Here is a 72,089-nt window from a genome sequence, read left to right on the forward strand (position 1 = left end):
GTGTTCTCAAGTGATGAAAAAGAAACTTGTAATTTAAAAGCAATTTTAGAATCTCAATTTAAAGTTGAGGACTTAGGTCAAGTAAGACAGTGTCTTGGAATGTCAGTTTGCTATGATAAAGAGAAAAGTGTTCTTACTTTAAGTCAGAGTGAATATATTCAGCAATTGTTATTAAAATTCAATTTAAGTGATTGTCACACTGTAGATACTCCAATGGAGAGTGGATTAAAATTAACTAAATGTGAGAAAAGTAATAAAAACTTGCCTTATCAGCAATTAATAGGCTGCTTAATGTATTTAGCTATACTTACTCGCCCTGATATAGCATACTCAGTGGTATATCTTAGCCAGTTCAACAATTGTTATGATAAAGAGCATTGGAATCATTGTAAACGTATACTTAGGTATCTTAAGAAAACCAAAGATTATTGTCTAACATATAGAGGCACAGGCAATATAGAAATTGTGGGATATGTTGATGCTGACTGGGGCAGTGATGCAACAGACAGAAAATCATATACGGGGTATTGCTTCACTTTGTCAGAGGGTGTAATTTCTTGGGGTAGTAAAAAACAAAAAAATGTAAGTCTTTCTTCTACGGAAGCTGAATATGTTGGAATATCGGAGAGTTTTAAAGAGGCAATTTACTTGAGAAATTTATATCAAGAGATCACAGGGGATGTGTATTGTATTGATATTTTTAATGATAACCAAAGTGCCCATAAACTCTTGCACAACCCGGTTTTCCATAATAGAACAAAACATATTGATATTAAATATCATTTTTGCCGGGAATGTGATAATAATAATATAGTTAAGGTTAAGTATATGTCAACAATAAATATGCTAGCTGATTTGTTAACAAAGGCATTAAACTCTATTAAACATCATAATTTTATGAAATTGATGGGTATGCAACCCCGGTGTATAGTTATGCAGTAGTATGTAGTTGGCGCTGTATGTAATGTACTTTATTTTGATATAGTGGGGGTATTGGTTGTTATCAAAATAAATAACATAGTAGCGACATCTATAATGATTTGTACCAGTGTTTCATTACTGTATCTATATACTGTACTGTATCTGTGGTTTAAAAAATAAAATTAGTCTGTTCTAAATCGTTACAATGGTCGTTTCTTTTAACATATGGATAGGTCTTTAAAAATGATATTGAGGTTTCTAATATCATTTTTTTCTAAACTGAATAGTTATTGCGCGAGAGACACTTCCAAAGTGGTAAAACGTGTCCCCCCCCCCCCCCCTATAACTTCTAAAATAACAGAATGAAAAATCTAAAAAAAATATATGATATACATTACCATGCAAACTTCCACCGAAAATTGGTTTGAATTGGATCTAGTAAGTAGTTTTTTTAATACGTCATAAATGGTACGGAACCCTTCATGGGCGAGTCCGACTCGCACTTGGCCGCTTTTTTTCTTAGTTTGCGCGAGAGACACTTCCAAAGTGGTAAAATGTGTCCCCCCCCTGTAACTTCTAAAATAACAGAATGATAAAACTAAAAAAAATATATGATATACATTACCATGCAAACTTCCACCGAAAATTGGTTTGAACGAGATCTAGTCAATAGTTTTTTTTTAATACGTCATAAATGGTACGGAATCCTTCATGGGCGAGTCCGACTCGCACTTGGCCGCTTTTTTAATTACATTCTAATCTCTGAAATCTGAAGATAAATTATTATAGGTAGGTGTAAATCATTATGAGTTAACTGAATAGACTGGGTTTTTATTTCGGTTACCGGTAACACAAGTTAACTCGAGTTAAGTTGTGTTACCGGTAACCGAAATAAAAAAGTGGCTCAGCTAAGTATCAGGTCGACTTTCCCTTTCAATTAGTTTGTAAGCATTATTGTGTACTTTTATAATGTACCTATGTTTAAACTTTTTGAATAAACGTCTTTATTATTATTATTATATGGTTACCGAATCAAAAATTAACCTTATCAGAAGGTTACCGATATGGTTGGAGTTTTTATAACCACTTCTAAAATAACCCTATGAAAAACCCCGGTTAAGGTAACCGGTTCCGGTCCCTGGTGAAAATAGGTTGTGAAGGGCCAGAGGAATCTACCTATATGTCATAAAAAATCGGTCCAGTATCCTAAGCTACAGGGTGTACTGAATCATCAGTACTTAAACCCATAATCCTACTTTCTTGTTAAGTTGTAATCAAGTAAAATATTGATATTGCACAGTGTGGGATTTTTCTTCAATTTTGCAAAACTCTGTTTAAGAGGCTGTCAATACCTAAAGCGCGCACACTGTCTATTTGTATCGGAGTAAATGAGATAGCACTGACACATGTTACTGGGCCTGGGCAAGGGAATAATAAGAAAAATATTTAAATAAAAAAAAGTGGATTATTAGTGTAATATTTTACTTAACCACGGTTTAGATATAAATGTTTTGAAATTGTGATTTTAATTGCAGACCCATAAGTCAATACAATAAAGACATAAAACCGTTTAATTGTGATTTTAAGACCAATCTTTGCAATTATTTTCTATCGAGCCGATTTCGTTCAATCATGTATCTATTAAGATGGTCGGTCAGTGTATGAATTACTTAATCTTAATATGTGCTCTATGCCTTACTTGATGCAACATGACAACACTAAAGTTGTCTATAACTGTCAGACGCTTAATCCATCCTCTTTCTGAAATCCTACCTCGTCACGTTAACATGTAATTGGAATAAGCTCCGCTCCTACTGAAGTAATGTACCTATAGCCTATGTCTCTCATTATTTTGCAATACAAGAATACAGATTTACATGTTTGCTGTTTTCTTCGTCATCCCCTCAAGACTATGGGGTTCCACGCGCACTCTGCGTACACCCTTCAATAGGTTACGGGTCCCAGGTCACGCTACAAGCTGAAGAAATCAAACAAGTAAGAACATATATTTATTGAAATTACTTAAGGAGGGAGCATGGCCAATCAACCTGTCGTAGCGTCTGCATTGCCCGCTGGAGTCATGTCAGCCGGTTCGGGCCACGTGGCGATTGAAAAGCTACACGGGGCAAGGAACTTTTACTCTTGGAAGTTTGCTATGAAGATGTCATTAATGCACGATGGCTTGTGGGACACAATCCATACTACAGGTACGGAGGAGAGCGATACACGTGGTCAACGCGCTCTCGCCAGAATTTGTTTGTCAGTACAAAGTAACCTATACCAATATGTAAGATCTGCAAAAACTGCTCAGGAAGCATGGAAGAGTTTAGCCGACGTCTTCGAGAATGCTGGCCTTGTGAGGAGAGTTTTATTACTTCGGCAGTTGCACAGGTTAGAATTTAATCAATATAGCTCCATGTCAGAATACATAGAAAATGTGATGACAATAGTGCAGCAGTTAGCAGATATTGGAAAAGTAATAGAAGACACTGAAGTTGCAGAGATGCTTCTCAGCGGCCTGCCAGCGGAATATGACTCGCTTGTGTCAAATTTAGAAACGGTAGGCATGACCAGAGATCTCTCAAGTGAAGTGGTCAGGGCTCGCCTATTACAAGAAGAGTCAAGAAAATCCGACGTTGAGAACAACACTGCATTCATATCGAAGAATAGACCCTAGACCCTTTAATGTTAATATATTAGATCCCACACATGCACACACTGTAAGACTTCTAAACCTTTATCAGTCTTTTGACTTGTTTCCGCTATTCAACGAGCCCACAAGGATTACAGCTAGCACGGCGACATGTTTGGACAATGTATTCTATAATTGTGAAGTTATAAAAAAAGAGATCTTTAGCTGTTTCAACTCTGATCACTGTGGTCAAAAAGCCTATTTCCAAGTCAATGTTATAAGACAACAGCAATCATTTACATATAGACCCATCACTGCCAGTCGAATGGAAAGGTTTAGAGAAGGTGTTATATCCAAGGTACCAGCACTAGTTACAGGTGAGCAAGATCCTGATACACTATACAAGGAACTGTCGAATGTGATACATGACGTCCACAAGAATATTTTTAAAACAAAGACTCTAAAGCAAGGATCACTGAAAACAAGGTTTAGTGAATGGGCCACAGTGGGCATCCATAAGAGTAGGAATAGATTGTATGACCTGTATGAAATGAGGAGCATTAACCATGACGAGAATTTTGCAGAATATGTAAGAAAATATTCAAAAGTGTTTAAGAAAGTCTGCGCCGCGGCTAAGTCTGCCTTTATAGGTCAGAAAGTCAGGTCAGCTGACAATAAAGTAAAAGCTACTTGGACTGTAATAAACACTGAAACTGGAAAAACGAAACCCCGTGATGGCCACTACAGACTGAAAGTTCAAGACCGAATATTGTCTGCAGACCTGGATGTTGCTGGCGCCTTTCAACACTTTTTCACCAACATAGCCACAGATGCTACACGGAACTTGAACTCCTCTGTAGCAAAGGCTGGTGTTTACTTGGATACAAACAATGTCAAGAAATGCAGCATGGAATTATACTTCCAATATACTGACCCCCATGAAATCATTAAAACGTTCAAGTCCTTGAAATTAAAGAATACTGAGGACCTTTGGGGGATCTCTGTGAAAGTCATGCAATCTGTAATCGACGTAGTGGCACCGTATTTGGCCGATATATTTAATGCTTGTGTTAGAGAATGTGTATTTCCCGATCTGATGAAGTACAGTAAGGTCATTCCTCTATTTAAAGCGGGCAGCAAAGATGACCTTGGAAATTTTAGACCTATTTCAATACTTCCTGTTCTCAGTAAAGTGTTTGAAAAAATTGTATTAAACCAATTGCTTCGACATTTCAACTCGAATGAACTACTTCAAGATCAGCAATTTGGTTTTACAAGAGGTCGTTCGACGACTGATGCCGCCTCTGTACTAATCAAGCACATATACGACGCCTGGGAACACTCGCTAGATGCTATAGGTGTCTTCTGCGATCTGTCCAAAGCATTTGATTGCGTGGAGCATGACACACTTCTACACAAGCTGAAGCACTACGGTCTGTCAACGGAAGCTCTAAGCCTTGTTAAGTCTTACTTAAACCAAAGAACCCAGAAAGTGGTTGTAAATGGAACGGAGTCTACTGGAATGACTGTAAAGCTCGGAGTTCCACAGGGTTCAATTTTGGGTCCTTTTCTCTTCCTTGTATATATAAATGATCTGCCGAACCTTGTAAAACATAAATGTGAGATAGTCTTATTTGCTGATGACACCTCACTAATTTTCAAAGTTGACAGGAAACTGAGCGATTATAGCCAAGTCAATGAAACTTTGGAAAAGGTACTAGAATGGTTCACAGCAAATAACTTACTTCTTAATGCGAAAAAGACGAAATGTGTCAAATTTTCGCTGCCGAATGTAAGAAAATCTGAAACTATCATCACATTAAATGGCGAAACGCTGGACCTTGTCGAGAATACGGTTTTTCTGGGCCTTACTTTAGATAGTAAACTGCAATGGGCCCCTCACATATCTGCCCTGGCGAAAAGGTTGAGCTCTGCCGCGTATGCAGTAAGAAGAATCAGGCAGTTTACTGACGTGGAGACAGCTCGCCTAGTTTACTTCAGTTACTTTCACAGTATTATGTCTTATGGCATACTGGTGTGGGGCAAAGCAGCTGACATAGAAACCATCTTCGTTCTTCAGAAGAGGGCAATCAGATCCATTTATAACATGGCTTCTCGTGACTCACTGAGAGAACGATTCAAGGAAATAGATATTCTCACAGTAGCTTCACAATACATACTAGATGTGATAATGTATACGCATAAGAATATAAAGTCCTTTAAGAAACTGTCTAATATCCATAGTTATAATACGCGAAATAAACATAAGTTAGTAGTCTCCAAGTTTCGTCTACAGAAAGTTAAAAAATCGTTCATGGGAAACTGTGTAACATTTTGTGATGGCGCGCGCAGCCGCGCATCACAATACCACGCCACCGCCGCGTGATCTGTCCCGAGCTACCCATCGCGCCGCATGCCGGCCGCCGAGCGACTGAGAGTCGCTGCCCCCGCCCGCGCCCCGCGAGCCGCGCACTATAAAAGCCAGCGCGGTCGCCTAGATAGGAGGCAGTCGCTCTCACCGCCTTCTGCTGTGAGGACCGCTGCTCTCCCGGTACGAGCCGGCGTGTTTTCAGACGCGTTAAGGCTCCCGGTCCCTAGCCACCCTACCCTTTCTGATTCCCGTAGGCCAGTTGAGCCGGCGTGTTTACAGACGCGTTAAGGCACCTGGAGTACGTACCCCTCCTGACCCCGTAGCCCAGTCGAGCCGGCGTGTTTACAGACGCGTTAAGGCACCTGGAGTACGTACCCCTTCCCGATTCCTTATCCCGGTCGTGCCGGCGTGTTTACAGACGCGTGAGGGCACCCGGGGTATCCACCCCTATACTATCTCGCTCCCGTCACAACCACCCCTTCACTCTTAGGGGATACCGATCCCAAAACTCGCGAGTAGCTTAGGGTCCGCGCCGTCCCGTAATCCTGTTGCTATAAATTAGAATCATCCCCCCCGCGTCGTACCTAGCCTAGGACATCTAGATTTAAGAAACCTTTATTTTATAATAAACCGGCATAAAAGCCCGCCGATTTGTGTTACAGTATTACCTTTGGTTTCTTTGTCTCACCCTGCACCCTCTCTCTCCTCTGAGCTAATTAGGAAACCCTTGTTCCCGTCTGGAACAAGGGAGTTGTATGAGGCCACGCCCGCCCCGGCGAACGTGACCCCATCACAATTTTATAACAAAGTACCCTTAGAGGCATGGAACCTGCCCTATACTTCATTCAAGCAATACGTCAAAAATGCACTTCTCAAAAAGGGATACTATAAAATAGATGACTACTTGGGAGACACGGAATCATGGCCAAGAATCCAGTCTCAAAAGCTGTAATAGTTTTGCGTGCAGTGTCCCGGAGAGGCATATGGCGCTGTTGTTTCTAGCTGTTCAACCTTATGTATTAATGTTTGTTATGTTTTAGTTATTTTGATGATGACATTGACATATTAAATACATAGTAGTTATGTATTCTGTAGAACTAGTTTTAAGATTGTTAGCTTAACAGTCTCTTGACGTGAAATATGTATTTCATACAATTTTTTATTTTTTTTATTCTTTGACATTTGGAGAACCTTTACACCTCCAAATCTTATTATTGTGTATTATTATTTTTCTCAGACCGTGGGGACCTTATACATCTCCAAACTTAGTGTATTAACCGTGGAGACTATACGTCTCTGTCATATTGTATAATATACTTGACTTGGTACATACTAGTTATGTACAGAATGTAGCATTAGTTTATGAGACTGCTAGTTTAACAGTCCAGACGCGGTTTATTTATTTAGTATAAATTTTATTTTGACACTTGGAGAGACTTTACACCTCCAAATTTTATTAATATTAGTACTCTGACATTGGGGACCTTTTACATCTCCAGATTTAATGTTTTTTAACCATAGAGACCATACATCTCTATTGTATTGTAGTAATTATTTATTTTAAGATTATTATAATGTAATGTTTACCCAGGTATTGGCTGTTGTATTTATAAAATGTTGTTATGTATTTTTCATGTCACTATATGATGTTACTGTAAATGTTGTATTGACTTGTAAAAGAGCCCTTGAGGCCTACTTGCAGAATAAAATTTTGAATTTTGAATTTGAATTTTGAATTTTGAATTAAAGGGAAGTGCCATTTCTGCAAGCGGCCAGGTCACACAAAAGCACAATGCTTCAAGCTCAAGAGGACCCGACCATATAAGGAGGACCAAGCCATGGTGGCTTCCTTGATGGTGCAACAGCAGTCAAAGAAGGAGTGGTTCATTGATAGTGGATGTGTAGGTACAAGAAAAGGTAGCCGAGAGTCGAACTCGATAGCTAGCGTTAGCTAAAGGGAGCGAATGCGATCTTTATGAAAGAAATGCGCGGCACAATTTATATAGCTATTTAATTTACACTTACAGAAGGAAGTTACAAAAGGCACAGTAAATAAAGAAAGAAAGAACACTAAATTTAGAAGAGAAACAATTAACACTAAATAGGAAATAAGTAAATAACTAAACACAACAAAGTAGAACACAAAGCGAAAAAGCAAAGTGAATTGCAAAGAGTGATTCTATACAAAGCAAGCGCGCGTGTGTGTTTGGCAAAGGCTAGGATCGCATTGAACGGCGATCGACTGAGCGGCGTTAGGTATAGCGGGGCGAGGGCGCGCGGGTGCGCGTGCGCAGACCGGCCGCTCGGACAATAGGTGACGTACGGAGGTGGCGTGATCTGCGGTTGCCCAAGCTCATGAGCGGTAGCGATTTTGCTCGCGTGTCAGTCCGCTACAGATGTACTAGTCACATGTCTAATAATAGAGACTACTTTATAAACTTTAAGAATCATAGTACTAAAGTGACTGTTGCAAGCAATGGTGTATTACAATGTGTTGGTATTGGTGATGTAGAATTAACTTTAATGGGTGTAATTAGTGATATGTATATAGGTAATGAGTTGTGGACCTACCTGCCAGTCTCATAATAAATAGCCTACTGAACAGACGTGTGTCTTTATCTTATGCACCCTGCACATATACTACATTGGCGATCGACGATTAAATTATGGACTATTGATGCGTGCAAAATAAAAATATTGTTTTTTTTTTACTGTGTTAGTGGTGTTAAAATATTAAATTGACTTGAGAGCGGTTATTTTGTTGTGGTGCATTATTAGTGGTACAAAAAATGTCGGTTGGGAAGATCAAGGCTTTCGAAGTAGCTTCTTACAATTGGACTATGTACATCGAGCGTTTGGAGATGTATTTTCAAGCAAACGACATTAAAGCGGATGTGCAATTACCAACGTTGATAGCGGTCATGGGCGCGGAGGCGTACGAGCTGTTGAGAAATTTGACTAGCCCTAAGAAGCCCGGGGTCTTGGAATACTCGGAGGTCATTAAGATTATGCAAGAGCATGTGGAACCCAAGCCTTCGTTTATGGCCGAGAGGTATCGTTTCCGGCTGCGGCGTCAGGGCGAGGACGAAACCGTGGCACAATACCTCACGGAACTCAAGAGATTGTCGAAACATTGTGAGTTCGAGTCGTCATTAGAGGACAATCTCCGTGACCAGTTAACGTGTGGATTAAAAAATGATACTATCAAACAACGTCTCTTTGCCGAGAAAAATTTAACCTATTTAAAAGCGGTAAGCCTTGCGTTCTCGTTGGAAGCGGCGGAGAGGGACGCAGCGACTGTAGAACGCCCGTGTGCGAGCGAGAGTAACGTTGCCAGATCGGACATGGCGTCCGTAAATTCGATCACACCGGGACCACGTGGCGGAAATAGAGGCAACAATCCGAATAACCGACAGAATAAGAGTGCCAGCACCAGCAATATGCCGAATAATGGCTCCAAATGTGCAGTGTGTGGACGGGAAGGCCACCGTGAAGCGGGTTGCCGTTATAGAAATGCCACATGCAGCAAGTGTGGGTGCAGGGGGCATCTTAGGCGGGTGTGCCCGTCTTGGGAAGCAGCCAGCGGTCAGGGGGCGGCCGGGGGGCGCAGCTCGGGCGCCGGCACACGCGGCGCGGGCGCTGGCGGTCGCGGCTCGCGGCGCGCCTTTCACCACGTCCAGGCGGCACAATATGAGACTCCAGGGGCCGACGAGGGCAATTCGTCGGAAACCGAATTTGAAGAGAGTTTGCATCATCTCTGCTTGAACGACTACAGTGCGGTAAGCATGTCTATGCACGTAGACAACATAATGTTAGACATGGAAATAGACACGGGCTCCCCAATATCCTGCATTAGTAAGGAAAATTATTATAAATATTTTAGACATAGGCCGATTAGGCCATTCAATTTGTCATTTACATTTATTGATGGGAGTAAATTTAAACCGTTAGGGGTTATAAGGCCAGATGTTGTTTACGAAGGGAAATTAAAAACTTTAGAACTTTTTGTCGTAGAAGGGGGAACAGCAACTTTGTTAGGCCGGCAATGGCTAAGGGAGCTAGGGATTAAGATCCCTGTATTTAACTGTCAGACTGTGAGTAATGATGAACTGTGTAAATTACTCGACAGGTATAAGGAGCTATTCAGCGGCGGGCTGGGGCGGTTTACGGGCGGCAAGGCGACTCTTCGCGTAAAGGAAGGCGCGGCACCGGTGTACTGTCGCGCGCGCCCTCTGCCGTATGCGCTGCGCGATCGGGTAGACCACGAGCTGGACGAGATGCTGCGCAGCGGAGTCATCGAGCCCGTCGACACATCGGAGTGGGCCACGCCCCTTGTGCCGGTACGTAAAGCTGATGGTGGATTAAGGATTTGTGCCGATTACAAAATAACCCTGAACCCGAATTTGCTGATCGATAGGCTGCCAAAAATTGATGATTTATTAGTAAGGCTGAACGGGGCTCGCGTTTTCTCGAAAATTGATTTAACCCAAGCGTATAATCAGGTAGAACTAGATGATTCGAAGGAATATACGGTTATTAACACACATAGGGGATTGTTTAAGTACAATAGGTTGGTCTACGGTCTATCTTCTAGTCCTGGTATTTTTCAGAGAATTATGTCTAATTTACTAAAGGATATTCCACAGGTAGAAGTATTTTTAGACGACATTTTAATAGGCACACCAGACGTGGCATCGCATTTAGTGACATTAGACAAAGTTTTACGAAAATTGCATAGTCATGGCATGAAACTGAAAAAAAGTAAATGTTTCTTTTTTACTGAAGAAGTTCAGTACTTAGGTTTTATTATTTCTAAAGACGGCATTAAAGCCGACCCGGCCAAGATTGAAGCAATTGTTAAAATTCCACGACCACAAAACGTAACAGAGTTAAAATCATTTTTAGGCATCGTTAACTTTTATGCCAGGTTTGTGGCAAGGTTGAGCACCATATTGTCGCCTTTATATGACTTGCTTCGGAAGGGCGTAGTGTGGAAATGGGGTAAACCACAGACATAATACACCGAGACATATAGTCGCTATGCGGCTACTCAGCCAAAAGTGAAGCCGAAACACGATCGACGTTTGCGTGCGACGCCCGTGTCTTACGCTCAGAAACGCACACAAGTATACAAAAACGGGTTGCCAGTATTTATTTATTCCCGTCAGAGTAGGGGTATTTTAAAAACATTCTTATACTTGGTTATCAATAATTTGGAAGTATGTAGATTTTTAATTTTGTAACAAAAAGCTTTTTAGGGTTAACAAAAGCTTTTCAGGGTTCCATTATTACATTGAACCCTCAAAAATTTAGTGTGATTGCAATATTGCTGCGGTCGACCGCATTACTGAAGGAAATGTCAAATACATAGGTCATTTACTTAATACGAAATCTATCAAATTAGTCTATAAAACCGGACAAGTGCGAGTCAGACTTGCCCACCGAGGGTTCCGTACTTTTTAGTATTTGTTGTTACAGCAGCAACAGTAACATCTGTGAAAATTTCAACTGTCTAGTTATCACGGTTCATGAGATACAGACGGACGGACGGACGGACAGCGGAGTCTTAAAAATAGGGTCCCGTTTTACCCTTTGGGTACGGAACCCTAATAAAAATGTATCAATAATTACCCGTTCTATAGCGGTGCGCGGCAACCACTGCTGCTGTAATCTACCTGTTCAGTATTGGCGCTATACTGTCGGATTTCTAAATCGATCATTACATGAAATAAAAATTAAACTGAAATATTAAAAAAAAAAACATATTTTGAAATAAAATAACGAAAAATATAATTTCCTTTAATAATACAAGGAACTTAAAGTAAGCGTACTTATTTTAGAATGTCAACGTCATGCCTCATGTGGAGGAAAAATGATTCATTTAACTGGCAACATTTATAAGCAATGGCGGCTGACGAAGGTTTGGATTTTAGTATTCACAATTACGTAAAAATATCATATTAAACTCGATGCTTACGCGTGGAATGTAATATCAGGTGATTTGTTTTTATTTAGTGATGAATCGTGACACCCATTCAACGTACAAACAGCCATCATTCCTGTATTTTTTAATTTTCAACCGGGAGGTGTACACAAACCGACTCGACCTTGAGTACTACGAGGGCCGTTCGAACGAGTGCGACATAATGTCGCCCCTGAAGTGGCTTCACTAAGGATGTGCGGACTACTCATCTATGCTTTTTAAATCTATGGGGTAAACAATGTGAAAAGGCATTTAAAACAATTAAGCAGGTATTAGTCAGCGCCGAAGTATTGTTACATTACGATCAAAACAAACCCCTGATTCTTACGACAGATGCTAGTTCGCGCGGGATTTCCGGCGTGTTGACCCAACCCTGCGTCGGCGCGGGGCCGGGCGCGGCGGCGGAGCGGCCGGTCGCCTATGTCTCGCGCTCGCTTAACGACGCGGAGCGTAATTATTCGCAAATTGATAGAGAAGCGTTATCGATTGTGTTTAATTTTGAAAAATTGCATCAATTTCTATATGGTAGGCGTTTCGTGTTAAGGACTGATCATAAACCCCTTGTTAGTATATTTGGTCCGAAACAGGGTATCCCTGCGATGATAGCGAGTAGATTGCAGCGGTGGGCGATTAAGCTGTCGGCATATACCTACGACATAGAATACGTGCGGACAGACGCGAACGGCACCGACGGGTTATCGCGCTTGCCGGTGCCAGTCAAAAATGCGACGTCGCTTGATGGCTCACCTCCAGAGCAAACTTATTTACATTTTGTGCAGAATGAAATGTTGTTAGACTACCATGAAATCAAAACACAAACTCAACGAGATCCAATTTTAGGTCGGATTCTAACTTATTTACGATCGAGTTGGCCATCTCAAATAGAAATAGATAACTTACGCCCTTATCATAACAGGAAAGGCGAACTTTATGAGGAATTAGGATGTGTTATGTGGGGCCATCGCGTTGTGATACCACAGAGCTGTAGGAAAACAGTATTGGCTTTATTACATGAAAGTCATATGGGGATAGTGAAAACTAAAGCTTTTACAAGGAGTTACGTATGGTGGCCCGGCGTCGATGAGGCCGTGGAGGCTATGTGTCGCGCGTGCACGGTGTGCGCGGCCGAGGCCGACGCGCCGCCCCGGCACGGGCCCGCGGCGTGGCCATTCCCGGCAAGAGCGTGGTCCAGGGTCCACGCAGATTTGTTAGACCCTATAGGTGGGGTAACTTATCTCATTTTGGTGGATGCACGATCAAAATGGTTAGAGGTCTTCCCACGATGTAGCACCTCCGCCGCTAATACAATTGAGAAACTGAGCGAGGCTTTCGCTCGCTGGGGTCTGCCAAGGCAATTAGTACCAATTTAGATGCTATTAGACCAGATTGTGAAAAAAAGGCGCGCGAGTCCCAAAAGAAGCAAATGTCTAGTACTGCAGGTGTAAAACGTGTATTTCAGCCAGGTGAACTCGTTTGGGCACGGCAATACCAGGGCGACACGAAATGGACACCCGGGCAGATATTACGGAGAGAGGGAACAACCGACTATACAGTGTTAGATAGCTTAGGCAGGGGGTCCCATAGGCACGTCGATCAGCTAAAGCGGCGTTCAGGTGTTTTAGTATGTCCACCAGATCCATCAGCTTTACTCTTACCGCAGGTCAGGCCAGAGGACCAGGGGACCACGGCTAGAGAGGCGGCACCCACTCCATGTACGCCAAGGCAAGCGAGGTCATCGGCGACACCACCAGACACCCCGGCGCACAACGTCAATGGAGGCGCGCGCCACAGTACACCGCCAACACCTACCGCTGGCCCCAGTAACAGTACGTTCCTATACCTACGGCTCATCAGCTGATCTGCGTTCCGATTTACAATGACCTTGTTGAGTAACCGACATAAAGTAAGATAACTACTTATTATGTTGCAATACTGTTGTTGATGTGTCGGTATAGGTACATTTTTTTATGTACTTAGTATTAAGAAGAGAGTAGGAAATGTTAAATTAATTTCTTTAAAGATAATTGTTTGCCGACTGAGATTTAAACTGTTTTTCCATTTTTTAAAAACTATCCATGTTTAATTTTTAAGAAGAGAGTAGTGATATGTATATAGGTAATGAGTTGTGGACCTACCTGCCAGTCTCATAATAAATAGCCTACTGAACAGACGTGTGTCTTTATCTTATGCACCCTGCACATATACTACAATTAGAAGGCTGACAAATGTTCTGTATGTACCTGATTTAGTTTCTAATTTAATGTCTGTTAGTAAATTGGCCAAAAATGGTTTTAAAATAGAGTTTGACGACGATGGTTGTGCAGTAATTGACAGGATGAAAAATATAGTTGCGACTGCTTCTGAGCGTAATGGGATGTATAAGTTGCGTGTTAGTGAGCCTTTGCGCAGTAGGGAGAGCTGCATTTCTCTCACTAGGGCGAGAGATGTCGAGCACCGCAATTGCTGCTCCTGTGGTGACAACAGATATACTTCACCAGAGGCTGGGGCACATAAATCAAAGGGATCTTGTGGCTGTTAGGGATAGGTTTAATAATGTTATGTTGCAGAATGGAGACCTGGAGGTGGAGAGGACCTGTGTTCCCTGCCTCGAGGGAAAACTGGCAACCAAACCTTTTCCCAAGGCAGGCACAACGTCGGCTGGAGACAAGCTGGCGCTGATTCATACAGATGTGTGTGGTCCTTTGCCGAGCAGCTGGAGTGGCGCAAAATATATACTCACATTCACAGACGATGCTACTAGAAAGTCATTTGTTTATCTATTAAAGAGGAAATCTGAGGTATGTACTAAATGCATTGATTTCATAAAACTGGTAGAGAAACAGTCTGGTTCTCCTGTCAAGGGCATAAGAAGTGACGGAGGTGGTGAATACTCCAGCACGCAACTTTTGAACTTTTTAAAGGGTAAGGGCATTTTGCATCAGGTCACAGTTCCATATTGTCCACAGCAGAACTCGGTGGCTGAACGCCTGAATTTAACTCTTATGAATAAAGTTAGGTGTATGCTGCAGCAGTCTGGCCTTGACCGAAGGTTCTGGGCGGAGGCAGTCATGACCGCTGTTTACCTTAAAAATAGATCTCCAACAGCCGCTTTAGGTGGCCAAATTCCAGAGGAGTTGTGGTCAGGGTCAAAGGTTGACCTTAGCCATCTTCGAGTCTTCGGCTGTGTAGCATATGTAAAGATACCTGATGTTAAACGGACAAAATTAGATGCAAAATGCAAGCCATATATTTTTGTGGGTTATTCGGAGACAACCAAAGGATATAGGTTGGCTAATTGTTCGGACCCAAGGAAAGTTGTGTTATCTAGGGATGTGGAGTTTTTAGAGAAAGAGTTTTATAATTTTGGACATGTTAATAATAATGATAATCATTTTAATTATGAATTTTTAAATAATTTTATAAATAATGATTTTATTAATGACATGAGTAATAGTGTGAATGAGAGTAACATTTTTGTGAAAGGCACGAATGAAAGTAATGTCGTTTCATGTGACTGTGTGAATGAGAGTAACACAGAGGGCTGTAGGAATGAGAGTACTATCAGCAGGATACAGATTGTGAATGACAGTAACACAGAGGGCTGTAGGAATGAGAGTACTACATCCAGCAAAATACAGTGTGTGAAAGATAGTAACACAATAGGTGGCAGAGGGAAAGAGAGTACCATATGTGCCAATAAAAGTGCAAATGAAAGTAGCACAGAGGATTGTAATAAAAGCATGAATGACAGCAATGACAGTCTTGTGAGTGAAGTCAGTAATGTTTTAAATATTATAAAACAGGATCATAATTATTCTTTGAATTTTTCAGGAACTGGAGATAAGTACTGTTCAGCTAGTGACAGCAACTCACTCCGTGGCAACTCATCCTGTGGCGGATCACCCCGTGGAGAGTCATCCCATGGCGGCTCACCCAGTGGCAATTTATCCAGGGAGGCTGAGTGGTCTTCTGGTGCAGAGGGCGCTTCAGGGGAAGGCCTGGCAGACCTGCACGTTCCACCATCATCAACCTTAGAACGTCCAGTAAGGAGTACCCGCTCCATTCCACCCAAGAGGTATGGCGATTATGATATGTCTCTGGTGGCTAACGCTTGTACATTTGAGCCAACTACATATGAGGAAGCAATGTCTAGTTTAAATGCTGATAATTGGCGGGATGCTATGCAACTAGAATATGACTCGCTAATATCAAATAAAGTCTGGACTATTGTTGATAGGCCTAAAAATGTTAACATTGTCAAAAGTAAATGGGTCTATAAAATTAAAAATGATGCTTCAGGAAATTTTGTATGTCATGAGGCTCGGTTAGTCGCTAGAGGGTTCTCTCAGCAGGAGGGAATAGATTACAATGATACGTACTCACCTGTCGTACGTCACTCTACTATGAAATTATTGTTTAGTATTGCAAATGAATATGATTTAAATATAGACATCACAACTGATTTTATTAATGGAAACTTAAATGAAACCATCTATATGGAACAACCTAAAGGCTTTAATAGTGATAAGAATAAGGTGTGTTTACTTAAGAAGAGCATTTATGGTCTAAAACAATCCAGTCGCATGTGGAATTTAAGAATTCATGATGTCTTATGTACCATTGGTTTTGTTCAAAGTAAGAGTGAACCTTGTGTGTACTATATAAGGTCCAAATCTGATATTGTCATATTAACCTTGTATGTGGATGATATATTTTTGTTTTACAGTAAAAGCAGTGCATATAAAAGTAAATTATTGCAAGCTTTAGAAAAAGATTTTCAAGTTAAAGATCTAGGTCCCATACAAAGTTACTTAGGTATACGTGTTACTAGAGATAGACTTAATAGCATTTTAACTTTGGATGAATCTGTGTACATACAGAATATTTTAAAAAGGTACAAAATGGAAGATTGTAAACCTGTGTCTACACCCATGCTTCTGGGGACCCGCTTGGTGAAAGAAAATGAATGTTTAAATGATGATACATACATGTACAGACAGCTGATTGGTTCTATTATGTATTTATCTGTCTGTACACGCCCAGATATAGCTTTCACCTGTAGTCAACTTAGCCAGTTTAACAACTGTTTTGGTAAATCTCATTGGCTTGCTGCTAAGCGTTTGTTGAGGTATTTGGCGGGGACAATTGATTACCGTTTATATTATATAAAAAGTAAGGAATTGTCAATAAGTGCATATACCCATGCTGACTGGGCCAATGACTGTCTTGATAGAAAATCATATACTGGTTACATAATTAAGCTTGGTTTCAACACAGTCAATTGGGAATCCAGAAAGCAACGATCAGTTTCTTTGAGTTCTTGCGAAGCTGAATATTTAGCAATAGCAGATGTATCTAAAGAATTATGTTTTGTTGACCAACTTATGTCAGAGATAATACCAGAAACTGTAGTAAAAATAACATTGTATAATGATAATCAGAGTGCGCTTAAACTAGTAGATAAGAAAGAAATGTGCCACAAGCGCACCAAGCATATAGATGTTAGGTATCATTTTGTTAAGGATTTAGTTCAAAATGGTTTTATGGTAGTAAAATATTTATGCTCAGGCAGTATGATAGCTGATGCTTTAACTAAAGTGCTAAACAGTAAACAAAATAGTTTGTTCATGAATGCAATGTGTTTAAGGCGCTGTTGAAAAATGTATGTTAATATTGAGCATAATGAGTTTGCATGTAGAGCCCATGTATTGAATGTGAATGTTATGTTACTAAATGTCAGTGTTTTTATGTAATATAGTTACATTTATATGAAATGTAGAGTAACATTTATGTGAAATGTAGAGTCATTTGCATGGTATGTAGAGTCGAATTTATATATTGTGTAGAGTCATTTTGCATATGTTAGCATGGTTTTTGTATAAGATTGTAATGCCTAAGGGGAAGTATTAAGATGGTCGGTCAGTGTATGAATTACTTAATCTTAATATGTGCTCTATGCCTTACTTGATGCAACATGACAACACTAAAGTTGTCTATAACTGTCAGACGCTTAATCCATCCTCTTTCTGAAATCCTACCTCGTCACGTTAACATGTAATTGGAATAAGCTCCGCTCCTACTGAAGTAATGTACCTATAGCCTATGTCTCTCATTATTTTGCAATACAAGAATACAGATTTACATGTTTGCTGTTTTCTTCGTCATCCCCTCAAGACTATGGGGTTCCACGCGCACTCTGCGTACACCCCTCAATAGTATCGAGTACAACCAAGGTCTTTGAAATATAATTAATACGAACATATATTTTTCTTACTTGACTAAAACAAATAGTCTTTCTTAAAAAACTGTTCAATTTATCCTAGGCGTTGGAAAAAATCCAGAGTTACGCCGGTTCCCAAAGGAGGATCCGATATGGACATCACTTCTTTCAGACCCATAGCCGTACTGTCTGTATTTGGTAAAATATTTGAAATGACCCTTAACCGGCACATAAGTCAACAGGTATCCGATCGTTTGCACCCCAGTCAGCACGGTTTCCGCAAAGCCAGATCTACCACCACAAACCTAGTTGCTCTAACTGACTACGTCAGCAGTGAGATGGACGCTGGACGACAGGTCGACGCTGCGTATTTCGACTTTAGGAAAGCATTCGACCTGGTTGACAGCGACATCTTGCTGGGGAAGCTGGCACTGCTGGGCTTCACGCCAAAGCTTTTAAGTTTCTTCGCCAATTACTTGGGCGAACGGCAGCAGTTTGTCAGGGTAGGTGGCTTCGAATCAAATTATTACTACACGCTTTCTGGCTTTCTGGGGTGAGTCAGGGCAGTACTCTGGGGCCTACATTGTTTATTTTAATGATAAACGATTTGCCTGACACAATTCGCTCAGCTGATTGTTTGCTTTTTGCGGACGACCTAAAGTTGTTGTTCGGCGTCAGTAGTATGGTGGATAGCGCTGCATTGCAGAGCGATATCAATGCAGCAGCTGAATGGAGTGTAGAAAACCGGCTGCCTTTTAATACAGCAAAATGCAAGGTCATTACCTTCTCACGTAAGCGCTCGCCACTTTTAGCCGATTATAGCCTGGGGAACGTTGGTTTGGAAAGAGTTCAGGAAATTAGGGACCTAGGTTTAGTCTTACATACTAAACTGGATTTCCATAAATACGTAACTGGTATTTGTAAGCAGGCTAGTAAAAGTAGTAAAACCCTAGGTTTCGTCATGAGGGCGTCGAAGCAGTTCCATGTCGGAGTCGCTGTGGTTCTATACAGTGCCTATGTCCGTAGTAGGTTGGAATATGGGGCTGTTATTTGGGATCCCTACGAGGCTAAATACTCCTTGATGGCGGAAAGAGTACAGTGTAAATTCGCCCGCTGGTTGTATCGCAAAGCCTACGGGTATTATCCATACCTGTACCCTTCATTGTTTGTCTCCGGGATGGTTGGGCTAGACACGCTTCGGATGAGGAGGAAGTTGTTGTTGTTAGTCCACTATCTTTCTGTCGTACACCACAGAGTGGACTGCCCAGCTGTGCTAGAGAGGATCAGATTGGTGGTTCCGGTGAGGGTCCCCCAGGATATGAACTGCGTGGCGGTGGCGCCGCGCCGCCGACCGGGCCTGTTGCAGCGCGTGTCCGCTCGCACGTGCCACGCTCGACACGCTCCTACCGCGCGCGCAATATCTTTACTGCACTTAATGCTCACTCAGTACGATGAGGCTGACATGTTTGCCGGAAAATTTGCCCAATTATGTTGTATTGCCAAACAGTTCCTAAATAATTTGAATGAATCATGATTTGTTTTATTAGTATTTATTTATTTATCTTTATTTACTTACTTACTCCGTTGGCTCAGCGACCCAAAATGAGACTTGGCCTCCGACACAAGACAGCGCCACTTTTCTCGGTCCTGTGCGACCTCTCGCCAATTGTCGACTCGAAGCTCGCGCAGATCCGCCTCCACCATGTCGCTCCAGCGATACCTATACCTTTATTTAGTATTATTATTATTTTTTGTGAACGATAAACAATTGTAATTTCTTATTTGACTATTTCTCTCACTGACATATTTTCTCTTTATGTATAATTAATAATTTAGCGTGTAAGTGCTTTGGTGTGATGACATACTGTAAACTTGCATTGTATTTAAGTGAATAAATGAAATAAATGAATAAATGAAGTAACATCAATTTCAAGGACATTGGGTGTTGACAGCCTCTTAATTGTTTAATTTATCTGCCATATCAAATGATAGCAAACATTGAAACTCCCGTAGTTCTATGTATCATAGTTTTGGATATTTTCGAAAAATAGAGAAACATCCATAGAAGTCCATAGAAACCTGAAAACTGTAATTACTCACATTTCATGCCTCTTTTTAAAAATCATTCTTACATATTGATATTTATATGACGAATTTCCAGTGCTTAGGTCGGGCACGGATCGAATTCACAAACAAGCTATCTTTGACAAAAGGTACAAAATACAGTTATATGAGGACGACAACCACGAAGGACTCAATCTCCGGGAGCTGAGAATCTTCACTGATGGGTCCAAAACAGACAGCGGGTCGGGCTCCGGAACCTTCTCAGAAGACCTGAACATGTCAATCACCACACCGCTAGGAGCCCATAACTCGGTATTCCAAGCTGAGTGCATGGGCATCTTAAACGCGGCGGCTGCCATCATTGCAAGGAAGGTAGTAGGATCCTCCATCCGCATACTCTCCGACAGTAGAGCAGTCTTAATGGCTCTAAATAGCCATATAATTACATCCAAACTTATACACGAATGCCACGAACGACTAATGGAGGTATGTCATAATAATAATAAGATCACTTTACAATGGATCAAGGGACACAGTGGATCCCGGGGTAACGATGCTGCGGACGAGCTTGCCAGGCAAGGATCGGGTTCGGGGGCGATTGGTCCGGAACCGATTCTTCCGATACCGTTTAGCAAGGTACGCTCAATGCTGCTGGCACGTACAGGGAAACTACACACAGAACACTGGCTGAATCAGACTGGATGCAGACAGGCAACAGAAGCCATGCCTGGCATCAACGGAAAGCTCACAAGGGCGCTCCTTCAACTAGGGAAGGTCCGACTGAGTATGGTAACCAGTGTCATAACAGGTCATGGACTATTTAACAAACATCTTTTCATAACAGGTGTCACAGACAGTCCCTTATGCCGAGGATGCATGGAGACAGAAGAAACAGCCTCTCACGTGGTGCTGGAATGCAGCGGAGTGGCCCCATACAGGGCAAAACATCTCGGATCCCCGAGAGACCTCCCTGAGGTCCTACTCAACATCAAAGGTTTGATAGGATTCCTCGAGGAGTTGGGCTGGCAAGAGTAGCCAACCCTCCACCCCCCCTTGTCACGCAAAATAGGCGCCAGTCGTCGAGTTGCGGAAAATCGCCCGAACTACAATACACAATACAATATTGATATTAAAGTGGTTGTAATACCCCGATATCATTTATTAAAAATCTAAATTGATGACTCTAGAGGACGGTATCACCAATTTTCTCACAATAGGGTTGTTTCCAATTTTTTGAAACGCTTGTATTACGTTCTATATTAACTAAAAGTTGCCCTAAAATTCAACTTTTATACTAAAAACGGCTTTAAATATTTTAAACTAACAAAATATATTTTGACAGATGCTTTCGCGCCCAAAACGCTCTGAAAATTGTGTGACGTCACAGTTTACGGTTTGACACATAACTACATACACACGTAGAAGATACGAGCTGTCAAACGACATTTGTCATTTGTTGTCTATCGCCTAACTGCCAACAGTGTCAATCCGCGAGTTGTGACGTTATCAAAATCTTCAAAGACGTTTCGAGTTTGGTCACGTGATGTGTGCCAAAAGATATTTTAAATTCAATATTTACAAAAATATGGTCATTACAGATCCCCTAAAAGTAGTTTAACATGTTCTTATAATCCAAAAGAATTTATTGGAATTGGGTGGAAACAACCCTATTAAAAAAATATTTTTTTCGACTATCCTACAAGTGTCGCATTTTATTTTAAAACTAACGAATAGTATATAAGAAGCACCATTACCAAGAAAAAAATTCAGATGAAAATATTGCAGGATTCGCGAAATATGAATTTTCAAACAACTAAGTTAGGGTTGTCACTTTTCAAGTATATAGGATTTCAAGTTTAATTACGAAGTGTTATTTTCTTTTTCCGAATTAAAGATATTGTACATCATTTGATTTCCTGTAGATATCTACTTGTATGTACGCTGGTAGCTATGAAGGTGAGTCCGCCAATTGATCTTTGGTCATGGGCATATGTACCGTTTAACTGAGACTTTTCTATTCAGTCGTAATAAGCATGTAGCCATTCGGTTGCGTCCGCTTTGAGTGCAATGCACATGAGTTAGGAAACATATGATAAGTCATATCGATAGGAGATGCTCACCCCAAGTCTGCTACCAGACTTGAAATTTACAAAATTCTTGTAGCTGCAGCAAAATCTCGTGGCACGAAAACCAAACCCAAGGATTAAGGTGTGAAAGAACGAATTAGAGAAATTTTTTAATTACATTCAGCCTGATAAGATTTTAAGCGATACTGATATGAGTAATGCAATAATAAAAGATTATTAGAAACGCGACTCCAACTCTCCAAATGAGTACCAGAAGCGCCGTGACCTTAAACGTTTACAAGAGTCACTTGAAGGTCATCCTCCATCAAAGATTATAAAGTAATGTCAAAAATTGTAACTAATGATACGGGTGAAAAACTTACTAAAAGTTCTGCTCGCGATTTTGAATTTGTGGTCAAAAAATTATTGAAAAGCCCTTTCAATCAAATTGCCGATTTAATTAGATCGAAACCACAAACTACCATTCAGTGCTAACGAAGCCCTATCTATGGTTATATGTAGATAGAAAGCTAACAGTAGAAGATTCTATGCAGGATTGGGAAATCATTGATACGAGTCCTTTGCCAATAGGGAATATTACGCGAAACTCTGCGTAGGGGACGCCACTACCACAATCCATCACAATATGAGGGTCAACACCGAAACAAGAAAAATCTAAACTTCGTTATCTAACCTCTTTATCACTTGCATATTCGAGCAATGAAGAGGCAGATAACAAAATTTCGATTTTCGCGTTTCCCGGTAGGCTCTTTGAAAACAACCTTGGTGCATCAATGTCATATTTTATTATCTGTAAAAGCTTGTTAAAAAACAATTTTGTATGTATTAGTCTATCTTTTATACATTATATAAGTAATACGAGTAGTATTTCACTATCTATACATTTTTAATATTATTTGACTTCACGTTAAATTTTTTCCTTATCATTTGTTATTAATTTTTCCTGCACCAACATACACAAATGTCTCTGTTTGACCCCATGGTTGACTGGTAGAGAATTCCTTTTGGCATTAAGTTCGCCATTTGTACATTTTCTTTATGAGTGAAATAAAGTTTAAATAAATAAATAAAAAACAGTTTAAGGGACAGTATGTATAAGTTAATCTATGGTATACGAAAAGTGCTAGTGCTGCACTCTGGCGGCAGAACATTGCAGTAATAGGAATGCTGTCCGAGCAAGCCGGTGAATATCGAAACAAATTTTGGTGGTATGATCGTGAGCACCTGCACTCTCGAAAGGTAGACCGAAAAACAAAAACTTTAGATCTTTTTCGGCGTGCTCCCGAATCTTTTTTTTGATATTTCGGATTTGTCTCTAAAAGACCGACGTAATAAAAAAAATGTCTACCTATATATATGTGACAACCCTATTTCCATAGAAATGGAACAAAAACATAGAAACGCTATAAATCCTACATGATAAAATTGTGAAAATTTGAGACAAGGTAGGCACACTTCTCATACGTCCTTTAAAGCTAAAATAAAATATATATATATATATATATGTATATATTTATATATATATGTAAAGAAACAATAAAATGTATTATCTTCGAAATTATTAATTTTAGTCCTGTATTTTTTTAGCTGCTAAATATTGTCCCCCTAAGTCACAGGAAGAATAATGGGGCTTAGAGAAAATAAAAATATAAACATGTTTTGATGACGTCATTGATCTAATTTTTAACATTTTTTTTCTTAAAAAATAAACATGACAGACGACTTGGAGTTTCCGTATTGGCTTTCTTATAGAATGCAGGAACGATTAAAACCATGGTGAACAAAATTGAGGAAAAATCCTACACTGTGTATTGGGGTAGATCATGTACAAATGAACAGTTAAAAGTGGAATTCATATTCTTCCAAGTCTAATAGGAATATTAAGAGAATATCCCCTAATAAGCGCTAAATCTGGGTTCAGCGAGTATTTTTTATAGCAAGATGCAACGATTTTCTTCGGAAAGATGTGTAGGACTATTTTCTGTAGAATTTAATAAGCTTGAATGTTGCCGTACACTATATTTTAATAGAGAACGTAGATTCAGAGTAAAACGCAAATTTTCCAGGATGGTAGACATTTTCCAAGATGGCTGTGATTCCTTGAGGTCCCCAAATGTCAAATGATGTGGGCATGAAAAAGGGGCCTTTAATTTATATACTTACCAAATTTCATGACTGTTCCAGGGATTTCGAGGTTGGTCCTAATCCAATTGTGCTAATAAGATACTTTTTGAGCTTTATTTATATGTCTGTTTGGGGAACTCATGTATTGGGATTGTGTTGTTAAAAAAGACCCTAATTTTGATAAGTATGCTATGGACCTTTACTATATGAAGAAAAAATAATACCTTGGTTTTATAATTATGTATTTAAACTATATAATATTATCATGATTTAAGTTAACATTTCTTTAAATCTAGTTCAGTCATAATTAGTCTTTAGAATGAACATACCAAATAAACTTGACTCCAAATGACTAGTCATTATAAATGCAGGGATGACAACATTGACTACAATTATTTCCTCCTTACAAAATAAATACCATAATCATACATATAAATCACTATCTAATTACATTTCATAAAATTAAAATATAAATTATGCTACTACAAACAATATTCCTATTAAAATGGCATGCATCATTATTTTACAGATAGCCCTATATTTTAATGAAAAATATCCTAAAGGTGCATTCTTATTAAAACTCCAGCTAGAAGTTAATAGCCGGGTCCACACAGAGCGAGCATACTCTGAGCATCGCTATGAGTGGACCTGGCTATTGAGAAATAAATACACAATAAAATAATGAGAATGCAAATATTTGCTACCTCTCAACCAGGAGAATGACTCACATATTGTATTTGGTCTTGTCCTAAGATTGAGTGCAATTAGAATACCTAGCAGATATACAGATAGATTTAATTTTTCCAGTAAAAAAAGCCTCGGCATCAATAATTAACATTAGCCTGCAACATAATTATTGTTTATTCTCTACTTTCGCATTAGGGGTCAGGGTTGAAGGTAGGAGGCAGCGCCCCCGGTGGAGCGTTCTCTACAATCCAGGGATGCTGCAGCATACTGGCAAGGGGCAGCCGCTTGTCCGGGTTCACCACCAATAGCTTGCCCATGAGATCCTTTGCCTTCTCGGACACATACTCTGGATACTCAATTATTCCATATTTAATTTTTTCCAAAGTCTGCTCTGTGCTTCTGTGCTTATCATCAAACGGAGATATTCCTACAAGTAACTCATAGCATAACACACCGAGACTCCAAATGTCAATTTTGTAGCTGTAGGGCTTTGCTTCTACCATTTCTGGTGATAAGTATTCCATAGTTCCACAGAATGTCATTCTTCTAGAGGATGCGGACTGCACAGACCAGCGAAAGTCAGCTATTTTAGGCTCCCCATTGCATCCTATAAGTATATTCTCAGGTTTGATGTCGCGGTGTATAACATTCTTGGCGTGGCAGTAGATGAGGGCCTTGGTGAGGTCGCGGATGTAGATGGCGGCAGTTTTCTCGTCGAAGCGGCCGCGCTGCATGAGCAGCACGAAGAGCGTGCCGTGCTTGGCGTACTCCAGGACGAGGTAGATAAGCTTCTCGTCTTGGAAGTGGTGGAACATTCGCAGGATGTTGGGGTGCCGCAGCCGTGACTGAATATCCACCTCACGCTGCACCTGGTGCTCGATGTTCGTCTTCAGGATCTGGCTCTTGCACAATACCTTCAGCGCTACCAAGTAATGGGACTCCTTCTCGCGCGCCAGATACACCTTTCCAAATTTACCATATCCCAGCATCGGCCCGATTTCTAAGTTTGTCCATGCCAAGGAAGTTTTCTCCTCGCTCGCAGGAACGGATTCTTCCGTGTTTGCGACGTTCGCTTTGGAGCTCGACCGCATGGGGGTGTCTACGGGGAAAGTTGGCACTTTCAAATGATTACTTGCGGGTTTCCTGTTCTCCATCTTAGTAACAATGCAAGCACAATGTGAAGCTTTCAAGATGTCCTTTTGTCATGCGAAATTTCACAAGTAACCGTAGTTGATTGTTATAATTTTAGAGAAATTATTATTTCATACGATTTTTTAACAACTCTGCAGTGAACGGTGAACGTGAACGTCGTTTCTATTCAAATAAATAACGTATTTTTTTGCTATCTGCAGTGATTTAAATGTCAGTCTAATAAAAGTAATAAAGTATTGCTATACGCCGAATGCGGGAGCCACTAATGCACAGCCAAATAATGCACAACCCAGGAATGTACAGCCCAATAATTGGCGTCCATCATGGACGCCAATTATTGGGCTGTACATTCCTGGGTTGAGCATTCTCGGGCTGTGCAAGTTTGGTCCGGGGCGATAATACGAAGCCACTCTTTTCACAGGGCAATAATGTACGACCCTATAATTCGCGTCCACTAATCTGAGTCCCTTGGCTTTCAATTATCGGGCTGCGCATTATTGGTACGGGTCGAGAATGCTCGACCCAATAATGTACATCCACCAACCAATCATACCATCAATCATACCAATAATTGGAAGCCAAAAACCAGAGACATTTTTTTTTTTAAGACAGCTGTCAAAATTAGTAGGGACGTTCTGACATGAGCTCTTGACAGTTTAAAAATAATCGGTTTTTTCTAGTGACATCTTTCAATGACATTGACAGTGTTGACACTTGTTGGTTTACTTTACGCTTTGTTATCATCTTTTTATTTTTAAGGTATGGTTTTCAAAAGCTCTAATATTTGTAATGTATGCATGAAATCATATGGCAAGAGAACCTAAATCGTTTTGGAACTATATGAACTCTAAAAGAAACAGTAGAGGTACGGAAAAAATATTATTTAATGGAACCTTTGTCCGGTAAACAAGTAGTGAATTTGCTAGGTTTTTTTCACTCTGTATACAGTGTGAAGGTGTGGAAAGTTGGAGGTAAGCGCCGCAGCCCGCAATAGTCGCAGCGGGCACCGAGAAGAGCGCTGTAGGGGTTCAGGTTATGACAGGCTAGATATACAAGACGTGCGACGAGCCCTTCAACAACTTCAAGCCAAAAAATCTTCTGGTCCGGATGGTATTCCCTCGTGCGTATTTAAGCACTGTAGAATTGTGCTGGCGGAGCCGCTATTGCACCTCTGTTTCAAGCTAAAAGTATTCCTAGAAATTTATAAAATTACTTGAGTGATAACCAGTACTGATACGAAGAGTTCTAACGACAAGAAGTTCGGCCAGCAATCTTCTTAGTCACGTAGTGCAGATAATATGTATAGTGGGTAGCAGGAGTCAAACTGATAATGGTTACTTTGACTTTAAAAACACTAGATCTGGTTGATAATGACTTGTTGCTGTCAAAGTTAGCAGGCTTTGGTTTTACCCCACACTCACTTAATTTTTTTGCAGACTACATGAGGGAAAGACAGCAGTATGTAGATTATGAAGAGCACAGATTGAATCCAGCAGTGACATGGGCCATTTGTTCAATAGAATATCTTGGTTATATGGAGATTGGCTGAGAAAGCGAGGTGTATGCTACAAGGTGCATGTTTCTGCAAAATATATTAGGGTGAGTCCATTAAGATAGCTGTTTATCTGAAAAACAGGGACTGGGTTACTGGTCAATGGGTCATACACCATCAAAAACTCAATCTTAAGAGCAAAACTACAAAAGGATGCATATGTTGGTGGATCCCCTTAATACAAAGAAATATAACACTTTTAGAAAATATATATTCTCTAATTATAATGCATGATATGATAAATTTACAATGGTCATGTAACAACATTGTTACCTGACAGGCAGTCTTCCACACATGTACCTTAATTAATTTAAATAATTATAGTCCGCTTTTTTCAGATTTCCTCAGTTTGAGGTTTTTTAGATTACCTCAATTAAAATAATTTATAGGTTAGAAAAATTGTCAAATGGCAGGTGGATGTCAGCAATTTCAAAGAAATATTTATAAACATATTAAACCTTCTTTGTACTTCAGTATACATTTTATAGAAACCTGTGTACCTCTCCCTGAAATAAGATATAGGCTCAAAACAAATGCAGGTTTTTTGATATACCATGTCGGTGGTAAACAATCATACGGCCCACCTGATGGTAAGCAGTCACTGTAGCCTATGGATGCCTGCAATACCAGAGATATTACATGCGTGTTGCCAACCCTAAAGGAAGCGACCATTCGGCTATAGCATATAGTTAAAACATATTTTAGTACAAGTTTCATGAGGGTTTTTAATGAACCATTTGTAACAAGTTGATAGAAAGCATTCGTCAAAGGACAAAAAGCTTTATTTTCTTATCTTTGGTTTACATCAACTGATGGATAGCAACTGTGGTGACCTATTGTTTATAGGTCAATAACAACTAGGTAGAAGGTATATACCCTTCCCTATTCTCGTTTGAAACGTACTCACGTTTCGGATTTAAATTTATAGGTAGTTTCCAAATTTCCCGGTAGAGTAGACAGACACAACACACCTAATAATTGACAATCAAGCAATAGATAAAGTTAAACAGTATAGATATTTAGGAGCGTGGTTCAATGAAAGTTGGGACCCAGACCAGGAGATTAAAATAAGAATAGAAATTGCAAGGAACACATTTATATCAATGAAATCACTGTTTACCAATAGAAGCATAAATATCAAACTGAGGTGGAGACTCGTCAAATACTACATAATATCCATCCTGCTATATGGCATGGAGGCATGGACGATGAATAAATACACAATAGACAGACTTGCTGCCTTCGAGATGTGGCTCTACCGCAGAATGTTAAAAATCTCAAGGACCAGTCACATTACGAATGAAGAAGTACTACGTAGAATGAGGAAGAAACCAGAAAACTCAACATCATTAAGAAAAGAAAAACAGCCTATCTGGGTCACATCTATAGAAATAAGAAATACGACATTACAGACAATCATTGAGGGAAAAAGAGGGAGAGGTAGACCTAGAAATAAATGGATAAATAACATTAAAGACTGGACGCATACAAAAGACGCAGCCACCCTCAAGAGATTGGCAAAGACCAGAGAGCTGAATCTCGACCAACACCTTGAGAGACTCTCGCTAGGTGGTTGAATTAAGGGTCAGATGCAGAAGGCGGTGATCTTAGACACGGCGCGGATAGTCCGGCGGTTCCTTTCTCTGCCGCCCTGACCACCGGCAGCTTGGACCCTGCCTCGCTGCTGGCGGCACCCTAGGTTAAGTTTTTTTATTATGTGTTTATATGTATTTTGTATTCTTTTTGTATGATTTTTTGTGTTGCTTTTATAATCATATTATAAAATGTCTAACCTAAGACCCAAAATAAATAAAGAGAATAAGGGTACCTTTCGATCAGAGATGTGCTATGCTTGCTATGCTATACATATACATATCATTTATTTTCAGGCAATTATGGCCCATATATACATACCTTACAGACTAACAGAAGTCCGCGCTCGCGATGGTTTCCAGCAGCGGCCGCGGGACGCGCACCACAAACGGACTGAAGTGCACGTAATGCCGCGATCGCAGCTGGAAGTTCTAGATATATATAGCGCTGTTGGTTTTCCATATACTAAAATAAAATAAAATAAATAACGAATCTTCTTGCGGACATATTCCACCACATCTTCTGCCGTGGCGGAAACATGCAGAGTATGTTTTCATACATTTGAAACGCAGCTCCAGCTGCAGCTACGTTTCAAATGTATGATTGAAAACATAGCATAGCACATCTCTGGTGGAAAGGCACCCTAATAATAAAAATAATAAAGACGTTTATTCAAAAAGTTTAAACATAGGTACATAATAAAAGTACACAATACTGCTTACAAACTAATTGAAAGGGAAAGTGGCTCAGCTAATGTCTGCGCCAAAAGGCCAAATTTTTTGAAAGTTTTCTACTAATTCGTCCACCAGTAGACCAAGTATTGAAAAAGTTACAGTATGTTATATATTTGTTATCTAATGACAAAGCCCTGTCATTTGGTACCCCACATGGTATGCTTAAAGGAAAATAAAAGTTTGTACTGCCGACTTTATGACGTTGCAGCAACTACCCCCACCACTTCGCGCTTGTCATCTCGTATATTTGTGTTCAGGAATTGACATATATCTAAGGACGGGCCTTACGAGCACTAAGAATGGTGCTAGTTTAGTGGAGTCACTCACGAGCCAATCCTGCAGTCTAACGTAACTAGTCGCGACCAATCGCGCACGTGATGCGAACTCATCAACCAATCGCGTTGTGGCGTTAGACTGCACGATTGGCTCGAATTCGTGTGCGTGACACCGCTTTACTGACCCCATTCTTATTGCCATTAAGACCCGTCCATAGATATATGTCAATGTGTTCAGGGCATTACACTGAATGCATCGATACCATATTCACCCATATCTGAGATGACATGAACGAAAACCTAAAGCCTGTGCGGCCGGGGTGCTAATACTGTTTACTATATATATAATCTGTTTTTATCTCTTTACCTTTGGCTATTACTACTTACGATTATAACGACGAAATTTCGGTGGTCCCTTCATCGTCGTTATATTTTATCCGAAATGCATTATATGTGATTTCGTACCCTTTTTAAGCCTAGGTCGTTTTAGGAATAGATGTACTGATTTCGTTTGTCTGAGTACCCATAACACAAGCCTGCTTGGCTTACCGTGGGACTTATTCAATCTGTGTAAGAATGTCCCTATAATATTTATTTATTCTATTAAAGGTTTACAGAGGTACACTGAAGGTGCAATATAACTGTATACTTTTAGTGCAATGACAAGATTTCATAGCTTAACCCGCCATCCTGACGAGTATTAGTAGAGTATTAGTCAATTGCAATGTAGTTATGAAAGTAAGTAAATTAAAGTTCATGTTGCACTGCTAAAATCGCTTAAAACAACGTTTCTAATGAAAATAATTCTCAACTTTCAGGAGCTGATACGGGCAGCCAGAATGAGTCTGCTGAGTCGCCGGCGCCGGACGCGCGCCTCGGGCGTCTGACGTCTTCGTGTCTGTTGCCAGTTGCAGAGGAAGATGCGAATAGTTATAAAGGCGTGCATGACGTCTCTAAAGAATGATAGATACAATACTCATCTTGTTCCCCGAGGTATTACTCAAAATTAATCTTAAGACTTACAGCTATGCTCGCGAGGTCTACAGCTGGAGTGGAACTGCTGATGATTAACAGAACGGAACTCTTCAATGATGCATAGTTCACGTTTGGCAATTTGTTCTCTTTGCCAAGCAGTTAGGTTTTCAAGGCACATTTTTATATTTCAATCCTATTTAGTTTTTTTAATAATTTACTGGTGCTTTATTTCATTCATGGTGTGAAATAATTTATCTTAAATACAGTCGAATACCCTATTGCGGGTATCTTACTTATATACACCCCACTGCTGGGCACAGGCCTCCTCTCTTGCGCGAAAGGGCTCGGGCTATAGTCCCCACGCTAGCCACGATATATAATATAATAATAAGACTTTATTGCGGTAAGAAAGCCATAGTCATCTTGCTTAGAAACAAAATTCCAGCGGCTTGGAGTTTACAGTTTTTTTTTCGGTACAGGGCTTGGGTATTTGTTCGAAAAGTAGAACTCCCTTCGGTCGTGTTTAATTTATCGCCTCTCGTTGATACTGAACTTAAGTAACCAGTTAACGATTAAGATTATTAGAAAATTAAAAAACGAATGGCTCCGTGAGCTGTAGACCTCGCGAGCATAGCTGTAAGTCTTAACATGAATTTTTATTTTTACTTTGTATGTTACTAACACGCATATGGGCTGTAAATGCCTGAAATAAATGATTACTTATTTAATTTAATAAGCTTAAAACTGAATAACTGTATGGCTCAGCTGTAAATTTCACATTTTTAGGGTTCCATAACCAAAATTGATTTAAGAAATAGTATAAGTCCTGGTTAAATTCATTTTTTTTGTTTCTTTCAAAATTGCAAAAACGGAATCCCGTATAGTTTTGTAATTTCCGTCTGTTTATTTATCCCTATGTGCTTTGCACAGGAACCTACATGTAATTGGAAAAGTACTATTTTTCACTAAATCATTATTTGATAGGTTAATAAAAAAAAAAGATAATGGGTTCCAAAAAAGCTTTTTGATCAAGTGAACACTTTTTGGAGTAATTGCTTCGAATGTGCTCACAAAATAATACCAATATCAGTTTAGTAATGCGACCTAAAATGATAAATACACCTAATAGAAATGGACATTTAATAGTTAAACATTTTTGTCCAAGGTGAAACGGAGACGCTTAGCTAGCGCTTCGCAGTCGCTTGGTCAACCAAAAAAAAAAGAAAAGTCAAAAAAATACCGCATAGATGTCTGGGAATCAAACTGGCACCACCGCGTTTTAAAAGCGAGGGTTTCCCGACTGAGCCACGATAGCACATACGTATAAGGGTGAAATTTGGCTTATTAACACAAGCAATTAATGAGTTTCCAAACCATACGTTACATTTCAAAAATGGAATGTCTATTGTAATAAGATAAGATAAGATAAGATAAGATTTCTTTATTGTCAAAGCTGTGTTTGTACATAGGTCTTATAAACATCACAAATGTCCATCAGCTTGCCCATTTCGGGCGTACAATAATAAACTAAACTAATACATGCAAACGTAAAACAATAACAATATCATAACATCAAAACAATTAATTTTCTATGTACATAAAATATTCATTTAAATTATAGAAACTTTTTACTAACAGCCATTTCTTGAGCGTGTTTTAAATAATAATAACTAATAATAATTATTATTAATATAATTTAATAGGGAGTATTACTGCAATGTTCTGCCACCAGAGCATTGTTAAAAAAAATTTAGAACGCAATTTGACTTTTATCCTTATTCTTTCAGTGATATGTGTTAAATTAGTTAAATATTTAAAAGTGGCGCCATCTAAGTAGATCAAAGACCAAAGGTATGGCGGCATCGTTTCGAGCGATGGCGCCATAAGCCATAACCTTTGGGTTATGCCCGGTAAGATGGTGCCACTTTTTGATATTTAACAAATCAAAGTCAAATGGCGTTCTAAAAGTTTTAATCATGTGTCTAAAGATGGCAGTAAATGTACTGTGGCTACAAAATTTTCATTGACAATTCACGTCTATTTCAAATTCTCTTTGCTTGTACGTACTACGCCTTAAACAGTTTTTATGACAAGTTTTAACAGATAATTTGTTGCGAATATAATATGACATTGTTGCGTCAAGGCGGTTTGTTTACAGGGACCTACCGCGAAATGAAAATAAAAATTCGTTATCTACTTCTTATCTCTATCATTCGAATATGCAAGAGTGATAGAGAGGCAGATAACGAAATTTTGATTTTCGTATTTCGAAGTTGACCCTCTGAATGTGCTATTGGCTCCCCATACGCAGAGTTTTGCGTCATATTCCCTATTCAAACACTTCACTAACACGCGCAAGACGTTTTTTACCTAAGTACAGAACGTGATGTTTAGATTTTTTCTACTTTCTCTTTGCGAACTTTTTTTCTTTCTTTTTGCGAACTCTGACGGTATACTTAGTGTAAGGCCTGAGTGGACGCTCGAAGCGGAGCGTTCGGCGGGGCGTGCAGCGTGGCATCGGGCTCACAAGTGATTTGAACAGCGTGCACTAAGGCCGCTCCTATACGTTTGCATTTGTTTAACATGCACGCCGCACGCCCCGCCCCGCTGCACGCCCAACTCCAGCGTCGACTCAGGCCTTACACTAAGTATACCTTTAAAGTTTGCAAAAAGAATGAAAAAAAAGTTCACTTACATCTCAAAATATTGAGTTACTTAGAGCTTGATCATTCAAAACACTTTACATGAAATGTTTTTGGTGGGATACATATATCCGGGTATGATACCGTGCTATAATTGACAGGCATCCACCAGCTTCCAGCAGCAGTGGGAGCAGCACGCCCTGCCCCCGCTGCGCCCCCTGCACCTCTGCCTACACCCCGCACTCCGTGCCTGCCGTGTCTCCCTCCAACCTCCAGCTTCCAGCAGCAGTGGGAGCAGCACAACATTTTTATCAACATTCTTATACTCCTCAAATACCTACATATAGTGATTTTTGTATTTTATAAAACAAATCAAGCCTTTACATTAAAAAAAGTGATATTTGATGAAGTGGAACTGCTGATGCTGATCAGAATGGAACTCTTCAGCGACGCATAGTTCCCGCTTAGCGATTTGTCGTCTTCGTTATGTTTGTTAGGCAATTAGGCAAAAAATTTACAATATGAATTGTAATGTAAGGTTTAAAGCAATAAAGATTTATTTATTATTATTATTATTTTATTAATTTAGGTTTTCAAGATACATTTTTGTCAAGCTCGAGATCTGATGGTAGAATCTATGAGGAATTGAGGAAACTCCTCAAATGTTAAAGGCATATTGATGTGTATACATACGATGTAGGTACATACATCGTATGTATAGATGCATAAACTAGTGCGCTTGCGCCTAAAACCTTGTCAAACCACTCTTGTTCAGTATTAAATCAGCAATAGCAATAAACGGTCGTTTTACTTCTATACATCCCACATACATATAGTGATTTTGGTATCTTCTTTAAAAAATCAAGCATTCACATTTGATGAAGTGGATGCTGATAATGAACTCCAATGAAGTTCCATTCTGAACTCTTCAACAACGCATTGTTCACGTTTGGCGATTTATCCTCTTCGCTGTTTGTTAAGCAAATTAGATTTTCAAGATAATTTTCCGTCAAGATTGATTCCTGACCATGGGGTCCATGAGGAATCGAGGGAATTCCTCAAATGTTTAAGGCATATAAATATAGTGACCTTAGTATTTTCATCAACAAATCAAGCATTTACATTTGTAAAAGTGACATTTTTATATTTCAATTCTATTTATTAAATAGAACTTGTGTTGTAAAATTAAACGGCTATTTATGTTTTTCTAATAATTATCTGATGCTTTATTTCATGCATGGTGTGAAAAAAATTATCTTAAATACAGTCGAATACCCTATTGCAGGTATCTTACCAGTCAACCAACCTGAAATGCGTCAAGGGGGGGCAGTGGCAAAAAAAAAAACATTTTACCTCCTTTTCTTCTTAATTTCATTGTATGAAATCCAAAATCAACAATAATCTTTCTTTCACCGGTAAACGTAGTGATTATATGCTCTTTGTCACCGGTCTCCCTCATTGAACTCGGTTTTTTTTCTTAAAAAATATTCAATCTCTATGGGTAGGATGACAGGTGTCATCTCCATATAATTTGCATATAATTTATAGCCTAAAAACGCCAAATCCCTCGAAATTTTATTGAAATGAAAGCTGTCATCCTACCCATCGAGTTTGAAAAATATTATAATGGTATACGTTCATAGTACTTACTTTATGCATGTACGCAACACTGCCTCTTTTTCTTTCTAATATTTACATATTATTATCATGGTGTTGTTCATTGTGCAATAGTAGATTGTTGTAAGGGATGAAAGGCAATCCTTTTAGTCGAAGTAGCTTGGCGCTCGAACGCAGTAGAGTATTTCTTGAGGGTACATACTTTCAATAAAGAATTTAGTTAAAAGTTCGCGAACCAACGGGTTCCTTGATGGTTTGGAAACACTATTGGACCCGATAGGTGGCGCTGCTGTCGGTATATTTTTCATTCTGTACCTGTACCTGTGACCTAAAGTAATAGATTAGACATTGATTAAGGTATGTTTTTTTTTTCTTGGATATTCGATTCTTTTTTAACCGCCTACATAAAAGGAGGTTCTCACTTTGTATGTTTGTATGCTCACATTGAATGGTCTTGTACCAGAGTCCTTTCTCTTGCGATCTTGCATCAAAGAACTCCTTCCAGCGACCATACATTTTACCTTTATTCTGTGCGACTATTTCTGGGAAGTCTGTAGCGACATCAACCTCAGATCCCTCAGAAGCAGCCGCTGCCGCCAGCAACCGGTCAGCCTCCTCGTTTCCCACCAACCCGATACATGACGGAACTGTATTTTCAGACACTTTCCGGAATTTCGGAGCTCAGAGATTTGTTGCCTGCGATTTTGCTGCCCCCCTAGACGTGGTGCCCTAAGCAAGTGCTTATTTTGCTTAAGGGTTAATCAGGCACATTTATAATAGTTCTGAAGTGTTAAATTTTTAATGTAATATAAATTGTCATGTTTGTGTACGATAGCGCAATAAATGAATATTGTATTTTACCACATAAATGATAGTACTTTTATACTGATAATTAAAGCAATTCATGCAAAATTATTCCCTAACCATTCCAAAATATCAAAAAAGCACAACGTTAATATTGAAGTTTTCAATTCTGCCGGCACTCCCGGAGTGCAACCCGTTGTTTTGTAAAAAGGTTTTATTAAGCCATATAATGTGCATGCATCTTTGCCATGATATTATACGATATCGGTTTAGTTTACCAAAGTGAAAAAAAACTTAAATATATATCGAATACTGCTTAAAGGATATATACGACGCACTTACACGGTAGGCGCACTTCGTCCCCGTCACCTTGGCAATGGCAACGTAAAGCACCATCATCAGGCCTTGTACATCTTTACAGATGATTTAAGCAGCATCTGTGATCTAGCGACAGCTCGTGGCTATATAATTTCTGAACGGCATAATCGTCCACATTTCTGTCAAGTAAAATGAGGGTCTGCACTAATCGCGCATATGTCTTATTGCGCAATTTTTCAAACCATCCATGTATACTAAAACCTTCTCCAGAATGTAACAAACACTTTTCTGAAAACCACATCATAATTGGTTCAGCCAAACGCGAAATAATTGATGATCAAACATACAGGTCAAACTGAGAACCTCCTTTTTTTTAAGGCGGTTAAAAAGACCTGCACTTTTTTGACAAGATAATCCATGGTATCCCAGTCGGTCCACGTCCGTGCCACAAGAGCATATATGTGGCGTACATACCGAAACCCCGAGTCGCAAACCATTCGCCAGTCTGAATAGGGAGCTAGGTCAGATCCAAGAAAGTACGAGGGTGGATTGAAAAATTAGTACGGCGAGCGATTTTTTGTTCCACTGAAAGAAGCCTCGGGACCCATCTCGCCGACACCTTGGAAAAACCTAATTCGTTGACTATAGTATTTTGAGTTCTTTCATAAGAGATGCCTACGATGTCAGCTATTTCCCGTACCTTTAATCGCCGGTCTTTCATTATCATTTCGCATATAATTGCCACATTGTCCGTATTAGTCACCGTTGTTGGCCTCCCGGGACGCGGGTCATCTGCGATACTATCTCGTCCACGCTTGAATTCAGCTACCCATTTTTTCACCATCGTATATGATGGACAGGATTGCCCTAATGCAGGGATAGGAAACCGGTATTTTTTGTATGGGAACGAAAACGGTATTTTTTCGTTCTTTGTTAATTATATCATTTCTAATTGGGCGGTCTAATAATACGAAGTCGTTATCAAAAAACACAACCGAGTCCTATATTTGGAGTATAAAATAAACCGAAAAATATGTTTATTTCAAAGTTTTTCAAAAAAGCCGGTTCCGATCCCTGCCCTAATGTACTTTGCATATCATCATAAATTTGCTTCGGTGTCAATCCTTTTTTATGCAGGTATTTAATCACAGCACGCTGCTCTAATTTCTCCATTTTCACGATATCTACCGACACGTAACTTTAAATATGCCGTAAAATTGCTCTTAAATATAGACGCCAATTGAAATTTCGCGGGAAGACAGTTGAATAATGACAGTTCAAAATGGCGGCAGAAAAAAGGATTTTTTTTTTTTTAATTGGCCAAGCCGCGAATTTTTCAATCAACCCTCGTACCAGTATTAGGTGAAGGATATGCATGTAGCCAGTAGCCGGCATCTCGGGCTCCGACCGCCAAAAGCCTCGCGTGATCTGGACCTGTACAGTTGTTTAGAAGAGTTGTTAATATACCGACAGCAGCGCCACCTACTGTTTCCAATAGTGTTTCCAAGCCACCCAGGAACCCGTTGAAATATACATATACACACAAAATTTCATTCAAATCGGTTCAAATCAAATTTGATGATATACTGATAGCAGCGCCACCTACCGAGTCCAATTGTTTTTTCAAACTATCTATGTATATTAAAACCTCCAAAATGTAACAAACACTTTTCGCGGATAAACATATATATATACATACATACATACATACATACACAGATACTGGTCAAACTGAGAACCGCCTTTTTTGAAGGCGGTTAAAAAGAATCGAATACCTAAGAAGAAATCCTAAATGAATGTTCAGTCTATTAAATTAGGTCGTTCGAGATGTATCCAGAAAGAGAAAAATATACCGACAGCAGCGCCACCTGCCGGGTCCAATGGTGTTTCCATCCAGGAACCCGTTAAAATATACACACAAAATTTCCTCTAAATCGGTTTCAGCAAATCAAATTTGACGATATACTGATAGCAGCATCTACCTTGTGCAATTGTTTTTTTTTTCAAATCATCCATATATATAAAACATTCTCTAGAATGTAACAAATACTTTTCTGAAAACCGCATCATTTTCTGAGTCATCTGGAAGTGGGTTCAGTTTTGGAGCCACAAGTCTTAATTAATCTATAATTTGTTCCATCGAATAGGGTTGTTTCCAATTTTTTGAAACGCTTGTATTACGTTCTATATTAACTAAAAGTTGCCCTAGAATTCAACTTTTATACTAAAAACGGCTTTAAATATGTTAAATTAACAAAATATATTTTGACAGATGCTTTCGCGCCCAAAACGCTCTTTGAAAATTGTGTGACGTCACAGTTTACGGTTCGACACATAACTACATACACACGTAGAAGATACGAACTGTCAACTGACATTTGACATTTGTTGTTTATCGCCTAACTGTCAACAGTGTCAATCCGAGAGTTGTGACGTAATCAGAATCTTCAAAGACGTTTCGAGTTTGGTCACGTGACGTGTGCTAAAAGATATTTTAAATTCAATATTTACAAAAATATGGTTATTACAGGTCCCCTAAAAGTAGTTTAACATGTTCTTATAAACCAAAAGAATTTATTGGGATACAACCCTATTATCAAATAATTTCATATTTTCCGATTTTTCCCTGTACCTATATAAGTACACTAGTCTACCTTGATGCCAAATATTAAGTTTCTAGGTCATCTGGAAGTGGGTTAGGTTTCTGATCTTTAAGTCTGTCAGTCACAAAAATGCATAGCAAAAATGCCGGTTTTTAAATGTAAAATATGTGTAAAATTATCAATAACTGTCTGAGCTAGGCTTATGAAATTTTGTATTCTAGACAAGCTAAAGGGTTTGAATTTGGTGTGAATAAATGTGCCATATTTCATGTGTATAGGTTAAATAGAATTCAAGTTGTCTGTTGTGTAGGGGTCAAAAGTAGCTCGAAATATCTAGTTCGTGTAATATTACACACGGTTGCTGCGTCGCCAGTTCCTTTTTCTTTGAACTTGGCTGGACACGCTACCGGTCTAGATCTTATGTTATGAGGACTCAAAATATCTGTATACCAAAGCGCTCGTGGGGCCAAACGAACGATTTGTAAAGATGTATCGTACCATCTATAGAGCCCCTTTAGCAATCACCACTACCTGATTGGCTACTACGCTGATAAAATTCAAATTCTTCAGTTATAACTGAAGAATTTGAATTTGATCCTATAGGACGACCAGACCACAGAGTAAGTAGTAAAGAAGACTATGATGTAGGACAAAGAGCTTAACTTTTTTGCTACCTTTTGGAAATGAAATACGCACTCCTTTTTTAACGGTACGTGAATAAAATTGGACAATAGATTATGAACGATTGATGAATGTAGTAAGAATATGGTTGGAGTCCCGAGGAGGCACATAATGTGGTTTTTATTTTTATCACTTAAATAATCATTATACGCGGTCGAAGTCGCGGGGAGAAGCTATAAAACTAACTAAATATGATTTATGTATAACATGTAAACTGAAAACGTAAGGTATCACGGAAAGTGATGTAAATAACGGAAACAAAATTTTTGTGGGAGAAAACTAAAGTAACACTACTTTTGTAAAATTGTTTTTTTACATATAAAACATAAATATAACCTATTTATGGTCGAGTAATGGGTCGATGGTACCTTAGGCCTCATTTTCACGAGCGCTTTTTCAACGCGCGTTAAAAAGCGTTTGAATGACACAAATGGAAACATGTGTATTTATTCACACAATGGCGGTAGCGCTTTTTATCAAGCGTTGTTGGATTTTCAACTTTAAGCCATTCTCTTTAAATCGAAATTAGCGTGCAGACAGATACAAGCGCTTTTTTTAAATTGTCTTAAAAATTTTTTTTTTTTTACTTTCCCTCTTTTTTTTTTTGCAAACGAGTTCGTTGACCTGGTCGTTTTTTTATTGTTAAATGATAGCACAGGACATCAGCTAAAAGTTGACATCAAAATTATAGCCCTAGTTAAAACATTTCACAAGTTACATGAGTCCAAACACCACCTTCTGTAATGTGCACTGAACTAAGTTGCTTTAGTTTCAAATAATAATTCGGGCGGCCGGGCAATATTTCTTTGGAACTAAGTTGAAGCTCATTACAGAAGGTCCTGTTTGGACTCGTGTAACTTGTGAAGTGTTTTAACAAGGGCTATCATTTTGATGCCAACTTTTAGCTAATATCCTCTACCATTTAACAATTAAAAAATGACACGTCAACGACGTCCTTTTCGAAAAAAAAGTAAATTGTTGAAGACAATCTTTGTTATCAATTCTCGAGTAATTGTCGAAAAATTTCTGTAACGTTTATGCTTGAAATTAATGCCTTAATTCATAAGCTATCGAATGATTTTACGTGTGATAGGTAAATGGACAGATAATGGTACATTAACCAAGTGCAGTCGGGTTTGGGAGCATACAACTTTGAAGGGGTGCCGTTTTAAAATGGTTGAGAAAAAACATAGGTATTTAGTTATTAGATTTGTCGATAAAATTCATCTTATTATACGTGGTTAATAGCTCGACTATATGTGGACAAACACATTGTATATATATATATAATATACTCATCACACGAATATATGTCGGCTTCCTAGGCAGGGTCACTACTCACTACCCACTAGGCCAGACAGGTCGTCAAGGATTACTTCGTTCCTTGTTGTTCTAGCCCAGCCAAGAGTAAAGTAAGTATATACGTAAAGAGATCCCTCTTGAAGCATTTTATGGAAACTCATTTGAAAGCGATATAACTCAACCTAAGTATGTATGTGTGCGTGCAGAACTCCATTATGCATCAGGAACTTTCGTCCTACATATTATTAGATCCACTTGGTCGGTTTAGAAATTTCATGTAACAAAATTAGTTACAAGAAATCCAACATAAAATTTACTTGTAAGCCTTCCAAGTAGACCTAATACTATGTAGAGGTTTTAATTAAGAATGAAAAAAAAAAAACTAATAGTAACGTAAGTATGTTTATTGCTTTCAATTTTGTATACAATAAGATAGTAATAGAGTAGGTACTTGTACTTGGAGCTCCTAATCTCTTTGGAATTGTTCTTCTTTTTAGCCTTGTTCATCTTTAGCATAATGCACAAAGCTGTGTTAGCCTCGTTTTCTGTGACTTATGTATCCCAGTCTGACAGTACTCTTTCGTGTTCGCATAACTGACTTGCAAGGTTGACCAATGAGATATATACAACCTTCTTAATGTTGTATTCATGCCTTAAAATTATATCCATTTGTATTTTGTAGTGACATCTAGTATAGTCGTTAGATTTGTAGCTGACCCCCAACGGCTTATTTTTTGTCTATTGTTAACTAAAACGGCGCGTGCCACTACCTGCAAAAAAAGGGTCGTATAATTCTAATTGGCACCTGAGCGCGGGTTAGTCCAACGCTCAAAAAACCAGTGTAGGTGTGCTTTGCGATAACACGCCTTTGTTACGCATATCGAGGACACATAGGCTGGTTCGGTAGCGTTCGACTTGCCGGCACTCAGTAACCGTATAGGGACCACACAAGACGTCGCAAATTATTTTTCCATTTGTTCCATTTGTTTGAATCTTATTTCAATTACCCTTTTTTAGGGTTCCGTAGCCAAATGGCATAAAACGGAACCCTTATAGTTTCGCCATGTCCGTCTGTCTGTCTGTCTGTCCGAGGCTTTGCTCCGTGGTCGTTAGTGCTAGAACGCTGAAATTTGGCATGGATATATAAATCAATAAAGCCGACAAAGTCGTACAATAAAATCTAAAAATTTAATTTTTATTAGGGTACCTCCCCTACACGTAAAGTGGGGGTGATTTTTTTTTTCGCTTCAACCCTAGAGTGTGGGGTATCGTTGGAAAGGTTTTTCAAAACTAATAGGGGTTTTCAAGAAACATTTATTGATAAAGTGAATATATTCGGAGATAATCACTCCGAAAGAAAAAAAAATGTGTCCCCCCCCCTCTAACTTTTTAATCTTCATAATCTTTATTGTTTGTGAGAAATGGGTTACATTGCCGGTAATTACTATTGTAACAATTTTACATGGACTCACCAAGACTCTACCTTTACAGGTGTACAAACAAACATTTCCTTAAAACGAAGCATTAATACACTAATAAATCACAATATAAACTCTTACTATTAATAAAAATCATGCAATAACAAAAATGAAATAAAATAAAATTGAAGTCAAATACAATCAAATTCCATTATCTAAATCATAATTAAAAAAAATCATTAATACTATAAAAACATCTCTGTACTAGCCAAGCTTGGACTTGTGATTTAAATATATTCAAATTATTATTCTTAAAAATGTCAGGTAATTTATTATAAATACGAATACACATAATATACGAGTTTCTCGAGGAAAGTGCCAAATTAACCGAAGGTTTATGTAAAGTAAACTTATACTGTGTTCTTGTCGCGCGGGGACCCATGGTTTGGAATTCCACAAACAAGTATTTATACTTGTGTACGAAAACACACACTTCGAAAATATACATACTAGGGAAAGTGAGTATGTTGTTTTCTATAAAATAAGTGCGACATGAGACTTTTGAACCATAGGTCCAAAAAATATGAAAAAAATCGTGGAAGTAGAGCTTAAGAAAGACATTAAATGAAAACTATAGCGGACATGATCAGTTTAGCTGTTTTTGAGTTATCGCAAAAAGTTTTCCCTTCATAGTAAAAAGACTTACTTCAATTAGGTACTGATTATGCAAATTTGCCTATTTGTTTAACTCGGGTGAAAGGTACCGTTTCATCCCTTGGTTAACAATTTACTATACTTTAAGCTCCAGTTTAGCTTATTGTGACGGAAGAGTAACTACGGAACCCTACACTGAGCGTGGCCCGACATGCTCTTGGCCGGTTATTTTGCAGGTAGTGGCACGCGCCGTTTTAGTTAACAATGTACAATGGATAAGCCGTTGGGGGCCAGCTACAAATCTAACAACTATAATGTAGTTTACATAATCGGAAGTCAACTTTACGCAAAAGTAGGTTGTCTGGAATTAAATAACAGAGACCGCTACCATCTTTGCTATAACTATATTGCTGTAGCGCAGAATGAATTTAGTCTGTGGTTTTTTGTATAAAATAGAGACCGAAAGGAAATTCTCTCATTTGCCTTGCGCAAAACGCCCTGCTCTAACTGATTTCAACTATTTCTGGAAATTTCGAATTCATTGAATTTTTAATCACTACCTTTATCTATCCTCACAAGTCCTAGACTATCCTACTTATAATACTACTTAGTATTGTTTTGTTCCTTCTCAATTCTAGCATTAGGCCTGTGGGACTTTGAAAATGGAAGTGATTAGTCTGTTCCGTAATAATTTTGAGTGGGTGAAAAGGGATTTTTATTTTTACAGGGCGTCACGGAAGCGGGGAGGGACTACAAGCTACACATGTACGGCGGCAGCGTGCAGGGCAACTTTCAACGTGCGTGACGGCGTCATAGGACAAGTTCGTGGACATCACGATCACGCCGAGGAACCCTGGATTCCTAATAGGTAAGCAGAATGTGCGGCTACGGTTAAGGCCAAGAAGAAGAAGAAAAAAGAGGTTACGGAGCCGTGTGATACCGTCCGTACCGCGCCTGCCGTCCGCAGCGCCACGCGGCGGCCGAGCGGCTTGAAATTTTGTATCACGCTCCCAGCACGCTCCACTGCCTGTAGGCCGAGGGCTGGACGCACGTGGCGAGCGGGTGGCGGGGGGCGCAGCAAGCACTGCGTATAGGCAGTTTTCTGTGACGTAAGCGTATACTAATAATCCGTTGCGTGCAATGCGGTTCTGTGGACGTTTAATTGTGCTCCTCGAAGCCGGGCGGCACTGCCAGCGGTGGTTCGCGTTCGCGCGCCACGATGGATATTGATTTGGTCATCTGTTTTCGATTTGGCTGCCTGACGAGACCATCAATTCACACAGAATAAAACAACGTATTTCCCACTTAAGTGTATGTACCTAGTTAATTCAATATTATTTTTTCAGGAATCAAATGTATCAAAATGTAAAACGCCGCTGCCTAGAAGAGGCCAGCGCGTTAATGGCTATATACTTGGAGGAGGCGGCAAGGTATGCAGATGTTTTTTTATATATTAGATTTAGCCTGACTATTAGAACCCAAAATACAAGGTGTTAAATAAACCACCCAAATGCGTGTCTGGCCAGGTATGCTGAGGGTTCATTATTTACGTTTTAGGAACCTTCTAAAAAGTTCTATTCACATTTACAATAGCAATCCCAGTCACATAAAACGTAAATAAATTTAATTTATGAAATATATTACCTAGTAGGTATAAGACTAAAGTGCAGTGGTTTCTAAGACTGCATTTAGGTCTAGGCTAAACTTGAGCAGTTTGGGTATTGCAAGGTGAATGTTTCATCTATTAATGATTGTTTCAGATATCCAGACGCCGCTCCCCATTTACTGTACGAAAATATCGTGCCTTCAATGCGAAAGTGGAGAAGAGCTAACCAGCCACCAGTGCCTCGTACTATGGCCGAATTGGCAACAGCGCTGGATAATCACAGCCAGTTTTCCAGGCTGTATATAGGCACAGTGGAAGCAGCAGGCGGGGGCCTAGCTGTAATACTGGGCCCGCCAGGGTACCAAGAAATCCTGGCGGCGGCTGACACCATACTCGCTGATGGCACTTTTAAAACTGTGCCTGCTGGCTTACCAGCCAGCCAAATACTTACTGTCCATTGCACAATCAATGGACACTATTACCATCCATTAGTAGCCCTCATGGAACACCGCCAGCGACCTCTTTACACCGCGGTGTTCCAGCGAGTGTGGGAGCTCACAGGGAATCCTCATCCCGAGCATATCATAACAGACTTTGAGCCGGCTCTGCAGGGAGCACTAGGGCAGGTGTCGGGCATCCCCACAGTGGGATGCTACTTCCACTATACACAGGTAATTCATATAACTTTTCTGTTTTTTCATTAATCTTTTTTTTAATTAAATAAGTATTCAAATCTTATGGCCAAATAATAAATGTATTATTATATACCTGTATTCAGACTCTACTAAGTTTTCCATGTTTAGTAGATTTGCATTATGCTTGTCCAACTTATTCTTCAATAATATAATATATTAATTAGTAATACATAGTATTCCAGTCTCTGATCAAACAGGCTACTTGTAATGTACTATTTTGAGTTGTTTCAATGTAGTGCCTAAAGTAGCTGGTAAATTAATAAAATCAGTGACAGGTTATCTAGCTAATATAGCGATTGGGTTAAACATGTTTATAAATTTCAGGCACTAATCCGGAAGGCCAAGGGGCTTCACATCTCTGTGAGGCCCAACAGCCCGGGGCTAAGGCTGGTGCGCCTGTACTGCGCACTGGCACTGCTGCCACCTGAGCGCATCCCGGCCGCACTGCAGGAGTTGCCTCGCGCAGCGAATGGAGAACGGCTGCCGTTCAATGCAGCCTTCCACGCATACTTCGTGGATTACTGGATGGTTCACGTAAGTAATTTTACTAATGCTTTGTTCTTTTTTAGAGTTCCGTACCCAAAGGGTCAAACGGGACCCTATTACTGAGACTCCGCTGTCTGTCCGTCCGTCCGTCACCAGGCTCTATATCATGAACCGTGATAGTCAGCCAGTTGAAATTTCTACAGATTATGTATTTCTGTTGCCGCTATAACAACAAATACTAAAAACAGAATAAAATAAATATTTATTTCCAATCTCGAGCTTCACGTCCAATCACCGAAGTTTAGCAACGTCGGGCGGGGTCAGTACTTGGATGGGTGACCGTTTTTATAGATAAATGGTACGGAACCCTTCCTGTGCGAGTCCGACTCGCACTTGGCCGGTTTTTTTTTAGATTAACTCCACATAATCTATAATAATCAATAAAATCACTACACCTTATAAAACAAAGTCCCACGCCGCGTCTGTCTGTTTGTGTGTACGTATTATGTTCGTGATAAACTCGAAAACTACTGAACGGTTTTTCATGCGGTTTTTTACCTAGGTATTAATAGTGATTTTTGAGGAACGTGTAGGTAACCCGTGCGAAGCCCAGGCGGGTCGCTAGTATTCACTAAACGCTAACACAAGTATTATATTAATTTAATTCATAATTACCTATGCTTACTTTGTCTTTAACAGTGGTACCTACTACATATTACTCTACTATTGGGGATACTTTGTTACTTACTGCTAGATAATTTCTAAAGGTTTGATCTGCGGTAGCATCTCCCATTCATCGCTGCTGCTGCAGTGTAATCATGCCTTTATATTGTTTTTTTTTAGGTTACACCTGACTGTTTCTCTGTTCATGATCGTCCTCACAGGACGACCAACATCGCAGAGAGCTATCACAAAATTCTCGCGACCTGCATGGGAGGCCCGGCACCCAACGCGTGGACATTCACACGTAAGCAAATCCCCAATATATAAGTAGCTATTAGGAAGTCCAGTAGCATTTTACAGTAGTTCAAGTTGCCAGTGAATAGTTATCATTACCATGCATTGTTATTATAAAAAACCGGTCAAGTGCGCGTTCCGTACAAACTTTGAATTATCTCGTGTAACTATAAAGACGAAAGACTATCAGAAGTACTTATACTAAGTATATTTGTGAACAGCGCCATCTATCGGCAAATGCACGTAAAATTGTTCTTTTATTTGAAAAATTGTAATCTTATTCGCTATGTGCACGACTGTCACGCAACCTAGTGTCCGCAGTCTAGGGGAAAAAGTCAATTCACTACATCTTATAAAACTACTCCAAAACTAAAAACTATTGAACGGATTTTCATACGCCTTCCATCTATCAATAGAGTGATTCTTGAGGAAGGCTTAGGTATATAACTTGTTCAGGTTTTGTTTACATTGGTTGAAATATAACGATGTTATCGGAAAAAATCACGCTGGTTTCGGCTGGGATCAGCTTTAATCGAAAAGGCTGCCTAATATAAAAAACCCCCACCACGCACTTCGCACGGTCCCAATAGAGCCAAAGGGTGATTTTCGGGTTGAGTCCCCATCTCTTACCACTGCGACCCTATCCTCCTCTGCACTGCCAGAAGACAACTCCCGCCTTGTCTATACGTTTGTTGATGTGATTTTTCCAATTGAGTTCACTGTCGAGAGTTAGTCCTAAGTACTTAACCTCATCGGTCAGCTGTAGCTCAGTTTGGAAAAATGTTGGGTCTTTGATCTGAGCAGGAGGCCTCCTGTGAGACGTGCCAGCTAAAATCAGGTCAAGATTCGTCAAATTTCAACGAAATCCCCCCCCCGGCTCAAGAGCTACGACCGGGGCCTTTTAATATGTTCACCTCCTCGGTTCTCCATACAAACATGGTAAATCTTTTTTTAAAGTGACTAGCCAGATTGCTCTGACACTTTGTCTTACAATTGGATAAGGTAAATATCTCTCTTCTTCCTCGCGTTGTCCCGGCATTTTGCCATGGCTCATGGGAGCCTGGGGTCCGCTTGACAACTAATCCCAAGATTTGGCGTAGGCACTACTTTTTACGAAAGCGACTGCCATCTGACCTTCCAACCCAAAGGGTAAACTAGGCCTTGTTGGGATTAGTCCGGTTTCCTCACGATGTTTTCCTTCACCGAAAAGCGACTAGTAAATATCAAATGATATTTCGTACATAAGTTCCGAAAAACTCATTAGTACGAACCGGGGTTTGAACCCGCGACCGCAAGATTGCAAGTCGCAGGCTCTTACCGCTAGGCCACCAGCTTCAACTTCAACTTCAAAAATAATTTATTCAAGTAGGCTTAATAATAAGCACTTCTGACAAGTCATACAATTATAAATACAGTTATAATCACCAATTAAACAAAAAATAATAATAATAAATAAAAAACAAAGCGCTTTTGGATTGGATAAGGTATATCTGCCTGTAATTTTAATAAGGTATAAGGTATACCATAGTTAAAAAGCGGCCAAGTGCGAGTCGGACTCGCGCATGAAGGGTTCCGTACCATTAATGACGTATTAAAAAAAATCTACTTACTAGATCTCGTTCAACATTTTACCACTTTGGACACACATTTTACCACTTTGGAAGTGTCTCTCGCGCAAACTATTCAGTTTAGAAAAAAATGATATTAGAAACCTCAATATCATTTTTGAAGACCTATCCGTAGATACTCCACACGTATAGGTTTGATGAATTTTTTTTTTTTAAATTTTATGACGTATAAAAAAAACTACTTACTATAGATCTCGTTCAAACCAATTTTCGGTGGAAGTTTGCATGCTAATGTATATCATATTTTTTTTTTTAGATTTTTCATTCTGTTATTTTAGAAGATGTTAATTGTCTAGCTGTCACGGTTCATGAGATACAGCCTGGTGACAGACAGACGGAAGGACGGTGGACGCTTAGTAATAGGGGGGGGGGGGGGGGTCCGAGTTTTATCCAATGGGGTTACTTGCCCTTACCCCGAATTGAGGTAGTAAGTGCGTGGTTTTATGTAAATAATTGTTACAGTTGCTGAATGAATTGTTACCCTGACTGCTTTAGTTTTTAGTCTTAGTTAGTATGTAAGTATATTAGTATTAGATAGTTTTGTAGTAAAGATAGTAGTTTTTTTCACAGTTGCTGCTTTACAGATTGCAGAAGTGTTAATTTTCGACAGAGCATAAAAAGTGAGTATTAAATCAAATAATTAGTAGTTTTTATAGTATGTCATTGTTACTTCAAGTCCACACAGAGCGAGCATACGCGCGAAGAAATTGCCTTGCGCGTATGCTTGCTCTGTGTGGACCCACCTAATATTAAATAGGTAACTTTACTTTTGATAGGAGGCTGACAAAATTTGCTGTCCAATAATTATAATTACTATGTTTACTTGTGTACAAATAGATATATTTTTTATAGGTAGGGTAATTCAATTCATTTATTTTTAATCAAGTAATGTGACTCATACAATTTGTTAGTATACAATACAATATTAATTCTTATATCTAATTTTAGTATATAATTAATAAATTAAACAAAATATGGGCTGCAAGACACATGCATCTCACAGCAGCGCCTCAAGTATGGACAGTCGAACTTGTCCGCAATAAAGCGCAGGATGGGGTTGGGTCTGTCCCGCACCCGGCGCACCAGGGATGAGCATCGCTTGCGTATGGTCGCATGAAAGCAATCCATACGCGCCTCCGCAAACATCCCAGATGCGCTACAGAAGCGGGGGATTCGAACCCTACCTAGCTATCTTTTTAACAACTTAAATTTATAAGTACTTGTACTTATATTTTTTGGACCATATTATTTCTTCAATAAAGTAATTTTTATTTTTAGATGATAACTATAAGGAACTTTTGAGTATGTAAAATTATAATAATTCGTGTTTTAAGATAAATGTATTTATTAACAGAAAAAATGGCAGAAATGTTTGCCAACTGTACGGCACGTCGGCAGGCCCAACTGGCCGGAGCCGCGCAACCGACCAGGCGCAACCGCGCACGTCAACTGATCCGAGCGGCCGCGGTCAACAACAACCTGCGGGCACTCGAAGCGGGAATAATCACGTTGCGATACTTCCTAGTCGCCGTCAGCACCCGCATAAACGTGGGGGAAGTGGTGGCAGACAATGACGTCCCCGAGATGGCCGAGGAGGTGGAGGTGGCGGACTGGGCGGAGGAAGTCTCCGACGCCGAGGAGGAGGTGCCGCTGCCTCCCGTGGCCCCCTTGCCGGCGCCGGCCGCGGTGGCGGCGCCCGCGCCCCCCGCGCCGCCCGCGCCCGCCCCCGCCGGCGCGCGCTGCGGTGTGTGCCAGGACGAGCCGCCCACGCGCGTGCTCATACCGTGCGGACACGTGTTGTGCGACGAGTGCCTCGTCGGCATTCAGGCGTCCGGAGAGGACCTGCGCAACCGGTGTCCTTATTGCAGGACCCATATTGGTTCCTGCATTAACATATATCTATAAGGTGGGTCTAAATTCGTTATGACATTCTCAATGCGAATGACGCGAGTGAATAAATGTACCCACTTATTGTTTTCATAATGTTTCAGGGGTGAAGGGGGTCAGTGACGGTTTCGCGCCGTCGAGCCGTGGGCTCAGAAGCACATGAGTTATGCGTACCATATTTGGGTAAGGAACTATTTAAGTACTTATTCAGAAATAGAATTAACATTGTGCAACGAGGGGAGTAAGTGAAATTTTGGAAGCGAGTTTGCAATATTCTTAATCATCACACTTGCGAAGAAAAAACTAAATTTTAAGGGAAATAATTCTTACGTATCAAACATTCGTCCGCCATATTGTCATTTCTTGACAGGTTAGACATCAAAGGCACAAACCTATTCGGCAGGCAGCCACGATTGTTTTTTTTTTAATACTAAGTACGTCGGTGGCAAACAAGCATACGGCCCGCCTGATGGTAAGTAGTCTCCATAGCCTATGTACGCCTGCGACTCCAGAGGTCAACATGTGTGTTGCCGACCCTAAATTTATATAAAATTAAATAATTTTACAAACGGTTATTAAATTAATAAAATTAGATATTTTTGCTAAATGCTTTGCCAGTAGAATTAAGATTAGCTAAATCTCTACTCATTTTATATATATATATATATTGTATATTTATTAAGTACCTATATTAGGTATTGTTTTAATACTTATATAAGTAGTATGTGTGTTTGTGTTTAATAGTCTCCATATTTAGCTCCTTGCACTACCTGTTGACTTTTGTATGAGTTCTAAATTTCCTGCTACCTAAAGGTTGTCTGGAAGAGATCGCTTTTTAGCGATAAGACCGCCTGTTGTTACCTGGTTCTATTTTCCTTTAAAATTCATTTGTAGTTTTACATGTATGTAAAATGTATAATTGTTGGTGCAATAAAGAATATTTACTTACCTATTTATTTTTAAACAAACAAAAATATAAATTATGTACGTCAGTATTTTAAAAGTAAAACTCGTTTACGCTACTTAGTTGGTATGCTCTAACTACCCCAGGAACAATATAGGCCTTTGTCCTTCAGTACACCTACATGAAATAAGATCTTTTTCGAGTAAGTGTGATGAAAAATCTACAAGTTTATCATTGATGCGATGATGAATGTAAGTCTGGTTTTAGGTCGACCACCGCGCGACGGCTATGGGCTGACCGTCGAGCCTAGGGCTCAAAAGCCTACTTGTATGACGGAGTCTCTATCTAGGTACGTAGATAACTTAAAATTTTATTCAAAGCTTTAAAAATGGGTCTATATTCCTTTTTTTTGAAAAATGAGATATTAATCTCAAAATGTAGAGCTCTCAATTAACTACTAGTTACAGCTTCTAGGCTTACCGCGAAAATCGAAGTTCGTCAATTGCGGGCATTTTTCTCTGTCACTCTAATTACGCCTTAGTAAGAGTAAAAGAGAAAGATCCCCGCAATTTGCGAATTTCGATTTTCCCGGTAGGCCCCCTGTTACCTATGACATCATAAATAAAGAGTCTCATTTTACGCAAAAAAAAATACTAAAAAGGTACTATAATACGATACTATTAAAGTATTTTAACTTGTTATTTCAGCATTCGGTCGCAGCCTACGCGAGAATCATCACATTGAGCAGCGGAACTGGCAACCTAAGTTTTATCAATTTTATCAGTCCAGTCTGGTGAGCGTCAATTTTTTTTTTGTGTATTCATCCTTGCGTGTCTTATCATGTATAAATGTGACGTCAAAGTGTCATTCCAACAATACGATTCATAGACAATCTAGACATCGTAATGTCAAATGTTTTTGAGGTGATCCGTTCGTTACTGGGATTATTGATGAAAATCTTATTAGAAATGACATTTTTCAGGTTATTTGGTCGATTTTAATACTTGGTGAGTTTTTATAAGTATACAACAACATTTTAAGTGTTAATTATCTTAAAACTGTTTGTTTACATGACAGGACAGGTAAGGATAAATACACTTAAGGCAGCTGTGCAATTACTAGAACCCTTTTTTTGTCATCTACAAATCTTTCAATTTGGTATTTCATAGATCAAACTGTCAGTTGCATTTTTAGAACTTTTACATAAACACATTCAATTCATTTGAAATTAATCATTTCCTAGAAAATTAATCACCAAAATACTAAAGTAGCAGTACTGTTTACATATTATTCTATAGGAACTTCCCAAAATGGAGCTACTAAATTATATTAGGCTTCTTTGAGAAAATTCATACTTCCATTTAAGCAATATAATTACCATTAAAATTAACAGGACTAACAAGTGTTATAGAAGGTATATTTATTTTATTTTAAGTTAATAGAAGCAAAGTTTAGTTGGTTAAAGATTTTCTTTTTTGCAGATGCCGTGCGGAACGTCGCAAGCCATTGCCGAGTCTTCAGGACTTCTCACATTTATTAATCTTGACTATTTAGTACATATGTTAATACTTTTATGAGCCATACGGCTCATGAGAGTGTTAACATGTAAATGCTTAGCATGTTTGTTAAAATGATTTTATTTTTACAGGGGCCATGCGGCGGCGACCGCTGAATCACCGAGTCGTCTTGTATAAGTATATTTTGTATCTCTTGTTTTTTTTTTTGTCTAAAACATAAATAACTGAACTAGACACTGTTTTAGTCCAGCTACTTATGTACGTTTTATCAATGTGTAGATTATTTAAAATTTTAATATTAATTTTCTTTTTTTTTTCTGTGACAAAAAACATAAATAATTGGACTAGACACGCTTAGTCCAAGTATGTACGTTTTTTTTAATCACTGGAGGAGGGTGGGTTTGGTGGGACGCCACGTCAGGAAACCTCCTCGAGAGCCTAGGCACTCCCAATTCCTCTTGATTCTATTGATCAGCAGGAAACGGAAGGGTCTGGGCCGGTGCGCCCTGGGGGTAACGGTAAATAATTTCTTGATGTGAAAAAAGAGGATTGTTTACTGGTGCTGCTAATGTCCTGATACAGGGGTTTGCATGTTGCCTTATATTTAGGTTACAGGTTGCCTTCATCCACTTTGAGTATCAAACAGCAAGTCCTCGTGAACAATCTGGCTGCCATAATTGACAAAAGGCAACAAAGATGTGGAAGTAAATTGAATTTTATTACTTACATACCTACTTATTTGCTATTTTACATCGTGAGGAAACCTGACCCAAATGAAAAGTTTTGCCATAATTTTCTTCTCTCCTCAGGTGTATTGACTACAGGAGAGTCTACAATCAATATCCTGTGTGACATGATGATCGGTGCGCCTGCACTGTCGCCACAGCATTACCGACCGGCGACCAGCCTTCGCGCGCCTGCACGGCCTAAGTCATCGCCAAGTGTGGCCCTCGTCGTGTGTGCCTTTCACGCCAATAGATTAGGTATGGTACCCCGCCTAGTATTATCCCCGCTTGGTGATTTCACTGCTCGGACGGTCTGACTGCAATTAATCTATTCACACAATAATCGGAGGTATGATCAATAATGTCAATCAATTGCAGCTGAGCCCGCAGAGGAGGCGGCCGATTGCTTTATAGATGGATAGTTCTGTCGGTTTAGATGCTCGTCACATGACCACAGATGGAAGCCGACAGTTCAAAATGTTCAAATCTGTCTTGTTCAACCAATTGATGGAGCCACATGCACACATATGAACCACATATTACACTACCATCATGGAGCTAATTGAATTATTTGTATCTACTACAAAGTATAATGTTCAATTAATGTCATAGATTAGATTTCCAAATAAATAATAATAAAGGGGCTCTAATGTGCCACGGTAACAGCATCACAGCATGTACTTAAGAGCTCTACCATTGGTAGCACTCTAGGTGTCCAGTTTACTCTTAACTAGATGGAGATCCGCTACGTTTACCTGGTTCCTTGTACTCTGCTCTACCCTGTCTTCTCACTGACTCAGGCGAGCGACCGACAATTGTTAGTACCTATTAATCATGTAAAATCGGATTGATTATACCAGTCCTATCATTTTCAGGCCTCCAGCACCAGTCCATGAACCAGCGCTGCCACCTGCGTTTGCGCTCCGTCCCTCGCACCTTCAGGGCATGCTCTCTACAACACTGCCAGCGCCCTCCGTGTCTCCACTGGAGCTCTGTAACGGCGTTCCTCAAAAACGGCAACTGGTGTTAGATCTCCAATTGACATGATGGACCTATGATAATATTTTTACTTTACGCAGACGACCTGAAGCTCATACGTTGCATAAATAACTCCATGGACTGTGACCTATTACTGCAAGTTATTGATGCTTTGCTCTGCTGGAGTAAGAAGAACAAATTACTCTTTAATTCTCTTTAATCTATCTAAGTGCAGCGTAATGACCTTTAGCCGTGCTCAGTCTCCATCCCCCCCCCCGACTCACGTGTTTGTGTATGTATGTATGTTCGGGATAAACTCAAAAACCACCGAATGGATTTTCATGCGGTTTTTATTATCAATAGAGTGATTGTTGAGGAAGTTTTTAGGTGTATAATTTGTTTAGGTTTCGTGTAACCCGTGCGAAGCCGGGGCGGGTCGCTAGTTCTTAATAATTTTAAATTATAAAACTTGTTTTTATGAGTATTTCCTATAACATAGCTTTTAATTTTGTTTTTAATTTGGCAGATGATTGTATAAGTAACTAAATACTAAAATGTTATTTTGTTTCATTTAATAAGTAGGTGATATGTGTTTATTTTAGCTATTTACAAAAACTTAGCTGCCTCTATGTAATCGAAGTTACGCTCTCATTTTGTAAAGAGTATTGACATGCTGAACACTGAAGTGAACAGCTATAACCGACAAGAAATTGTAGAAATTAAAAAGTGGCAACATCGTAGTGTCGTCCCGTTTTCTTAGATTGATTTGAAAGGGACGGTCTATAAATAACTATGTCTAGAATTGGCCAAGAAAAGCTATTTTGATAGCATACGCAATGCAAGTGTTGGTATAGCGGCACTTGATGGTATAGCGGCCCCTAAATTGCCAATTACATCCACACTTCCCGATATCGGGCCTGATAATTGTTTTCAGTTTCACGGAATATCAGCACATTATGTGAAATGTAGAAAATACTTTATCTCTAATTGTTCAATGTTTGATATTTTTTCATATGATTATTTGATGAAACTGAAAAATATTCTTTCTCGGGCCCGAAATCGGGTCCGATGTCAGCAGATGTGGCTATGACCGCGAAAAACGAAGTTAGTCAATTACGGGCATTTTTCTGTGTCACTAATTACGTCTTAGCGAGAGTAAAAGAGAAAGATCCTCGCGAATTTCGGTTTTCGCGGTAGGCGCCTAGGCCTATAAACTGTGGATGAAATTGGCACTTAAGTTCACATGTTTAAAAGTTGGTTCGTTGCCTAAATCATGCAAATACCTAGTGAGTGAATTGTAAAAAAAATTGTGACAAGGTAATAAAATACGTACAGTGGATTAGAACTTTTATTGAAAACTTTTCCTATGTGAAGAAGAGAAATACAATTTTATTGAAATTCAATTTGACATTACAGCTAACGGGCGCCAATGCGCTGTAAAATTAAGTAGTAATAGAGCTATAAGCTAGGTAATAAAAATACATATATAATAAATATGACAATAATTAAAAAGCTGATTCACAATAACGTAAAAAATCTTTAAAAAGTTTATGATTTTTGTCAGCAAACAAGTCGCAGTCAGGTGCAAAAAATAAAAAATTGTTAAGGAGTGTCTCTTAATATTCGTCGAGAAGAGTCGATTGATAGACATTAAAATTAGTTGTACATATAATAAGTACAAGGGCGTCGAGAATAAAATGTAGAAGGCTGACCGCAGAGGCACGGAATTTTCATTCAGTTTCCGTAGAATAAATGTGAACGGGACGTCGCGGTCTCGCTTGCACATGTCATCCGTTGGGAAAATTACGTGCGTCTGTGGCCGGGGTTATGCCCCATAAATTTAAAAACATCCTCCAAACGCGAATACTAGTGTCACAAATAGGTATTCTCGCTTCCGCACATCCATTTTATCAATATCTTTGGTCATAATCTGTGGACCACTTCCACACCACCAGGGCTATGCCTAAACGCAAAAATCTATGTTCGCAAATTGCAGGCATCTTCCTCTGTCATTCTAATAAAATAAATAATTCAAATCAGTTTATTTATTGCAATAAAATTAAATAAAACTAACTAAATTAAATAATACTATTATGAAATGAAAACTAGTTAAACCTAAAAATAACAAAGGAAAAATAAAAATATAATAAAATTACGTCTCATTGATCGGGCAATTTAATCAGATTGACGAAAACTTGTTCCTGTCTGGACTGATCATACCATTATCTGCTTATTTTTTGCGCATGGCAACATTATTGAATCGTAAACTTAAAAATCGTCGCCCCATCCCTAGAATATCACTCTATGTGTCAAATATTTATAATCTGTGGTTTGTAGCGAAAAGTGGACGCCAATTATTGGGCTGTACATTCTTGGGTTGAGCAATCCCGGGTCGAGCATTATCGGTACGGGCCAATAATGTGCGACCAATATTCGGCGTCCACTAAATGGATTCGCATTATAGGGTCGTGTATTATTGGGTTGAGCGTTATCAGGCTGTACAAGCTCGGTCCGGGCCAATAATACGAAGCCACTGTTTGTACAGGGCAATAATGTACAGCCCAATAATTGGCGTCCACTTTTCGCTACAAACCACAGATTATAAATATTTGACACATAGAGTGATATTCTAGGGATGGGGCGACGATTTTTAAGTTTACGATTCAATAATGTTGCCATGCGCAAAAAATAAGCAGATAATGGTAAAATCAGCCCAGACGGGAACAAGTTTTCGTCAATCTAATTAAATTTTCCGATCAATGAGACGTAGTTTTATTAAAGTGACAGAGAAGTGCCTGCAATCTGCAAACTTACGATTTTCGCGTTTAGGTATAGCCCTGGTGGTGTGGAAGTGACCAATATTATTGATGAAGCGCCAATTACATCCACACTTCGATATCTTCACGAAATGTCCCCATTTCGGGCCTGATAAGCGTTTTCTTTTCACGGAATATCAGCACATCGTTAACAATATTTGAAAAGTAAAAAGTACTTTGTCTCTAATTGCCAAAATGTTCAATATTTGTTATTTTGCAAATGAACCATATTTTTACATTTCAAATATTATATTTAAATTAAGTTTCTTTTCTCTACTACCTAAAGGTTATCTGGAAGAGATCGCTCTGTAGCGATAAGCCGCCTGTTGTTTACCTCTATCTATGTATTATATGTGTTTCCATTTACATTTTTTCAGAGGTTGTGCAATAAAGAGGATTTGTATATTGTAAACGATGTGCTTATATTTGATGAAAAGGAAAATTATTATTTCTCGGGCCCGAAATCGGGTCTGATATCAGGCCTGATAAGGTGTGGACGTAATTGGCACTTGATATGAAGATGCGGAAAGCATCAATTACATCCACACTTCCCGATTTCGGACCCGAAATCAGTCCCGATTTCATGTCTGATAATTTCAGATTTCAGATTTCAGATTTCAGATGATTTATTGATAAATGTACATCTCATTTACATGTCAAACAAAAATACAATATATTAAAAATTAAATAAAAAATTAGATTAAATTATAAGCTAAGTAATCGTTTTCGTTAAAAAAATACTTTGTCTCTAATTGCCAAAATTGTTCAATGTTTCATATTTTTTTTGCAATGAACCATTTTTTACATTTAAAATAATGTAAACGATGTGCTAATATTTATTTGGTGAAACGGCAAAATACTCTTTCTCGGGCCCGAAATCGGGTCTGATATCAGGGGGCTTAGCGCGAAAATAGAAATTCGCAAAATGGGGGTCTTTCTTTTTTACTCCAACTAAGACGTAACTAGAGTGACAGAGAAAAATGCCTGCAATTGACTTACTTCGATGTACGCGGTTATAGCCCAGGTTTGATAGTGTGGATGTAATTGGCACTTATATACAATCAAAAGTGATCAAGTGAAGATACTTTTGAATAATGAATGCTTAGAGATGGTAGATAAAGCACTGTTTCTTGGTTTAATTTAATTTAATTTATTTATTTCAAAAGACAACAATAGTCCATAATGGTTAGTAACATTTAAGGTTTAAAACTAAGTGTTAGTACATTGGACATAAATCTACAATGGAGTCCTCATATAAGAACGCTAGCAAAGAAACTAAGTTCGGCCGCTTACACCGTTAGGAAAATCAGGCAATTGACCAATGTTGAGACAGCTCGCCTTGTCTATTATATATATTTTCATAGTGTAATGTCATATGGTATTCTGGTTTGGGGCAGAGCAGCTGACATACAAACTATATTTGTCTTACAATAGAGAGCCATTCGTAACTTAAGAGCACGTGAATCATTAAGAGAACTTTTCAAAGAAATTAATATTTTAACTGTAGCTTCCCAATACATCTATGATTGTATTATTTATGTTGTTAAGAACCTAGACTCCTTCACTAAGAATTTAGATGTTCATAACTATAACACTAGAAATAAAAATAAGCTTTCTATCATAAAGTTTCGTGTCCGCTAAGTACAAAAGTCATTCGTTGGGCAATGCATTCATTTTTATAACAAGTTACCTGACGATGCTTTAAGATTACCTTTGCCGGCTCTTAAGAATTAGGTACTTAAAGAAGTCATTGATGTTGAAGGCTTATTACAGAGTCGAGGACTACTTGACAGACAAACATGCATGGTCCAAACCAGAAACTGTAAAAACAAGTAGCAATTAAAATCATTGTACTGTGTGTATATGTAAAATCATTGTATAGGTGACACAGCTCAGGTAAGAAAGTACATCAAATACTTTTTGTAGGTATAGCAATCTGTCAGACTTATATAATGTATATTCTCATTATTGGAGCCAAAATATGCTCCGCCCATACCTGTGCATGCGGCAAGGACGTGGACCGGCTAGGCCGACATGGCCTCTCATGCACCAAAAGCGCCGGCCGATTATATCGCCATGGCACTATTAATGATCTGATTCGGCGGTCGCTTGCTACCGTCTCTGTGCCTGCTACTTTAGAACCCACAGGCATGGCGAGAGACGATGGCAAGCGACCGGATGGAGCCACATTGGTGCCGTGGAGACTGGGTAGGCCTTTGGTGTGGGACGCCACATGCGTAGACACCTTTGCGCTGTCCCACATCCAGGCTACCCGCGCACAAGCCGGCGCTGCTGCCGACCAGGCCCAACTACTCAAGCGCCGCAAATACTCATCTTTACTGCAAGATTATGAGTTTGCGGCGCTTGCAGTGGAGACAATGGCACCTTGGTCGGCGGACATGAAAACATTCATGGGGGCCCTGTCGGCACGGCTGATCGACGCCACTGGAGACCATAGGGCTGGCGCTCTCCCAGCGTATATCCCTGGCAATACAGAGAGGTAACGCGGAGGTAGCGTTATGGGATCTTTGCCGCAGGCGGAGGCTTTAGAAGGGGTATTCTTTTTATAACTAATTTGTTCATTAGTATATCTTTTACTTTTAGTTTTATTTAATATTAGTTTAATTTTTAAGTAGTTTTTTTTTATGGCTAGTTAAGTTTTAATTTTATACCCTGTGATTAACAGGAACATTTTTCATGTAGAAATTGAGAAATTATAACCCAAAAAATCAAAAATTTTTCGAAGGGTGCGAAATGGAAGGTCAATTCGAAGTTGCATCTGTCAGATATCTATTTACTGCCTTTGTATCATTCCATGATAATTTGCGGCTGGACTTAATTTATTCTATTTATGGGTCTATCGTGGCATCAACTTATAATGATGGTTTGTTTATAAATAACGTCAATTGACAATGGCCTGCTGTAAGTAATATTTATAGAATTTATCAAACAGTAACAATCGCCTAACCACAAAGCTACTTATACGTGATCCAGAGAATGAACAAGGAAAAAGGATACCTATAAATAGCAATACACAGTTATAAATACATCTTTTAGAGTCCAAGCAACGAATATACGGTTGCTGAAAACTAAAAGTCAAGCAGATGGATGGGGCACGCATTAAAATATTTGAAACAATTTACGATGAAAAATCCAAAGACGTATAAAAAATACAATAAACTATACCTAACTTAAAGTCTTAATAACTAATCTCAGATAACTTGATCTTGACTATTTCAATTTTTTAACTATTTCAACTTAAAACAACATGTACATGAGCCCACTCACTTTACAAATCATAGCAGTACACTGATAGATTTGATTAGTAGCAACATTACCATTTTAAATACTCAAGTAGACTATATACCTACCCTTAGTCACCACGCATTCTTGACTTGTGAACTAAACATAAAGAAAAGTAAACCTGTGCCTCAGAAAATTATTTTAAGGCCACTAAAAGATATCGACTCACTAATATTCAACCAAACTCTTGAATGTATTCCATGGGAGAACATTATGTCACTATCAACTGTAAATGAAATGGTAAAATCATTTAATAGCATAGTTTTGTCATTGTTTGACTTATATGCACCTCAAAAACAAGTTATTATCAGAGAAAGAAGCTATCCCTGGATAACATATACGATCAGAGAAATGATGCGTCTTCGGGATCAGGCACATAATAGGTTTAGAGCATCTGGACTAGATGAACATAAAAAATACTACACTGATTTAAAAAGCTGCGTCAACAAAGCTCTTTTTAATGAAACACGGGCATATTTCAATCAACATATTAACCGTAATGCTAGTAATTCTCGATCTCTCTGGAACAATCTTAAACGCACCGTCAAAGTTACTCAAAAATCTCTAAACCATGATATCCCTAATCATTTATTTGACCCAGATCTAATTAACTCGCATTTTCTCGAAGTTGCAGGTAATCCTGTAGCTCCAGAGCCATATCAAACTTACTTTGAATCCAACCGCTACCATGCCTCATTATTTAGAATAGAGCAAGTAGATGAGATCTCAGTACTAAAAGTAATTAGATCACTTAAATCCTCTGCTATGGGCGATGACGGTATTTCATTGGACATGCTACTACTGACTCTTCCTCATTCATTAGGTACAATCACTGCAATAATTAATAAATCTATAATGTCCTCAGTCTTTCCCGATGCCTGGAAAGTGGCGTTAGTGACGCCTCTTCCTAAAAAAAGTCACGTCAGTAGTTTTAAAGATCTGCGACCAATAAGCATTCTTCCGTGTATATCTAAAATAATCGAACGCCTCGTATATACACAGTTGTCTGCTTTTCTTGAGAAAAACCAAGTTCTCCCTGTTCTGCAATCTGGGTTTCGTAAGACGCGTAGTACAGCAACTGCACTTCTTGATGTAGTAGACAATATACTATCTGCACAAGATATGGGCATGGGAACTATAATGGCACTGCTTGATTTCTCTCGTGCCTTTGATGCCATTAATACAAAGCTATTGTTATCCAAAATGAAATATTACGGATTTGAACCGGACACAATCAAATGGTTTTCGAGTTATCTTAATGATCGAATGCAAGTTGTCAAACTTCAAGATAGTAGCGGTATGTTTCTGAAGTCTAAACCATCTATTTTATCTAGAGGAGTGCCGCAAGGATCGATCCTAGGCCCGCTATTATTTATTTTGTATACAGCTGATGTCCGTAACGTAATAAAGCATAGTAATTTCCACCTATATGCTGATGATATCCAAATCTACATCCCATGTAATCCTACTAATGTTACTGAAGTAGTTGCCAAAATAAATGAAGACTTGAACAATATAACAACTTGGTCATCCTCAAATTCTTTAGTGCTAAATCCTAGCAAATCAAAAGTTATGATTTTCGGTTCCAAACATCAATTAAAACAAATAAACAGCTATAAACCAAAAATGTTCATTTCAGGCGAAGAAATAGATCGTGTTTTTGAGTCGCGTAACTTAGGCGTTATAATGGACGAGTCTCTTCGTTTTGAAAGTCACATTGCAGATATTGCCAGAAACTCGTTTTATAGACTAAAAGTTCTCTATAGAATTCGTGATTTTCTTAGCGAAGACCTTAGAATCAAACTTTGTGATACGCTTATACTCTCAAGGTTTGATTATGCAGATGTAGTATATGGTCCACGCTTATTAGCACGGACTGATCGCATTATACAAAGAGTTCAAAACGCATGTGCGCGCTATTGTTTTAGAATTCCCCCTCGAGCGCATGTGAGTCCTTATTTAAATGCATCAGGCATTCTCAAAATGGCTTACAGAAGAGAACTCCATCTATCTTCATTGTTGTTTGGTGTATTAAAGTTCTCAAAACCCGAGTACCTCTTTGAAAAGCTCACCTGGCGCTCAAACACTTCTATGAAGTATGGCCTTAGATCGGTCAGCAACAAATTGGTAGCTTCACATCATTGCACCTCTGCTTTTCGAGGTAGTTTTAAATACACAGCCACTAAGTGCTGGAATAATATCCCGCCACCATTACAGATTTTTAATAGTCTTAACAGTTTTAAAACACGGCTTAAGCGACACCTTCTACATATTCAAAATGCACTACCTCTTGGCTGTAGAGCTATACCTTCTTATCTCTTATAATGGCCCAGCCAAACATAATTCATTGACTATATTCTTAATAAGTACAAATTTACACTCAACTATATATCCTATCCTAACTTATATATACAAAAAAAATGCTTTATTATTATTTTATTAAAATACTCTAATATGATATTGTACACAAACTAAAGCACATACAAAAACTACACAGTAGGTACACAAATAATTTTATAAATTGCACTCCGTTTCGTCACATATACACATACACACCCATCTAACTTTTTCTTCTCTTCCTTTTCCTAATGTTTTTGTTTTAAAAATTGTTTTCTTATGTTTTGTTTTTATTACTAGGGACCGACTGAAAACCAGCGTTGCAGTACATTTACTGCAACTTTATGCTGAGTCGAGCCCCTTTTTAACATCACGCTGTTTATATGTCAGCCAACGCATCTTAGTATAAAATTGTTTTAGTAGTTTTAAGATTTTATGTTCAAATGTACCAATGCGATATTTGTGATGTTAAATAAAACTTTTCTATGTCTATGTCTATGTCTATGTCATTGACGTAGGCTCCAAGCAATTGGTAACACAGAGTATAGTTTCCTAAGCGGTTCATGAACCCATATTTCTGCTGTCGCACTTTCTTGATAACACTTGCCACTGATAGAGTTCCAGTTTTCTCAAACTGCGCAACACATATATCAAATACGCAAAACACGGCAGAGCTATCGATTCCGTCCAGGCACTGCACGATAATGGGAGCAGTTTTCGTATCAGCTTGTCTCTCGAACTGAAGGCACAAGTTTTTCACGTCACAATAAAAATCTATAAATGCATCCAGCTGATGGGAAAAATTGTCTTTTGGCCAAGCGGTGTATTGACAGTAGGATATTTTGTGCTCGTGGCCAGATTGGTCAGTCAGACTTAGCAAAGTCAACTTGCAGTGTGGTTTTCTGCGGATCTCCAAAGTCTTTATCCTAAACTTATCGCACACTGCCACACAACCCTCATCTGAGAAACAATTTTGGTAACTCATCTTGTCACTGAGTTGACTCGTCATCACAACCACTCGTACCTTGTATTCCCATACGATTTCCCAGTATTGATTGCAGACATCTCCTCGCAGACTTTTGATATAAACATATTTCCGTTCAACCTCATAACCGTCGATAAAAGTAGCACCAAGGACAGTCTCGTTATTTTTGAGTTTCACACGACGATGAAGATGACGCACAAGATGCATTTCCTCTTCACTTTTTCCCTTTTTTTCCTCTTTCAACTGATTTTCTTTTCGATCGGGCACTATGGAATGATATTCCGCTATGACACTAGCTAGTGAATCACGTTTGCTCATAAAATTTAGAAAATCATTCCCGTTCATAGGCAGAGATGCCATTTTTTGTAATATTTTAAATGCTCACTTCTGTTGATATCTCGCCAATAGTGCTTTAAAACTAGTTCCCGTTTTAGAGAGCTAGGACTTATATACCCATTTCCAATGCAAACTGCGCACACATTTCAGGTCATTAACTTAATTCGTGCGTTCACCTACGACATAAACAACATTGTGATGGACACTATCGACGACGATAATTTGTAATTACTTATTTGCAATGTAAACAATAGATTCCCAGCGGGCTGAAGTTACTAAACTTTTGTTCTGTTATCACTATTGCAATCGTACGGTTTTTAAATGAGGGTTTTTCTCTATTTTTTTTAATAAAGTAAACCATATTAAGGACTTTTTTACATCCATAGTTGTTTAGAAACTACGCCACAGTCATTGAATACACGCACTAACACGCGTATGACTTAGCAATGAGTAATTACTCGCAGCTTTTTTCAGACTGATCACTGTGTTATGACTGTGGGAGTTTTATACTCCCCTGCGCTGTCTAGCGTACTACGCACATGTCATTCACTTTATGCGATTGTTGACCTGCAACGTACGCCGCTTAGTGTGGGTGTGAGGGTTAGTAATGTATCACCTCTTTACAGTTCAAAGTCTCGTCATTGTTTTCGTAGCTTTAACCTCATGGTAAGTCTTTTTACATCGAATTTATTTTCACCTACGCAGAGACAATCCCTGGAACTAGACTTGTTTTGTCTGGAAAACCGTGGGCGTCATTTTGGAAATTAATTACGTCAAACCTTTTAGATAATAAATTAAAACCTAGTCTAGAACTCAGAATTAATGGTGACATAGAAAAACGTTTTTATTTGATATTTTATTTAAAATCCTTCCAAAATATCTTATAGTTAAGATATCTTTCAAACATCTTTTTAATTAGGAAATGACACTACATCTATTGCAGTCTTTCTTGAATAGAATGGACTCCATTTACCTACGCAAAACGAACTCCCAAGATATTTAAACATTAGCATACATCATCCTTTCAAATAGAAAATACATTCATCTATTAATTTGAAATTATTTTCGCAGTATTTTTAAAGCAAAAGGCAATAAAGACGTTGACGTGTACAATTACACAATACAAACAACGTACAGAACTCACAATGCGCTAATGTGAGTATGAACATTATCAATTATTATTAGATTGCCTAGAAATTAACAGACAAGTTTTATTTGTAATAATTTGGTTCTTTCTGTACATTTTTTAGACTTCTAAATAATATCAGTCCAAATAAATGCTTCAGGCTAATCTTCACTATGGTATTTAATATGTCATTTTCAATAAGAATTTTGACAACCGTATACTTTATTTTATTTTTCACATAAAAACAACACATACAGCATCTGAATATTGAACACATGCATACAATTATTTCACGGTGTTGACATTCAGAATGTCCTCTGTGTCACATTGAACCGTCAGTTTTAAAAGATACAGAAAACAAAACGTTTGCTTTAATGTTAATAAATGACGTCGTTGGTATTCTCAGGTAAGAGGATAAATATTCGCCAGACGCAGGTGTTCAGCCAGTGAGATAGCGAGAGTGCATTATCAAGGTATTCGTTATCCATGCAAATAAGTTGTGGAAAATTTTAAACGGCTTGTGGAAAAACGTGTTAATATTTTCTAGATGATATCGAACATGAATGACCGCCAAACTCTTCTTCAAGGAATCAAAGTGCCCAAAGATTGGCCAATGCAAGCTGTAATATTCTATTTGCAATAAATAACACTCTTAACGGTTGTATACATAATTTTCTCACAATAAATATATTTTACACAACACAAGTATGTTTGTTAGACGTTTACTATTACATACCTATCAGGTAATAAAATATCAAAAATTTACTGCTTTAGCTCATTTTCTACGTAATTAACTGTTTTACGGTGCGTTTATACAGAAGTTTTTAATTAGGCGCAGATTTAAGGCCGTGTCACTTCACCAAACGTTCTTATTTTCAGCTGAAATTTTATTTCATTGTCCATAACTTTGAATTTGGGCCTTGTCTGTTTTTGCACTTTTATAGAAAATTATCCTGAAGTTTTCAAAAATCTTTCGAGTATACAGAAATAGTTTTGAAATCAAAAATTCCAATTAATTTTTAAATAAAAACTTATTTTTTTCTACTCTTATTCGTAGAAGTTGAAAAAATGGCAATAAGCGGACGTTACACTAATTTTTAAACGCTAAAATTAATTAAGAATTAACAGTCAACAATTGACTACAAATTTGAAAAAGAATTAAAGCATATTAATAGCGGCACCATTTTCCTTATTTGTATTTAATAATTGGAGCAGAGCGATTCTTTAATTAACAACAAAACCACAATTAGACATATTTATAGTTTTCCTTCAATTTTGTCTAGTGACATTGTTTGAGTTCGTTTGACGTCAACGGAACAAGGAAGTCATAGAGTCTTGATATTTGCGGCTCATGTGAATTATTTCTTTGCTGGTAGTAATTTTTGCTCTAATCCCGTCTCTTTAGAAATTTTACGACTGGAAAACGTAAGCAATTTCAAAAAAGACTGAATCATTCAAGATTAACTTTCTTCTTGCAATAAATCTGTATCGACTTTTGATATTTAATGCTAGTGATGAATTAAAAAACATCACTAACGAAAGATACCAAGATATGATAATGCAGACAAAGTATTATTTTTAATTTTTTAAACATCTACCTGTAGATTTTTCTGTATTTTCTTTGGAGTACAATCTGCTGACTTTTACAATTATTTGCTGATAGACACTGGGCTGATTTTGTTGTATCCTCTTGCCATGATTAGAATACATGTGCAAAGTGAGTTAACTAAAAAAGACCAAGAATGTCATTTCTTCTTTAGTGATGAAGATAATTTTGATCTATCTTCGCTAATTCGACGAGCCATGAAATTAGAAAAACACGTCACTCGTCAGAATTGACGGAAACAGACCGACATTGAAGTTATACACAAACCGATATCTAAAATACAACAAGAAATTTTCATACAAGTGTTATTGGACAAGTATACTTATATTTATAAATTAAGAGCTTCAGGGCTAAGGTATGGCCATATTCTATACCCAGTTTCTTTGGTCCTTTGAGTGTTAAAGCTGAATGAGAACAATTGAAACCTCAAATTACCCAAAAAACTAGATATTAGTTTACTTTCATGTAGTTTTGGTTCTTCGCAGCATCTTTCAACGAATAGATTAGCTTCAAAATATCTCTTCTTTGCTGATATTTATGGTTTATTGCAATAGCCTGAGGACTTTTTACAGACAGAAATGTACAAAAGACCGAAGACTATTGTAACAAACCAATTTCTTCTTTCTAGGTGTCTTGATTATCACAATCTTCAGTTGGTTTGATTGTCCAAATCGTTCTTGTTATGAGAATTGCTCATGCGAAAGAAAAAAGCATTGGTAACTCAAATAACTTGAACGAAAGCAGAAAGCTTCACCAATTACAAAACAAATGATGTAGACTTATTCATCCAAACTCACTAAAGTATCTCATGGTGCTATGACATGAACTACATAAACAGCATGAATTACTTAAAGGAGAGTAGACAAATCATCATAAGGTCCTAAACTTAAACATTTTTCAGCTTATGGAAAAAACTTAACGATTACATTCCTGCAAAATTCAAGGAAGGAAATATTTAGTTATCAAAGAACTCGGTTGTTTATAGTTTTCCTGTTGAATGAGGTTGTGCGATAACGAGGCCAGAGGCCTCGAAGGGATAGAATTCGACGCAGGCACGGGATACAGACTTAATTACGTCTCGTTCACGTCCAACGTGAAATCGCTTTCAATCTACTCCGATTGTTGAAGGTGGCCAAGTAAATAGAAACCCTTGAGCACCTAAAACATGCGTACAGATCAGTCGCTTTTGCAATTTGGTCCAAAATCCAGCGATGAAAGTCGTCTAATTTTCCTCAGGTTTTTTCTCCGTCCATGATATAAAGGAAACATGGACATGAAAAATACTTTGAAAAAGACTAAACAAGGTCCTGTTGAAAGAAACCCTAAGAAATCCAAAAGCTTGCAAGGTTAAAAATAGTTTAAATTAATTATAAAACCGCAATCTATAGTTTATTTTCCTACAAAGTTGAAGCAGTACAGGATAAGAGGCCTCGAAGGGTGAAAAACCGCATTGATGACGTCAATCCTGGATTATTCAAACACTTAACATCACTAAACAGAATTGAAACGTACTCGCCATGAAAAGTGTTGTAATAGTACCACAGATTTAAATTTGGCTCTGGTTGAGACCTAGATCATGAGTTGACTTTATCTTAGATCATTGATGTGAAGAATGTTGGTTAGAATCAAACATCGTCAACTGCAATACAGAATGGAGATGTACTTGTAATTGAGGATGTTCAAGCCTAAACCAATTGACTTCTTATCTTTGATGGAGGCAAAGTTCACTATTCTTCCGTTAAAATTTATCACATCCTCTATAAGCACAATATATTTTCCTAGAATTATAGCGCTAATGATTAAGTTCATTAGCGTCCAATTTAATGATAAGTATTTTCCTGTTTTGACAAAAAATTTAACATGCTTATCGATGGAAACCTCGTGCAGATGGAAATGATGTTCATGCTTCTTTAGTTTCTTCAATGAGTGGGATGTGCAATCTCGATCAATCATAGCAGTCTCCAGTGTCAGTGATACAGAGAAACTCACTAAAAAATGAAGGCAGCTAAAACAGATCATGAAGATGAGAATGTCTTTCATGTTGAATGATAAATGATGGAGGTCTTGCAATAGAGTCGTTGGTTATCTTAGTCTATACTAACTTCCAAATGATCTCATGAACCAAAAACAAGAGACCTTAAGCTAGCTAGTACAGCCTGAGATTTATTCTTCTGTAATGTAGCAGTCTTTTGTCTTGAGTTTGGTGGATACTTGCTTGTGTTCGTAATAAACGTGTCTTAAGTCAATCTCATTCTAAGTCACAAAATACGAATGGAGTAAAAAACGCATTCCATATTTAGAGCCTTAGAATCAAAGATTGTCTTTAGATCCATCACAAGGATATCTAAAAATGCATTAATGTTCCAGTTCGATGATAAATATATAAATCTCTTGTTGAAACTCAATATAGGTATGTCAAATCCAGAAAACCAATAGAGAGTTCCAAAAGGAAAATCGCAATAAAAACTTGTAGAAAAACTATTTCTAATAAAAAAAAAAAAAAAATTAGGACTACTTTAAAGATTCTAAGTATTCTTTTAAACCAACAAAAACTCACCGATCTGCAGTTAAACTTTTTCACGATAAAACTTTTGCGCGAACTATGTCCGTGAAATTGTTTACTAAAACAGGAGACTCCCGTACTAACTAGCGGTCAATTACACACTGAAATAAATCAGTTGAGTCAACGAGAATTTATTAAATTACTATAAGGACAAACGGAACAACCATGACTAAGTAATTGATAATAAGCATGTTGCAACATATTAATAACAATACTGCGGTTACATTATTAGAGTTATCAGAAAGTTACGGCTTTCAATAAACAAACACATTAATCCTATATAATAGCTCATCTATTAGGCTCATTATCACTCTACTAGGTTTTATTGTACAAATTATATTACTGAAAATATTCAGCTTATAGTGCGGTTAGAGAAGCGCTATCTGCACAGTAGCGTCACTAACTACGTGGATGATGTATGGAGAGGAAATGACTAAACTCTTATCACTCTCAGAAGTATAGTTCCTGTATGAATGAAAATACTTCCACGGAAGTAGTGTATATATTTGAGATATATTCAAAAATATAATATACAGACATCTACTAAAGTACATATTTTTTCAGCGAAAATACGGATATGTTCGGATATATTTTGAGATATATCTCAAATATTCATTTTTTCCGTAGGGGTATTAATTATTATATATATAAACTCCCCCTATTGTTTTCTAATAAATAATAATATTAAAATAATTTTTTTTCTTTCGTGAAATTATTACACTGTATACTACACTATACTTAACGCAATATTTTCTACACTAAGTGAACCGAATTTAGCATCACCTGATATTTGACTACTTTTGATTTGATAACTTTTGAGTTGTATCACTTTTTTTTCCGTGTATTTAGCATTTTTGCATGTTTCTATGTCATCATCATTTTTAATGAAGGGTTAAATAAAACAATATGAATCTTACAAATATTTATTTAGAGATACACAGATTTTTCCTTTATTACATCGCTACAGTTTTTCTCAATTTTTTTTTAATGTAAATAATGACCAAAACGCACTGTTTAAGTTAATCCACATATTTATTGATACAAAGATAAACCCGACAATACTTGTAACGCAAGGATAGGTATAATATACAGAAGGTATATTATGCTAAAGATAGGTAGAGTGTATAGGTCCCTTGACCGTCCGATTAGAAGTGTCCCCAGCATCTTGGTACTGAGTGGCCTTCAGTCCTCATCACTAGTGGGGGTAGCTCTGATCACGTGATAGGTGGTGAGCCGGAAGCTAGTCACCCTGATGCCAGCACATTAAAGCGGGGTTGATGGGTCGCTTTTTACACAAGATTAATTTGATAAGAGCTAAAATAGTCAAGATTCAATTTCTTCTTTGATGTCTATAAAGATAATTTTGATCTTGAGCAACAGTCAGGAGTTTTCAATGCTAATCTTGATCCATTTCAACACCCAATAAGTTTCGAATGGAATCAAAACCTATTCGAAACCGACGAGTGATAAAGAAAACCCAAGATTTTTGTTATATTTTCGTTAACCCTAGATGTGTGGAAAAAATGATCATAAACCGCCACAGTAACCAACAGTTTTATGATTAGAAAGCACATAAATACTGATGATTAGCGTGACAGTTTAAGATACGATCCAGTTTAAACCTGAAATTGTCTATAAAGTTAACACAAGATTGAAATTATAATACAATTCAGCTGCAGATCTGACTGGACGATTTATTTTGGACCAATTCGACTTATCCCATTCGCCATATCGTTGGAAAAGACATAGCTGATTGGTTTAGTCAAATCTTACCAAAACCAGATTCTTGATCGATGTTTTCTTAATTCGTTCAGCAATTTTGAGTCGTTGTGTCATTTTTCTAAGCTTCGGCAGGCATTTCTCCCGTCTATGTTATGAAGAAAATCATTGACGGGTTAAAAGGCCTGAGAAGACTAAACAAATTTTCTCTTCTTTCTTCTTAACACTTTTCAGAATAATAAAACATTCATTTAAATTTATTCAGGAACTTTTTCTGTTCATGATATAAGAAATACAAAGACCAGACAAAATTCCTCAAGAACACTAAACAAAATCTTAAAAGTTTACAATTTAATAATTTAATAATCACTGACAAAAACAGAAAACTACTGTACTAACCACCGGTCAACTACTTACTAACAGAATTACGTAATACAGCCAAATACGATACATTATCTAAAGGTCATACATCGAATATCGATTAATTATCGACGTAGTACTCTGTG

General features: G+C 38.4%; 3 protein-coding genes and 2 long non-coding RNA genes across 5 annotated transcripts in view; 3 read left to right on the forward strand and 2 right to left on the reverse strand.

Moving 5' to 3' along the window:
* The first annotated feature begins 5,149 nt into the window (after positions 1–5,149).
* On the forward strand, positions 5,150–10,186 carry LOC133533960 (uncharacterized). Its single transcript, XM_061873049.1, has 2 exons — positions 5,150–9,703; positions 10,054–10,186. The coding sequence occupies exons 1-2, from the start codon at positions 8,714–8,716 to the stop codon at positions 10,057–10,059; spliced, it is 996 nt and encodes a 331-aa protein (XP_061729033.1). The 5' UTR covers positions 5,150–8,713; the 3' UTR covers positions 10,060–10,186.
* A 14,441-nt stretch (positions 10,187–24,627) lies between these two features.
* LOC133533998 (uncharacterized) lies at positions 24,628–26,450 on the reverse strand. Its single transcript, XM_061873087.1, has one exon. The coding sequence runs from the start codon at positions 26,241–26,243 to the stop codon at positions 25,281–25,283; it is 963 nt and encodes a 320-aa protein (XP_061729071.1). The 5' UTR covers positions 26,244–26,450; the 3' UTR covers positions 24,628–25,280.
* A 72-nt stretch (positions 26,451–26,522) lies between these two features.
* Positions 26,523–34,811, forward strand: LOC133533987 (uncharacterized). Its single transcript, XR_009801955.1, has 4 exons — positions 26,523–27,106; positions 27,678–27,840; positions 31,214–31,388; positions 34,174–34,811. It is a non-coding gene; the product is annotated as an uncharacterized LOC133533987 (long non-coding RNA).
* An 18,257-nt stretch (positions 34,812–53,068) lies between these two features.
* LOC133533997 (uncharacterized) lies at positions 53,069–57,548 on the forward strand. Its single transcript, XR_009801956.1, has 2 exons — positions 53,069–54,072; positions 54,690–57,548. It is a non-coding gene; the product is annotated as an uncharacterized LOC133533997 (long non-coding RNA).
* A 6,013-nt stretch (positions 57,549–63,561) lies between these two features.
* LOC133533982 (uncharacterized) overlaps positions 63,562–72,089 on the reverse strand; it is a 15,535-nt gene continuing 7,007 nt past the window's right edge. The window contains exon 1 of the mRNA XM_061873074.1: positions 63,562–72,089. This exon is cut by the window's right edge and continues 7,007 nt beyond it. The gene's annotated coding sequence lies outside the window, so the exon portion shown is untranslated.

This window comes from Cydia pomonella, unplaced genomic scaffold (genome assembly GCF_033807575.1).
Source record: "Cydia pomonella isolate Wapato2018A unplaced genomic scaffold, ilCydPomo1 PGA_scaffold_30, whole genome shotgun sequence".
In the NCBI taxonomy this organism is placed as follows: Eukaryota; Metazoa; Arthropoda; class Insecta; order Lepidoptera; family Tortricidae; genus Cydia; species Cydia pomonella.

What these genes read in the sequence shown, in the direction of transcription:
- LOC133533960 (XM_061873049.1), top strand. Translation starts at nt 8,714, where the DNA reads ATGTCGGTTGGGAAGATCAAGGCTTTCGAAGTAGCTTCTTACAATTGG.
- LOC133533998 (XM_061873087.1), bottom strand. Translation starts at nt 26,243, where the DNA reads ATGGAGAACAGGAAACCCGCAAGTAATCATTTGAAAGTGCCAACTTTC.